The sequence below is a fragment of the Phascolarctos cinereus genome, unplaced genomic scaffold (assembly GCF_003287225.1).
Source record: "Phascolarctos cinereus isolate Bilbo 61053 unplaced genomic scaffold, phaCin_HiC Scaffold_4;HRSCAF=312, whole genome shotgun sequence".
NCBI lineage: Eukaryota > Metazoa > Chordata > Mammalia > Diprotodontia > Phascolarctidae > Phascolarctos > Phascolarctos cinereus.
Genome location: NW_027555847.1, coordinates 555019359 through 555084448, shown reverse-complemented (window position 1 = coordinate 555084448; position 65090 = coordinate 555019359). Strand labels below are relative to the sequence as shown.

At 37.4% G+C, this 65090-nt stretch overlaps 2 protein-coding genes across 2 annotated transcripts; one reads left to right on the top strand and one right to left on the bottom strand.

Moving 5' to 3' along the window:
* Positions 1–4707: 4707 nt before the first annotated feature.
* On the bottom strand, positions 4708–34469 carry DEK (DEK proto-oncogene). Its single transcript, XM_020986826.2, has 11 exons — positions 34282–34469; positions 33482–33638; positions 28235–28336; positions 27617–27726; positions 26019–26113; positions 24900–25020; positions 21221–21403; positions 13214–13349; positions 12582–12730; positions 7284–7352; positions 4708–6455 (listed from the first exon to the last, which is right to left on the bottom strand). The coding sequence occupies exons 2-11, from the start codon at positions 33627–33629 to the stop codon at positions 6444–6446; spliced, it is 1125 nt and encodes a 374-aa protein (XP_020842485.1). The 5' UTR covers positions 33630–33638; positions 34282–34469; the 3' UTR covers positions 4708–6443.
* Positions 34470–58207: 23738 nt separating this feature from the next.
* LOC144456998 (uncharacterized) lies at positions 58208–59398 on the top strand. The gene is made up of 2 exons (XM_078153573.1): positions 58208–58865; positions 58990–59398. Exons 1-2 carry the CDS (start codon positions 58715–58717, stop codon positions 59298–59300), a joined length of 462 nt encoding a protein of 153 aa, XP_078009699.1. The 5' UTR covers positions 58208–58714; the 3' UTR covers positions 59301–59398.
* The last annotated feature ends 5692 nt before the right edge of the window (positions 59399–65090 follow it).

Below are 65090 nucleotides of genomic sequence, written 5' to 3'. Positions count from 1 at the left end.
AAAATCTCTACTTCCCCCTTCTTCAAAGTGGTGGGTCAGCTCCCTTCTGGCCCTCTTCACCCCTTGGATGAGTAAGGAATCAACTATAAACCTTCCAGTAAGTGGAGGACCACCAGTCTTTCCCATTTGTCTTACTACTATGCCCTCCAGAATGCTTGGCACTTTGCTACATAACACCTATCTGTACCTCCATGGAGCCCTTAGAACTACTTATCTATCCTTCAGCTGAATCCTCCTATGTGTGTTTTCTCCCTCAATTAGAATGTGAACACCCTTCTGTTTGTATCCTCAGCTCCAAGTACAGTGCTGGTACATAATGCTTAACAAATGCTTTTTTATTCATCCATTCAGCCTCAGCACTTCACATTTTACTCATCCCACATTGGCAATGGCCAAATCAAGTCCTTTCTATCTCCACATCTCAAATATGGCCCCTTCTCCCTGCTCACATAGTTAATACCCTAATTTAAGCCCTCATCACCTCTCATCTAGTCTACTGCCTCTTCCTGGTCTTTCTCCACACAGATGCCAAAGTGATTTTCCTAAAGCACAGGTATGTCACACCTCTACTCAAACTCAAATTACTCTGTATTGACTCTAGGATTAAATACAAACTCCTGCCGGGCATTTACAATGCTTCACAACCCGACCCCAACCTACTTTTCTAGTCTTATTATATATCACCTACCCAAAGTTACTAAATTGGTATTAAAACCCAAAGATTCAAACTTTTAAGTTGAATTTTAATGCTTTTTCTTGGTACTTCTGGAGCTACCATCTCCAGAAGAGTGGTTAAAATGCACGAAGATTCACTAGCTCCTTCAAATGTTCCTCATCATTTCTAGAAAGCTTTTGGAAACATCTTTTTTAAGTTTTAGTCACTTTCATATAAGATGTATCTTCAATGCATGTCTTAAGAGACATCATCAAAAAGTTTTTTATAGTCCATCCTTCACCCCTTCCCAAATGCTACTGCCCAGCTGAAAAAGCCTTCTAGCTGTTCTTCAAACTCACACAAAAAAGTAACTAAAACACTCAAAAACACAAAGAGGCAATTAAGGTATGATACCATGCTTTAAATAGAATGAGAGGAAATGATTTATACTGAAAACTTACTGCTGAGTTAAAACAATTCAAATTTTCATGTTTTATTTGGTGTATATAACTGCACACTGAAAAACATGACTCCTGATGAACAGCTGTTATGTTCACTGTTATTATCGATGTGTTTGTTGTATTGTATATCATCTTTCAATTGAAAAGTACCTTAAAAATATTCACCTACTTGGCTAACTACATTGATCAAATTAACTGAATAATTACTGTTATTTATAAGTTTGCTCCATCCCCCAAAACATCTACAGCAATTTTTAAAAATAATGAAGCACATTCTGGGGTACAGTTATCTTCAAGTATCTGAAAAACTGTCCTTTTTCTGCTTGGCCCTAGAAGAATTAAAACAAAGGGGAAGAATTACAGAAGCAAAGCTAGGGTGCACATACTAGTCCCACATACACCCACCAGTCCTCATGCCTATTTTATACTACAGCACTCTATTTAACAACAACAAAAGCCCCAAATATTTTAAAGAATATTCCATTGGGGCCCAATTATTTCTGGTAACTATGCAGAAGAACCTAAAACTTTAGTATAAAGAACAGTCACAGTACCAAATCTGACATCTCTAAACCACTGAGGTAGGAGAGACCAGTGAAATCTACCAGTAAGCAGATCATTATTGGAAATTTTTTGTCCTATGTTGGAGTGACCTTTATCGAGAAAGATCAGAAACACAAGTGTATATCCACCTTTTGAAAATTGTAGAGTAGATACTACGGGTTATCCTGTTCATTCCAATTTCAAGTTAACAGGCACAGTCCACATTTAAGTATATCTATGACATTCTCACTATTTATCTTTACTTCACCATTAAATGAATGCTTCATCATGGTGTAGAGGTGCTTCTTGGTTCTTGAACACAATGCCAGCAGGATCTAAATTCTGGCAGGTCCTACCAATCAATGATCATTCATACATTTACTAAGCAACTGCTATGTGCTAAGTGATGGGGAAACAAAAATCAAAGTAAAGTCCTTCCCCTCAAGGAATATACATTCTAACAAAGGAGACAACACATAAATACGTAACTATAGATACGACATATACAAATGAATATGAGGTAGGTGGACAGCACACTACCAGCTTAAGGGAATCAGAAAGGTTTCAGTTAAAAGATGGCACTTGAAGGAAACCAGAAATTAATTCTAAGAGGCATAGATAAGGAGGAAGTACATTCCAGACACAGTGCAAGAGCCAGTGCCATGGCATGAAACATGAGAATTTTTTGTACAAGGAATAACAAGTAGGCTGGACTGTAAAACGCACAGACAGGAGTAATGTGTCAGAAGACTGGAAAGGTTGAAAGGGTCCAGATTGTGAAAAGATTTAATGCCAAACAGAGGAGTTTATATTTAATCCTAAAGATAATAGGGAGCCATTGGAGTCTTATGAATGGGGATGTTACATGATCAAATTCAGACTTTAGGAACATCACTTTGGCAATTGTGTGGTAGACTGGAATGGAGAGAAACAAGGCAATTAGAAGTGAGGTTGGAAGCCAGATTGCAAAGGTTAAGAAAAGAGGAAAAGTAGAGGCACCAAATGTAGATGCTCTTTCATGAAGATGGCTGAGTAGACATAGGGCTGAGGAGGGATGTAGCGAAGGTTTTTTTTTTCCCTTCCCAAAGAATGGAGACGTGGGTGTTGTTGTAAGCAAGTATCAGAAAATAAGAATATGTAATGGTGTGGCCAGTCTACTGGAGGTAGGATATGGAACCAAGAATATATGTAGAGAAGTTGGCTTTGGCAAAAAAAGGGCCATCTCTTCATCAAACTGGAGTAATGCTAAAAATGGTTGGAGATGATGCCAATGACATAAGGAGAAGATAGCTCTCAGCAAATGGTTTTGGGTTTTTTTTGGTAAAATATGAGATAAGGGACAGTTGCTTGGAAAATTTGAGGACAGCATGTGAACCAATGAAAACTGTTCGACCAGTATGGATTATCCCCCTCCCCCTCCCCAAAATATGCATGTATACAGAGACCAGGCATTACCTTCACCTTTTCCACCATACTTCTTACATGGTACAGTTAGAATTAAGTTTTGTGTATCTCTGTCCCTCATTCTTCACTAAAACAATTTAGAAAACACCCTCATTTCAATGGTCCCCATCCCGTATGGATGACAGTACAGTCTCTTATTGGTGCCACTGGATATAACACTGGATATAAGATTAGGCCCTGTGGGGCTCTGGGCCTTTGAAGTCGTCACTCCACTGGGTGTTGCCCATAATTAGGGGAAAGGGGGCCACATACACTGTTCCCTGTTGGGATCTATTCTCTTCTATTAAAAGTCTTAACTGCTAACCCTGTGTAGCTCTGTTGCTCTTTATTCAAACTGTCCTACAGAGCAGAAACTCAGAACAGTTGATGTAGAGAGCAGGACAGAAAGAGAACCAGTTAGAAGGGTAAAAGTAGTGCCCAACTGGTATAACAAATTTGTAACTGACCTAGTCAGTAGTTGCCTGACATCCCCCAGGAACAAGCAGGCCTGTTGGAGGTAGGGAGTAGGCATAATCCAGGGCTGGGATTTGGTTAAGGGTGAAGTCAAGGGAAAAAGAGATTCAAGAGTACAAGTGTAGCATGTATAACCTATAGCAAATTGCTTGCTTTCTTAATTGGGGGTAGGGTGGGGAGGGAGGGAAAGAATTTGGAACTCAAAGTTTTAAAAAAAAATTAAAAATTTTTTTTTACCTGTAACTGGGGAAAAGTAAAATAATAAATAAAAGATGATGATGAATGTAGAACTGAACTGGTTCACAAAGAGATTAAGAATGGGAAAGGAGAGTGAAGCCAAAGTAGGGGCGATGGCCTGGCAAAATACTGAGGAGGAGAGATTGCCAGTTGTGAGGAAAATGAATTTGGAAGAATTTAAGATACAGGGAGAAAAGTAATGATTATGATCAGATAAAGGAATTATATACTTCTCCATTCCTGAAGTGGAACACTTGTGGGTGGCTTATATGTCAAAACATCAATAGAATTTCATAAACAAACCATTAAAGTTAAGTGCACTAAGAATTACAACTCTCACTACTTTACCCTTCTAACTGGTTCTCTTTCTATCCTGCTCTCTACATCAACTGTTCTGAGCTTCTGCTCTGTAGGGCAGTTTGAATAAAGAGTTATATAAAGAAATGTAAGATCACAGATATGATGAAACCTATGAAACTCCAGCAAAGTCTTGATTAATCAAAGAAGCCCCTTTCATTTCAAATTATTAAAAAGTCTTCCTAAAATATAACCTAAGTACAATACACTAAATAATATTTAACATAATGACCCAGAGATAAAATTATCATGGTAGACACACAAGGCTGAGACTGGGTTGAATCCATATTGGTCCCTGAAAGCAAATTTTGTTGTGGAACACATTAGTTCCTAAAACAGCACTGCAACTTTTTTCTAAAAGTAGAAAAAAAAGTCAAGTAATTGAGGGTTTTGATGAGAGGTTTTTTAGAAAAGGCTAAAGTTTTTTTATATTTACTAAAAACACAAAGCAGTTTTATTCAATACAATCCCTACAATTAGTTTCCCAAAAGACAACAAGAAACAGGGTATAAAAAATAAAATGCAAAAGACCAAATATAACATTTAGTACTCACAATTTTAATTTTGTTTAGTGACAAGTTTCACAGGAAAAAAAAGTGAAATTTTATTTTAAAATCGGAAGTCAGTTTGGGGATCTGCTTTAAAGTTAGTTTAATGTAGCTTACTCCAGTCACCTGAATTAATAAGCATACCCTAAAGGTCTAATAACTTTCATCCAAGAAAAAAATCAAATATAACTTCCTATTAAAAGGAAACACAAGTGCCAGTATGCTGCATGGAAAATACCATTGAAACTCAAGATTTCAGTAATTTACATTGTCCCTTGATGCAAAGACAATGAAATGCTTCTTATTCAAATGCTTCAAAGGCCAAAATGTTTCCCTTTAGCAAATCAAAATTGTTTCAGAATTTGACACAAGTTCATCTGGCAAAATGATTTAAGATATGGTCTACATAAAATATAAACTAAAATGTGTTATTTTAGTCTCATGAAAAATCACATGCAGGAGAAATGATTCCTTCTGTTGAGATCAACTAACATCTTGATTGGCCAAAAACTTTATACTCCCAACAGCCCTGATGTGACATATTTATCCATTAATGTGAAAATAAATGTACTATTGGCTTTTTTGAGCAATACTTTTAGTCACAGGGGTCCACCGCTGATGAATACTATGTAACTACGTTATCTTCATTTGGCATTTGTTTAGCTTCTGCATCATTACTACAAAAGCATTCTGTTTCCTGTGAATAGTACTATATTTTATGTGGAACTGAGTTCAGGTTTATTATGAGCTGGAGGTGGTTATACTCATCTGAGCCTTTCTCCAAAGTTTCTGAAGCAGTTTTGATTTATATATGTGCTAAAGTTAATCCTTGAAATATAAAATGCATTTGCAGTCATATTATATAGCTAGCTACAAGCAGATTATACTTCCTAAGCAAAACAAAACTAAGTGGAAAAGAATGAGTAAACTAACTACTCCTTCAGCATTATCTTCATAACTTCCATTTCCACTGCTCCATCGTAGCCTTCTGGCAAAACACTGACACTTCATGTTATAATTCTAAAGATACATAGATTAAAAAATTGATTTGCACAAAGAAATATGAAAACCTTATATACAACAAATCTGTTTTTAAAAGTACAAAAATAACATCTATGCCAATTGTTTTATCATGCTGATAATTTGCAGTACATATGTAAGATAGTTCAGATTTAGTCACCCAAATATTTATAGCATGTATACTGTATATCATGAATATAATGAACACACTACCCTAAGTTTAGATTATTAGTCAGAATGTGTATTCAAAATATTTTCTATACCAAATACTGCAATAACCCAAACTCTGCATATAAGATGCCAATAGTTACAACAACTTTTGTTCTACTTGATTATTAAAAGCATTTCATTAGCAAGCCACTAATATTAAGCACACTAAAAGCTACAACAGTCCAACAGTCCATTACCTTATATAAAGAAATCCAAAATGTACAAAATACACAACTATAAAAAAAGCAAGGACCATTCATTGCCATGCAAAAATCTTAACTAATAAAACTGCATAGAAATGCAATTTAAAAGGGTGAACTCAAACAAATTTTTACATAACACTTATGACACAAAGTCAGCAGTCAATTCTGCTTAACACAATGCTTAACCAACAAAGATTTAGAAAAGGAAATACATTCTTTTTGCTGGTGTTTATCAGATCTTTGAATTCACGGGAACAATCCAAATCAGCAGCCTTTATAAATTATCTCTGTCTCATGAAATTAACTGAAATGAAAAAGAAACATATCAGATTTCTATATCCACAACTTAATACTCTGAGTATGTTGCATAGAGGTGGGAGTGGGAGTCAATGGGAGCCATGAGTGGCCTTGAGGCCGCAGGTTCCCCATCCCTGTAGGTACAGAGAAGAAAGAAATGTCTAATACATCACCAGGAGGAAAGCAGTGTATTCTAAGAAGCCAGGTAAGAGTCACCTTAGTAAAAGACATGTACTAAAAAGGAAGAAGAACTCTTAATGGCAGCATGTAACAAGTCATTTTCTTACATATTCATGTATTCTTTCTTTCTTCAAGAAATTATGTACGCACCAGGAACAAAAACATACCATATATTCTTCTACTTATTTGAAAGGAAAAAAATCACAACGATACAGTACAAAAGAATAATTGCAAATGTGTGGAATGACAATAGGAATACTGACCAAAAGGTCCTCTGAGTTGTAGTCCTAGTTGTCACAAGCTTTTTGCACCTCTTAGTCCTCTCATTTGTCAAATGGTGAGATTAATAATTTGCTCAGCTCACAGAATTAATGAGAATAAAATAGGGGGCAGCTAGGTGGCGCAGTGGATAGAGCCCTGGCCCTGGAGTCAGATGGACCTGAGTTCAAATCCAGACTCAGACACTTGACACTCACTAGCTGTGTGACCCTGGGCAAATCACTTAACCCTGACTGCCTCACCAAAAAAGCGGAGGAGGGGGGAAAAAAGGATGAAATAGGAATGTATGAGAACATACTTTGAGAAGAATTACAGCAAGCTTAATGTTCTCGTTATATAAAATGTAATAAAACTTGGCAGAAATGAAAATATTTACCTCTTTAACAGTCTTTTTAATGAAATCTTTTCTTTCAGACAAATCATAAGCAGGATAGTTTTCATAAACCTATAGAAAGCAACAAAGGAAAAAGAATAAAGACTACATCATCAAAATATATATTTTCTACCTCCATGTAAGAGATAAGTAATTCATTAGATACAAGTATTGATATATGCGTGGTAAAAATTAAGAAATTTTAATGTTATACATTTCCACTCTTCTAGCATAGTAAATTTATAATCCTTACTACTAAAACTGAGTTTGCGTTTACATTAATATTTAACAATGTGTGTGACCTAAAAAGAGTTTTACTGGTCTGCAGATTAGATACTTCAGGTTGTTAATTCTATCTTATTTCCTCTTATAAATGCCTTCTTACTTCTTTTTCTACTATGTCATAGAAATCATTATCTTAAAAAATTTACAGGATGCATTTTGCCAATAAGAAATATTTTTTCTTGATGAAAGATAAACCTGAAAATGCATTAGTCTCATTATAATTATACTTTGTTGTCTAGAGTATAATGTGGGCCCATAATGAACCATACTCTTAGAGGTTCTGGTTAGCCAAAGTATTAGGATTTTATTTAGTATAAAGATGATACTAAAGTTGGGCAGCTAGGTGGTGCAGTGAATAGAATGCTGGGCTTAGAAGTCAAGAAGATCTGAGTTTAAATATGAATTCAAACACTTGCTAGATCTGTGACACTGGGCAAGTCCCGTTTGCCTCAGTTTCCTCATCTATAAAATGAGTTAGAGCAAGAAATGACAAATCACTTCAGTATCTTTGCCAAATGGAGTCACAAAGGGTCAGCCACAACTAAAATAACTGAGCAACAACAACAGAAACACTAAAATCTGGATCCAAGGACCAATTTAAAATAGCACTTTAATACAGGGTAGCTAGCATTACCAGGCAATAAATTTCCTGCAAGTGAATTTACTGGAAAACAGGAGCTTACTCTTGAAGCATAAATATAGTTTTCATCACTTTAAATGGAACTCTTTTTAAAACACTTTGTTGTTATTCAATCATGTCTGACTCTTTGTGATGCCATTTGGGGTTTTCTTGGCAAAGATACTGGAGTGGTTTGCCATTTCCTTCTCCAGCTCATTTTACAGATGAGGAAACTGAGGCAAATGGGACTTGCCCAGTGTGACACAGCTAGTAAGTGTTGAGGCCTAAAATTTTAACTCAAGTTTTCCTGACTCCAGGTCCAGCACTCTATCCAATGTACCAGTTAGCTGCCCATTACATTACGTGCTTGCAAAAATAAGAAAGTGATGATGTAATATAGTACAGAGCAGTGGACTCAGGGTCAGGAGACCTGGGGCCTCTTTCTAGCTCTGTTATTAATTAGTTATGTGAACTAGAACAAATCACCCATCTCTTTGGACTTGTAAAATGAGGAATCTAGACTTGATTATATCATACCTCCCTCTGATGACTAAAACACACAATTCTTTGAAGAACAAATGCTGCATATAACCTTTTCTTGATGATCCATGAACATTAATTACTGCACGTTCTCTATCTGCCCTTAGATATTCCTTGGTTTTTGAATCTTTGTTTTATTCATTCATTAAAAAAAAATCTCCCTTATTATGAAGTTGTCGTTTCTTGTTGTTATCAGTCAACCTAAGAAAAGGAAGCTTGGTATAGTGCAAAGTGCCTTGGATGTGTAATCAGAAACCTGGCTACATATACTGACTTAGGTATTTACTGGCCTGGGTGTCCCTGGGCAAGTAATTTTACCTCTCATGTCATCACCTTCCTCATCTACAAGATGACAGGTGGACTAGATGATTTTAAATGTTCTTTCTAGCTCCAAATCTATGTTTCCAGAAACTTGCCACTAAGACACTCTCATCCTTTTCTGAGTTGCTGCCTGTAATGTGCTGTGAATCAATGGGCACTTATTAAGCTTTAACTATGTGTGGCTCTCTGTGTCATGCACCATCAGGCTTGTTCTTTGTTACACTTTGTGATTACTGTGTGCCAGGTACTGCGCAAACCAATGTAAACAGAAGAATCTTAGCCTGAAGGGATATACAGCATCAACCTCCTGCGATGTGAGCTAATTCTGGAAGGAAGCTAGGAGGTACAGTAGAGGTGTGGGACATCATTCCAGGAGGTGAGAGATGGAAAGTCTTGTAGGGAGAACCCTAAGTAAGCCACTGTACCTGGATTGTAGGGTATGTGGAAGGGAATAAAGTAGAAGAGAGCAAACATATGAAACCATACATAGAACCTGAGAGCACAAATATTGTGGAAAATGTGGATGAGGCTAAAAAGAGAAATACAAAATCACAAATGACATTGCATCAGAGATGGTCTGGCCAGTTGGAGAACATATGGACAATGCTTTCTTTAGGAATCACAACAGAGACAGAGACAATATACAACAACAGGCAAGGGACGGGCTCTTCAACTATCCAAACCTCAAGCCCAACTATGCAAAAAAGAGAGAATCTAATAAACTGACTCGCTGAAAATTCCACCTCAGGAAGTTGATGAAACAATGAAGGCAGAAGTGTTGTTTATTTCACGAACTTTTGAGGAAAAGAGTGATATGAGTCCATAGACACTCAATCTAAAAGACATTAATTATGCTCAGTGATGGGAGGTCTAAGCCAAATTCTAATTATTAGCAATTGAAAAAGGAGATGCCTTTTCCTTTCTTTTGAGTCTTGGTCTTCAAATTTTGCCCAAGATGAAGTACAGCAGCCATTCATGGGTCCAATACCATTGCTCCATTTCCAAACTGGATCCCCTTGCCTATCCTTAGGGAGCCTGGTAGCTTCCTATTCCTGGAGCCATATCATACTGATCCTGTCTGTTTATTTTGAGCTCCTTAAGGGCAGGGCCTGTCTTTTGTCTCTTTTTGTATCCCCAGTGCTTAGCACAATGCCTGGCACATAGTATGTGCTTAATAATTGTTTACTGACTGACTAGACTTACTGCAAATACTGGATCAGCTTCACTCTACTGTAGCTCGGAACTGATGAACTCAAGGGATCACAGACAGTAAGGATTACAGGCAGGTGTCATCACAGCCAGCAAAAAACAAAACCAAAAAACCCTACGCTTCAAAGCATGTAGAGGTCAACCTGGAAAAAGCTTCCTGCCTGCTATATCCTCATCAATGTTTTCAACAACGATTAAGATACATCCATATACACACATACTTCTTCACCCCCTACAGTACCAAGTTTCAGTGCAGTTTTAAACTTTAATATACTACATACACACATATATAAATATATATGTGAATACACTGACATATAAAACACATTATCATCAAATGTGGATGGCATGAGAGATATCAATTAGAAATGATGATAGAATTAAGATTCAAAATGATCCTTCAACTATTCTGAAAAGTAATTTGGAATTATGCCCAAAGGGCTATAAAACTGTGCATACTTTTGATCCAGCAATAACATTGCTAGGTCTAGATCCCAAAGACATCGAAAAAAAGGGAAAAGGACCTATTTGTACACAAATATTTATAGCAGCTTTTTTTGTGGTGGTTAAGAACTGGAAAATCAAAGAGATGCCCATCAACTGCAGAATAGCTAAAAAAAACCTGTGGTATATGACTGTAATGAAATATTGTTGTGCTATAAGAAATGACAAGCTGGATGATTTCAGAAAAACCTAAAAAAACTTACATGAACTGATGCAAAGTAAAGTTGAACAGAACAAGAACGTTGTACATAGTAACAGCAATCTTGTTCAATGAAAAACTGTGAATGACTTAACTATTCTCAGCAATGAAGTGATCCAAGACAATCCCAAAAGATTCATGATAAAAAATGCTTTCCACCTTCAGAGAAAGAACTGATGTTGTCTGAATACAGGCTGAAGCGTACAATCTTCCTTTTTTTTTTCTTCCTTCCTTCCTTCCTTTTCTTAATCTTCTTGTACAAAATGACTAATATGGAAATATTTTACATGATCGCACATATATAACCTAAATCAGATTGCTTACCATCTCAGGGAGGGGAGAAAGGGAAGAATAGAAACTGGAATTCAAAACACACTTCATTTTCTAGACAGAGAAGATCACAGGAAGTAAAATGGATAATTTTGATTACATGAAATTAAAGTTTTTGCACAAACAAAGCCAATGCAGCCAAAATTAGGAGGAAAACTAGAAACTGGGGGAAATTTTTATAGCAGGTTTCTCTGATAAAGGCCTCATTTTCAAATATATAGGGAACTGAGCTAAATTTATAAAAATAAGTCATTCTTCAATTGATAAATGGTGAAGAGTTTTTAGAAGAAGAAATTAAAGCTATGAACAGTCACATAAAAAATGCTCTAAATCATTACTGATTAGAGAAATACAAATTAAAACTCTTGAGGAACCACCGCACACCTATATGATTGGTTAACATGACAGAAAAGTAAAATGATAAGTGCTGGAAGGGATAGGGAAAGGCAGGGACACAAATCCATTATTGGTGGTATTGTGAACTGGTCCAATCATTCTAGAGAACAATTCAGAACCATGTCCAAAGACCTATAAAACTGTGCATACCCTTTGATACAGCAATACCACTGCTAGGTATGTATCCCAAAAAGATCAAAGAAAAGGGAAAAGGTCCTATCTGTACAAAAATATTTATAGCAGCCCTTTTTGTGGTAGCAAAAAATTGGAAATTGAGGGCATGCCCCTCAATCAGAAAATGGCTGAATATTTTATGGTATATGATTGTGATGGACTACTATTGTGCTATAAGAAATGACAAGCAGGATGGTTTAGAAAAACCTGGGAAAACTTACATGAACTGATACAAAGGAAAGCGAGCTGAACCAGGAGCACACTGTACACCATAACAGCAATTTGTAATGACCAATTATGGAAGACTGGGCTACTCTAAACAATACAATGATAAAAGACTCATGATGAAAGAATTGATGCAAACTTGGAGTGCAGATTGAAACATGCTTTTTTCATCTTCTTTATTGTTCTTGCCTTTTTTGGGGGAGGAGCAGTAGCTAATACGGAAATGTTTTGCAAGATTTCACATCTATAATAGGTATTATATTGCTTGCCTTCTCAACTGGTGGAGTAGGGGTTGGAAGGAGAGAATTTGGAACTCAAAATTTTTAAAACTGAATGAATAAATAAAAAAATTATACAAAATTTCATCTATGCTTAAGATTTCTTTACTACATAATTGTTCCAAATGACATACTAGAGTCTGAAAGTAATTTATTAAAGGAAAAAGGACTTCAAGGAATTTATTAACTAAAACAATAAATTCAAAAATATGTACACATACCTCTTTGCAAATCTGTTTCATTGTGACTTCTTCCAAGTTGGCATTAGCCAGAAGTTTCTTTACAGTCTCTTTTAGTTCTTCATCTGTAGGTGGTTTTTTCAGCTTTTTAATTAAAGGCTCATCATCTGAACTATCTTCAGATTCACTTTCTAAATTTAGAAAACATTTTATTATAGAACTCAAGAGATTTTCTTAGCTAGAAAGGCAATTTATTTTTCAGAAAATAATCCATAAATAAGTATTAGGCTTGCACTGTTTGCATACATATAATTCTTCACCAACTTCACTAATCACCATATGTGAATGGTGAAACTATTTTCTAAAATCAGTTAAGTCTATTGTTTAAGCAAATCTTTAACAGTTACAAAATTGTCAACATGTGACTTCGGTATTCTTAAAGGTCCATCAAAACACACTTCAATTCATTTTCTAGATTACAATTCCTTCTGTCAGTACCTATTTATCTCTTGGTAAAATTAACATGTAGAAGAGGAGAAATAGGGAAAGACATTAGTGACATGGAACAACACCCTTCCATATTCTGTCAAGACTCCTCCAGAATAAACATAAATTTTAAATTGAAGTCATTAGTGCTGTGTAATATAATAAGAAAAATTAGATGTTTTTATTACCTTTTTTGGAATTATTTTGATTTTTCTTAGTGGTACTGCTATCCGCCTTCTTGACATTGGCACTTTTTACAGATTTTTTGCTCTTAGAAGGAGTTTTTTGTTTAGGTTTTTCTTTTTTAGCTGTCTTTTTAGGTGGCTATTAGAAGAATAAAGACACATGCATGGATTAAATTCACAGCTTTTATTCCTTTATCCAGCAATTAAAGAAATGTAAAGTTGTAAGTACCAATGATCTTTTGATAAAAGACAAAGTAATGTTTAATAATTATTCATTCCTCTGTAGCACAGGTCTGGTAAGTTATCTATAACGTCTCCCACAATTTTACAAAACTTTTTATGTTCCCTAATCCCCAAATCTTCACCGTCCCTCCAAGTTGATATGTAGACTATAAACTAAAAATAACAATGAGGATCTGGAATTAACTGGGCAAGGAATAATTTTTTTGTGTGTGTTTGGATTTCTTTATTAAATAAGCTGTCTAATTTATGAGAAAATTAAGGTAAATTCAGCAGCACTTCATTTATTTGGCATAAGAAAGTGGCACTCCACATAAAAGGCAGAACCAAAATTTATTTACCAGAAGAGACAGAGACAAAATTTGACACAATATCAGTAACAAGTTCTAACAAAATGAATAGGAAACTTCAAGTTTACTCTTCAAAGATCAAACCTTTTCTAATTCTTTTTGATAGACATCTTTATAAGATTAATCTCATGCTTCCTTGTTTTCTTAGAGTATACTGAACACAATTAACTTCTGATAACCTAGCATCAATTATCATTCTTATCTGTCTTGCTATGTCTGGCTATTTACCCAGTATACTAAATAGGCCCAGGTTTTTGTTTTTATAACTACTTTAATATTTTTCTTCTTCTTCCATTACCATTACTGGTCATGGCCCGTGCTGTAAGTCTGCCTGTCTCTATGAGGTCCTCCCCTTCTCCCAACTGCTATGGGGTAGAAAACAATATAAAAAAGCTTATTAGACTTGTATCTACAGTAAGATGAAAAATTATGAACAGGAAGCTGAGTTACTCTTCTGTGAATAAAGTACAAGGACTTTAGTACGTAGACTGTTATTTATTTGGTTCCTAGTAAGTCTTTTTTGGACTAGTTCCTGCATCTTGATCACTTTCTGGGAGGCTGAAATTGCTTGAATGAGCATTCTCAAGTGAGATTTTACTGGGGATATATTTTATCTTCATGGTCTTCAACCTGCATTTTCAAAATTAAGTATTAATGCTTAGTATGTACCTAATACCTGGGTTGACCACTGAATACAACACAAAGGAAAATGCCAAGTCCCTGCTCTGAAGTATATTAAGCATGATATAAAATATGCTGTCTCACAAACCCTTTAAGTACTGATCAAATGAGAACTATAAATTGGTAGTCTGAATATTCACAGCTGTTAACTTTATAATTTCACATGAAAGAAGGTATACTGGATATAGATGGTAGTATTAGGAAAATTAATCTCCATAAATTCGATAACACTGAAAAATTTCATGGTCCTTTATAAGGAATTCTGAAATAAGAATATATTTCTATTAGAGTGCAATACTGAACTTTTTCCAAAGTCAGTATGAATTTACAAAGAAACAGGGATAGGTCAATATTTCCTTTATTGATGGATTGCAGCTCAGGTGGGAATGGTAGTAGTATGGAAGAATTTACTAAAATGCAACTGTTCACAAAAAATAGCATAGTGATTTTCAATCTTTAAAAAATGTGATTTGAGGGTCAGCTAGGTGGCACACTGGATACAGCACCAGCCCTGGACTCAAGAGGGCCTGAGTTCAAATCCAGCCTCAGACACTAAACACTTACTAGCTATGCGACCCTGGGCAAGTCACTTAACCCCACTGCCTCACCAAAAAAAAAAAAGAAAAAAAAAGATTTGAGCACAGTTTTATCTTGTTCTTGTTCTATTAGCATAAACCTTTGAAAAAGTAGAATAGACTACTACACATGAGTGGTATAATATGTGACAAAGGACAGGCTTTACAAACAATAAAAACCAAAACCAAAACCCTTCATCCTTAAAATGCCTGAAATTCTAACTATTAAGAGATTTAGTTAGGCTAGAAACTTTTTTTTTAAATGCTAATATCCTAAGGAGGGTTGAAAGTCATGAATTCTTCATTGTGAATTAATTTAAGTTCATTTGTCTTCCTACCTAACCCCTCCCTGGCTGAGATCAAAATAGGAGTTCTGACTAGGGACACAAAGGAAGAAGACAAGGTTAATTATGAAACACAAATAACTTTGAAGGGGTTTAATCTGAGCATATTGTTATGAGAGTATATTATTGTGGGGAGCTTTTGGGTACTTAGTACATACTGGCAGGAGACAAAGTAAGGGACAAAAGGTAGTTTCAAGAGGAGCAGGAGGAAGAAAATTTTAAAAGCAGGCCTACAAGGCAGTATAGTGTAGAAAAGAACATTATTCATAGTTCTGAGTTCAAATTCTGATTCTACTACTTAATACCTGTATGACTATGGACAAGTCACTTTACCTTTTTAGGTACTAGTTTCTGTTTTCCTAATCTATTCAGCATGGAAGGAAATAAACATCTATTAAGGACCTACTATACATGAGGCACTGTGCTAAATGCTTTAAAAAGATTATCTCATTTGATCTTCACAAAACCTAGAAATGTAGATGCTATAATTATCCACATTTTACATTTGAGAAAACTGAGGCAGATAGAGGTTAAGCAACCTACCCTTAGGCACATAGCTAATCGGTATCTTAGTCCAGATTTGAACCCAGACCTTCCTGAAAGAATCAGAGCTCTATCCACTGTACCATCAAACTGCCTTTTTTTTTTTTTTACAGGGAATTGGACTAGATTGTTAAGGTTCCTGTTAGCTATATAGCCTACAAGGACTGAAACAGAACTTAAAAGGTTGGAGAGGAAAGTAAATGGTATTCCATACCAATTCCTCTCCAAAGTAACTCTTAAAAGCATCATGCAAGTATGTGTGATATGGCCTTTGTACTACTGAAACTAGACCTGAATACCATTTTTTAAAAAGTAGAATATTTCTTGTCGGTGCTTCTGCACTTTAGATTCTGCAATTTAGATTCTGGAGAATGGCAGTAAAACATATTATGTTGTATTTTATTATACAAAAGGATTTTTACAATATATTTTAATATACACTCTTCATGTAGGATTTTCCCAATATAAACAGTGCATCGTTTGCTAAACTATTTCTTTACTAGGGGAGAATAATGTTTAGCAAAATCTTTTTTTTGTTGTTGTTGCTTTTTTTGGTGAGGCAATCAGGGTTAAGTGACTTGCCCAGGGTCACAGAGGTAGTAACTATCAAGTGGCTGGATTTGAACTCAGGTTCTCCTGACTCCAGGGCTGGTGCTCTATCCATTGTGCCACCTAGCTGCCCCTAGCAAAATTTTTGAATGCGTTTAGGATTAAATCACAGTCAGATATACAAATCCTATTAGGTACATCTATACTCAAATTTATCAGAAACATGAGAACAGTAGCTAAATTAGGTTCTCAAATAAAAATGTGCTTAAGAGCTAGTTTTATAATTTTTAAAAGTACATGTTTATTAGCAAAAGATCGTGATATCATAAATTAAAGCAGACATTAACTGCAGTCTTTACTTGGAAAATCCTGTGGGATCTAAGAAACATGTTGGTCCCAGTAACCTATCTGTCAAACTACTCAGGTTATATACAGGCCAATTTAAAATTTCCCCTAATAATCCAACTAGAGAAAAAAAATACAAAACCAAAAATCCACACAATAAAGATAGCATTGGGAAAACTAGGAGTCAACACAAGACCTGAAAGTTGAAAGACAGGGTCACCCCCATTACTTAAAAATCACGGTACAAGAAATAAGCATATTGTAAGAAGCTTTTTCATAACAAATAAAACCCTACCAATAATAACAATCTTGGGGGGGGGGGGGAACCCAACACTTATCTTCCCTATTCATTACTCTAAGGGCAAATAAAAAGGACACTGGAATAGACAGATTAGTTAATACAGTCCTAATAAAAATCTCAACATTAGTTTTTTCAATTTCAGCTTTTCTATTTTCTTTTTTGAAGGTAAGAAAAATATTGGGAAGGTAAGGATAGAAGTTGAGAGGAAAGTTATCCTTCAACAGGTACTAGAGGTGAATTTAAAATAGCAAATTTTAATACCAATGGCTAACACATCAGTTTTTAAAAACCAAAATTATTATTTGCATTTATTTGTTCCAAAATAAAATAATTTTATCAAATTTTGTTCCTAGTTTAGTAGACAGGGCAGAAAATCAGAATAAGACTAGTTTCCCTATATTCTCAAATTGCCTTAAAAACTTAGGAAAAATTAAACTATGTAGGATCAAGCAATGTGTACAATTTAAGTTTTCAGAGATCTAGTCCTCATTCATGTAATGATGAACAAATTTAAGCATTTATTCTATAATCAGAATTTATAGTGTCCATTTGAAAAAAAATTATCTTTTCTTACAAACATTTGGTTTTAATAACATGTTCTAGAGGTTTTATCAAAAGAAAAACTGATGCACAATTTACAAAAGATATCATAAGTAATCTGGACTCAAAAATAGACGTAATGTCTTTTGATTTCTAATTCAAGTACTTTAAGTAACTTGCTTCTCTATCATCTGCTAGGCTCCCAAATAATGTCCCACTTCCTTGGCATACAAGGCCATTTATTATCTAGCCTGAATGTGCCTTTCTAGACTTTCTCCCATTATCCTCATACCTAAATCCTACACAAGTAAAATTGGATCACTCCAAAATATGCCTTGTACTTTCTGTTGGTGCCTTTACTTAATGCTATTCCTTCTACTGGTAATCCTCTTCCATATGAAATCAAGGCTCATCATCTACCTCTTCCACAAAGCTTTCCTTGATTATCCCAGAGAAAAGTGTTTTTTCCCTCCACACAGAACCTTCCTCGTACCACACATATACCACATACCGTTTCTTACATTTAATTGCTTGTGATCCTCACAATGTTGTCCACACAAGTCATTAAATAATAGCATTCGTTGAATGAGGCTGGAATACTAAATTAAAAATGAAAAACTGGCTGCTTATTCTGGATGGATGTCTTCTTAAGCTAAATTGGCTCTAACAACCCAAAGGAAAGATGTCAGAAAGATTTGTATAGTTCAGAACACCTTTGACCTTTAAACAAATATATAATGGGGTCTGAAGACATTTGCTAGCAAAGTTCATGAAGAGAAATAGATAAAACGGTAAGAAAAAATATGTAATTCTCATGGGGCAGAGGGTGTAGATCTGCCTTTTAAAGTTGATAGCTTGTTCTTTAAAAAAAAAAAATGCTGCCAGTAGCTTCAACTAGCTTTTCTCAAAAATCAGAAGTATTTTTCGGTATGCCACAGGTGAACAGATTAGACTGCACAGGCACTAAAATTCCACAGTCCAACATTCAAGACCAGCCACCAAATAATTAGGGAAAAAAAATATGTATATATATTCCATCTGTCTGATACCTTGAAGGAACAGAAACAGAGGAACAAACCATTACTTTTTGAAGGAAGGCCAAAAAAAATTGGGGGAGCTTACCTATCTTTTATAGGCAGCAGGGCTCTTGAAGGAGGGTCTCCAAAAAAGACGCCTGTCACAGAGCCAGATTCCTGTCCTCACCGCAGAAAGGTTGTACTGGGTGAACAGATGAATAAAATATAAATTAGCTTTCAACAGACTACTTTTAAAAATACTTTGTCTTAGAAACCCAGAGTTTAGCTTGAAAAAAATAGCAAGAACAAAAAATGTGCAAAATTAATAGAAATTCGTTTAAGAAAAAAAAAAAGACCGTAAGCAGGCTGAATTATCTAAGCCGATATAATAATGACTTTCCAATTTTGCCTTCCAACAAAATTTTAATGGTTCAGAACCATTCCATGACTCATAAAATATGGAAATCATGGTCTTTAGAAGCCAGGAACAACACTCACTTGATGGCAACTCTAATGACCTATAAAAATGAGAATGCTTTAATCTCAGTTTCAAAAAGGTAGAAAGAGTGTGAGGGAGAACCCCTGGAGTAGGGGACAGTGTTTCCTTCAAGTTATAAAGAATTTCAGGACATCTTCATCTGGATGCAAGACCTCAAATTCTACGCATCGAATTTCCCCCCCTAAACAGCTCTTCTCTCTGACTTCATTACTTTTATCTGTGGTACTACTTGGTTTCTCAGGTTTATAACACTGAGATATTCTCTATTACTATTAATAAAATAGTTTACATTTATAGAGTGCTATAAGGTTTCCAAAGCTTACTTTACAAACATTCCATTTAAGCCTCATAACAATCTTATGAAACAGATACTCTAAATATTAATATTCCTTTTTACAGAAGAGGAAAACTGAGGCTCAGACAGTGAATTGCCCATGGTAACTAACAAGCTATTAAGTGCAGGAGGCAGAATCTGAACCTAGGATCTTCTGTCTCCATAACTGGAACTCTGATATACCATGATGCTTTTCTCTGATTCTTCCTTTTCCCTCACCTCTCACATTCAATATTAAAAAGTCTCATCAACTCTATCTAACTCCATAATTTCTAGCATCTGTCCTCTCTTCTCCATTCTCAGTGTCACCACTCTAATATAGGTCCCTCATTACCATTTGGATTATTGTAATAGCTTTTTAAACATATCTTCCTGTCTTTCCCCATTTCCCCTTCTTCCAGGTCACCCTTCCTATCAGTGCCACAATAAACTTTCTTATGAACAGAACATACTCTTCCTTTTCTCAAAAGCTTACTCAAAAACTTCCAGGAGTCCAAGTTTAGATTCCACTATATAAAACATTCCAGACTTTCCATAAATTGTCTCCATCCTTCCTTCCTGATCTTAATTCATGCCATTCCCCTCCATGCACTCCAGCAAAACAGTTTCTCTCTCAGTATCTTCATTCTTTCAGTCAGGTGCCCTGACACTGAAATGCCTTACCTTTCATCTTTTTACCTGTTAAATTACTTCCCATCTTTAAAAATTGGCTCAAATGTTACTTTTTCTATAAAGCTTTCCCTGATCCTCCTGGTTGGTAAAGACCACCCCTCTCAGACATCACACGGCACTTTTTTATTTTTGTAATATTGCACCTATGTTCTATTGCATACCACAGTTATCTGTGTTGATGTCTTATTCTTCTACTACACTGTAAGTAATCCAGCCTAGGACAGCACCCTGAACAAAACAGGTACTTACTATTGTATAAGTATTTGCATTATAACATTGTAATTGTATATTTTAAATATTGTATAATACCATCTTAGAAGACTGATTCAGGCTTTCCTAAGTTTGATATGAGTAGCATAAATCACTTTCAAGCTTCCTAGGACTCCTTACTCATAGATTTATTACTCTATTACAGGGACAAACAACCTGTGGCAATAGCTGGTAATACTACTATTTCCCACCAAGTATGACCTCTCTCAGCCCCTCATTGTTTTTTAGCCTTACTAATGGGTACTTCTTATCCTTAATGGTGGCAATGAAAGCTAAAGAGATGTTAAATTAACCTACCGGTATTAGAAAATCTAAGACAAATTCTGATCTTAATGATTCTAGATTAATTCAATTATTTTGGTATATGAAATCTAATGGTAGCAGGTCCTCATTAGCCAGTTATATAGTAACCTGACAGATTTTCAGAATAGTTTCATAGAAAACTAAATAATACTTTCCCCACAAATTCCCATTACCTCTTAAGCCTCTTTCAAAAATTTAAATGTTATATTTTAATCTATAAAGAAGTATATGGTGTGCTCTGGTGAATATGAGAATATATCTCCACCACAAAATTCCACTGACAGTTGAGATGTTTCTGCTAACTGGTTACACAATCTTGTTTTCTGATATACATACGTACACACACACACATATGCACATAACTGATTCCAGAGGACAGTTTAACAGAGCATTTAAGTGATTCCAGAAAACAAAGTGAGGAATTAAGTACCATATAAATACATTTTACCTCTTCTTCACTTTCTTTATCTTCTTCCTCTGAAGAGTCCTTTTCTTTTTTTTCATCTTCACTACTAGATTCATCTGATAGAATTTCAGGACATTTGGTACGCTTAGCCTTCCTTGACATTCCAGAGCTGCTCCGTTCCTTTTTACTGCCTTTGCTTGGTGTCTTTTTTGATTTTGGCAATGGCTGTGTAAAAGAAGATATGTCATAATAAAAAAAAATACAAAAATATCTCAATCCCAAAAATATTAAATGCTGTATTTGATAAAATTCAACTCTACTGATATTACTGGCTCTGGACCTGTGATTTCACTGGTATAGGTAATTCCCTAGGGTCCTCAACCAATACAGGCTGGGAATTTATAGTCTTAAAAGTTGCTTACAGAACTGAGAGATTATTTGCCCAGGGTCACACAGTAACTCTGTGTCACTGACAGGACATGAATTTGGCTCCAAGGCTGGTTCTCTATCCACTATGCCACTATCTATCAATTATACTATTGATATAAAATTCAAAAAGGGGGTGGAAGGAAAAAGATGATCTCTCAGGAAAATCCTCTGCTTGCTCTGAACACAAAATATATCTCTGTGCAGCAATCTGCACACAGCTATATAGTTTTGATTTTAAATTATGCTTCTCTCAAATTCAGAAAGTGATGCAATTTTATTCTTAATTTATTTCAACTCTAATAAAGGAATATGTAAGCTCAGATGCCACATTCCACCACAGTGCCATCTGACCTTGTCATAAAACTAAAGGCCAGATTGTCACTGTGATTAAACTTGCAGCCTGGTCATAACAACCACTTAACAGGCTAGAGTTGAACTGACAACTAATTTCTTCCTCACTCATTAACACCAAACCCAAAAACAAATGTGACTAAATGACCTCTAAGTTTCCTTCCAGCTCTAAAGCTGATTTTCAGATGGCCATGGAAATAAATACCTGTTTGAGAAGCACCAATTCTGATTTTAGGGGACTCTAGAAATTCATCTTAGACGCTTACTAGCTGTGTGAACCTGGACAAGTCACTTAACCCTATTTGTCTCAGTTCCCTCATCTGTAAAACAAGTTGGAGAAGGAAATGGCAAACCACTCTGTATCTTTGCCAAGAAAACCCCAAACAGGGTCATGAAGAGTCGACGTGACTGAAAACAATTCAACAACAAAAATGTATATAATGTTTGGGCATCCAACATTTATTCACCCCATTTTATGTACTCTGGGTGTGAGTTATAATTTGTAGAAAATGTATACCATCACCAGGCTATCCTTTAATAAATGCAGGAATTGTGGTCAACATTTCTAAACTTCAAAAAATTCTGAGAAAGTCAAAACTGATCAAAGACCACAAATATAGCTACTTTGCTATGTCAATTCAATAACTAACTAAAACATATTTGATTAGAAATGCCAAAGATTCCAATCATCAAAATTGTTGGAAAAATCATGATTTCATTCCTTTACCTACTTGATACACTTTAAATTCTATTTCAGTAGGGCTTTTCTCAGATTTTGAATGTTAAAACTAGGATATGCTGATTTTTAGAATCAAGTTCTGTGATAGTTTTCTTCAATCATTCTCTTGTACCAGTCCTGGGATTTCATCAGTGGAAAGGTCCAGCGCAGAAATTCCCATTAATGACACAATTAGTACACAAACCCAGATCTTCCTCATTTCAACAAGGTCAGCCCTCTATTTGTTTATATCATACTTCCTCTCCCGATAAAATCATGCTTTGTTGGATCCATAGCCATCATGGGTTCTAAGATTTCCTAGTTGGTTAACTTAGAAACACTACTTCCTCCTTTCTTCTCCCACAATGCTTGTTGGGATCCTCTGACCTTGAATTTATAATTTTAGCAGTTATCTTGCATAATGTTATTTTCCAAATCTGACCCAAACACAGTATAGTCACTATCCAATCACACCTCTTTAACACAGGTTAGGGTGCCAACCACTCCATTTCTGCCACATTTTGAAATTATAAAACTTTACCAGTCAATGAGCCCAACCAAGGAGAAAAGACCTTCCTGTACGATATTCCTCAACAGTGAAAGAAGAGGAAACGAACTACAAATTTACACAGGAAAAAGGTAGAATCTGAGAGGTAAGCAAATGTGCAGATTACAGGGAAAAGGAAAAATTCACTAGAAAGACAGGCATGGAAAAATGAATGGACTGACTGTGCAAAAGTTTCAGGCTGATTAATTAAAAAAAGATGAAGAGCATAGTGCAAAATCTAGTCTACATATTTTCTTAAATATTAGTTCATGATAGCACAGTATTTTGTCTGATACCAACAACAGGAAATTGTTGAATGGAGTCCTCAGCATACATTGGAAAAGAAAACAAAAAGACTGCCAATGTTAATACAACAGGATGAGAAATGACCACACATTGGAAAAGAAAATAAAAAAGAACGCATATGTTAATACAGTTAGATGAGAAATGACAAACATAAATCATAAACATAAATCTCTTACAATGATGAAATTTGAAAATGTTTCAGGAAGACTAGTGATCAACTTTAGTATAAGAAACCCTTATAGGGCGCAGTCGATAGAGCACCAGCCCTGGAGTCAAGGGGACCTGAGTTCAAATCCGACCCCAGACACTTTCTAGCTGTGTAACCTTGGGCAAGCCACTTAACCCTGATTGCCTCACAAAAAACAAACCAACAAAAAAAGAAAACCAGAACAAATACAAGTACAGACATACCAAATGTTGGAATGGCACAATAATAGTTGACTTATGGACTACATAAAGTATTACTAGCTCCCTTCTACAATGGACAGTCATGTTAAATAAAATCTGTTAAATAGCTGTGCAACAAAAATATCTCTTTGGAGAAGACCTGACTTCTGCTTAGCTGAAGGGCCAAGCCTGGGCAAAGTTAGGAAGTCTTAGTTTGTTTTTAATCCACAGCTTTGTCCATATTCAACCCCTACTAAAGTGCTCTAAACCTTGAATCAGGCAATGCTATTTTGGATTCTCTTTATTGCTATTAAGAAGCAAAAGGCTTTTTCTTTTGTTAAAAGAATTTTAGGCTTTCGTAAGTATATGGATCTATTTTGTGTGTGGGGGGGAGAAGAGGTAGAGCTAACTGAAATTACATAAGGCTTACTTATCTTGCGTTAAATTTATTTTATTTTTTATTTAATTGTATTTTTTAAAAGGTGATGAGAATAGGGAGTAAAAGGGAAAAATCCATGATCTTTCCTCTACAAAGGCGTTCTCTGTTCTCCTCAGAAGGTAGGTAGAAAAAGGCACAAGGCTAAGTGGCTGCCAAGAAGTAATCTACATGGGACCTTCTTCATTGACTCTTTCCAGAACTCGAAGCCCATCCTTTAATATGTGATCTGTAACTCAAACCCTTCCTTAACAGCACATATCAGGTTACTTCCCTGAACCCAGCCGAAATCCTTCCCCACTCTACCACTAAATTTTTATATATTCTATATTTTCTGACACATGACATTATTTTAGTTAACATTTAAAATTTTTTTAAATCATCCTCATACTTTCTGTGTTTAGGTGAACACAAGCTCTTCATAATAGGGATATTACTCTACTGGTGGCAATGTTGCTTTAATTAAAGGTTATGGAAAAGCAATCTATGAAAAAGAATATTTTCACTACTGAAAATTTTGAAAAATTAAGAAAGAAAAAATTCTCACCTTGCCAGAAGGCTTTGGATGCATTAGAAAATTCAAGATCCTGGTTACCAACTCACTATTTATGCCTGATCTCTCCAAATCAAGAACTTCACAAATGCTTTTTAACATAGCATTCCTAAATCTAAAAGGAAAAAGATGTAACAGTGTAAATATACACATATATTAAAAAATCCCAAAGACATAAATTAACAAAATAGCAAAATAGAAGTTCCCTACAATTTTTTTTTGAGGGAGGAGGTATTTAATGTCAAGATCCAAATAGATGATGCTGAGAGAAGGAAAAAAGAATAAACGTGCATACTTGTATATATGCAACACTTCCATACTACCAGAGACTTTCCAAAAAGCCATTAAAATAAAAAGTAATGAAGATAACTTGAAATCAGAATCAAAATTAGCATTTGCTGCTTTAAAACAAACTTTATATAGTTTAAAGACAGGTTTATTTTTCTCTGTGTGTGTGCGTGTGTGTGTGTGTGTATTCCACGAAGTTTGACTCCAATGTCTCATAAATGGCATGATGGCCCTTAGTGCTTGAAGGTTACATCAAGAGTGTACATGCCCTGGCAAATACTGTTAAACTACGAGGGTTTCTGGCTCAGGTCTATACTAACATACTGTCTTGTTTATACTCACTAAGTATACCCATGATAAATTTAATATTATTAAAATTGCCATGAAAAACAGAAACTAAAATACAAAGAGAGGCAATAGTTCAGTATTAAGAGTACTGAATTTGGGAGTCATGTAATACTTATTAGCTAATTACCACAGGTAAGTCATCATACCTTTATAAATAGGTGCCAAGTGGCAATAACACGAACTCTCTCTCTCTCAAAAGTTGTCCTGAGGAAAGTACTTTGAACCCTGGAGTGCTATATAATATGTGAGCTATTAACAATTCAGTAAGGTTACTTCACTTACAAGAGAATGGTTTTGCACCTTCTCATCTGTTTTAGCTTATTGAAATTGCTATCATAGCACTGTAAGCTAACAATTGTGAAATCAAATCACACCTTTTTATTTAGGGAAAAAAAATTACCTTTCAAGTATGATCTCAAAATTTCTGAAACTATAAGCACACTGATCAAGACATATAAATTTATAAATAGAACTTACTTTTTCAACATTTCTTCCTTTTTTTTATATTGGTCACTTCCTTTTTCGAATGGAAAGCCACTGAACTGACCCACATTCTTCTTCAGAGAAGCTACCTAAAAATGTTTCTCTCATTAATTAACATTGTAACTTCCCAAGTAGACTTTTTATAAGTAGGGGAGAGAAATTGTTAATACTTGAAAACATCTTTTATTTACAAAGGCCTTTAGGTGTTCACTCAGTTCTTTATTTACTACTAATATCTGAACACTGCAAATGACTCATCATTTTGAATGAAAAGCTATACATGTAATGTCAAGTTGTTGCCTAAGTCCTTGCAAAAATCACAACTTCTATTTTACTTACACTCTACCTTTCCCCCCAATGAAATGTTCTCAATTATGTTATAACATTATATTGTATCATAACATTACAAGATCCCTTTTCTCTCATGGGTACCATATAACATGTAACTCAGAACAAAGGCATCACCTAAGGATTCAAATGGAGGGGAAAGGGGGTGTCAGGACCATTCAATTCAAGAACCCCATTTTATAAAATGTATAAGAGTTCTGAAGTTGTGTGCAAAACAAATCTTTTAACTGCATGAAGTTTATTTGAAAGAATACTACAGAGAATTCTTTTATAAAGCTAACAATCATTATTCAATTTACTTTTAAAAAATAAAATCTCATGCAAAATATGGCAGTACTGATGTCAAAATACCATGACTTGCCAAAAGGTATAACAAGATTTAATAATAAAATCTTAATATTACTAATCAAATAAACTTTGAACTTTGCCTTGAGCCATAAAATATAGTTGGCTTTAGTTTATTATTGGCCAATGCCCACAAAAAGTCAAACTATAACTTTATGTCTGAGCTAAATAGAGGTAGAATAGTGCAAAAGAAATAATACTGGACTAGGAGTCATAAGAGATGGATGTTTTGCTTTTCTATTAGCTGTGTTAACCAGATACATGTAAAATGAGGGAGTAAGACTAGATGATCTCAAAGGTCTCTTCCAGTTTTAAAAATCTGTAGTCCAAATCAGCAAATATTTCTTGAACATTAACAGCTACAGTACTATGTTCAGTTTTCAGAGTATAATTTTAGGAAGGACATGAAAACTGGAGCACATCCTGGGGACAAGATAGTAAGAAGACTAGAGACATCATGGACTGGATAAAGGGACTGAGAATATTTAGCCCAAAGAGGAAATTCAGGGGGCACATGATAGCTGTACTCAAACATTTAAGGAGCTATCATGGAGGAATCAGACTTATTTGTCTTAATTCCAAAGGGCTGAAGTAGGAGCAGGGGTGGAAGTTGAAAAAATGGTAGACTTAGGTTTGATATAATGAAAAACTTAACAATTAGAGAAACCCAAAAGAAAACGGACTGCCTTGTGGTTATGCCCTAATGAAGGTCTTTAAGGAGAGGCTGTAGAGGGGGTTATAAATTGGATTAGATAATCTCTGAGGTCCTTTCCAATGTGAAGATCTGTGATGCTGCCTAACAAGTACAAAGCACTGAACTAAGTACCAGCTAGCTTTGAAGTATCTCTGAAATACCTCAATAAGCATGCTAAGTATCAGAAGTCTAAAATAATCCTTACTGTGCCTGGCCTGTTGTAAAGTAGTTTATGAAGATTTCTAAGTTCATCAGTTTTCTTCTTACTTAGGAAGAAGTGTATTCTTTCAATTTCACAAAGTTTCTGTCCCTTTCCTGTAAAAAGAATAAAGTTAAATAGTTAAAGAAGTCTCACTTCCACTATAAATTTAGCTGAAAAATTATGTACTACTTTATTTTATACAAAACTTCAAAAAAAATATTAAATAAATTGTCCAGTTCATATAGACAATTTAAATAGTTTTCACCTTCATCTAATTTGTAGGAAGGAAGAAACAAATTTCAGAAACTATATTAAAAATAAAATTACATTCTCTACAAATAAAACACTATCTGGCCACCACTTGGATAGAGTAGTTTATTACAATATGAAAGCAGAAAAGAGGCAGTATGATATCACACATTTAGGGCTGACTTTTGAGTCAGGAATTGGGTTTAAGTCCTGAATATAACACTACAAATATCGGCCAGGACAAATCATTTAACTAGTTAGAGACCCAAGCAACTCTTGTTGCTAATCTATACCATCAGAAGTTTCCATAGCTTTATGCAAACCCAGTAGATAAAATCACTAGTCCAGATTGAAAAAGAAATACATACTTGCCTTGGGCAATTGTAAATGGTTCCCTTTGTAGGGAAGATACTTGCATTGTCAACCTCTCTACTTTCTTCTTCTCTCTCTTGCCTTCTACAATGAGACTCTTTTCTGAAAGACAAATAATTTAATTGCCTTAAATAGCAAAAAGTTTTAGGAATGATCTTCATTAGGCTTTCTTCCTGATAACTAAAGAGGATCAAACCTGAACTTCTCAATCACTTCTACCATAATGGTCCTGAAGTGGTTGTAATATGTTGCTTATTTCCTGCCCATTTGGGCTCAAACCTAGGGCCCTATAGAAAGCCTTGTGAAAACACCAGGTAAACATCTAGTGGTGGAAAAAAAAAAAAGACCCAAAAATATTCCTCCACACTAATATGGATTAGCGCATGTTATCCCATCCCACTATTAGCCATCCTTACTTCCTACTGCTTTCTTTTTGTTTAGTTGTTTTTCAGTCATGTCCAACTCTTCATGACCTACTGACACTCTATGACTAATGTGAGAATACACCCAACTGTCTCTTAGTAAACAGAACCCTATGAGAACAAAACGGAAGCACGTCAGGATGCATCCATTTTTTTAGAGGTAGTATTTGATTATCATTAGATTCACTGCCCCATTTCTTAAGACTTTAGTAGTATATGCTTATTTTTACAGCTAGCTAAAATTAAGTATTCAATAAATTTTAACCTCTTATAACATTGTCCCCAGGTTCTAAGATCTTCTCATCTAAAAAAAAAATAATAAAAACGAATGGTTCTTTTTGACCAACATAAATCCCGAAGGTAGCACTGCTTCGGTCTCTTATAGTATTATTTACTATACAACTTTGTCTATGCAGTATCTTATTGTTGTCTTAATCCACCAAATATTGAGAACCTACTATGTGCACAGGTAATAGCTGTGTTAATCACTGAACACTAAAAAGGATTCTGCTTTGCAAAAGTGATCAACAAGTCTTTGAGAACTGCTCAGACAGATCAGAAATATTCTGAATGCATGCTAATAAATATGAGATTGCCTACTGAAAGATGTAAGACATTCTTAGGTGCGGAAATAACCCAGGGTTCCTACCACATGGCAGGCACTTAAAAATTATTTTTTGATTAATTTTAGCTAGACAGTATAAAGTAAGTGTTCTCAAGTCTCATGGACCTCTGTCAGTTTAGTGGAACCTAAGCATCCCTTCTCAGAATCATGCTTAATTTTAAATTTAAAACAGAATATACAAAGGATAACAAAAGAAACCAATTAGATTGAAAGTTACCAGAATATTCACAACGTCAAGGACCTCTAGGGTTAGGAATGCCTGGTAAACTCATGTTTATAAAATTAACTGCAAACAACTCTGACCCAACACCACAAGTCTGCTACCAACCAGTAATTTATATTTAGCTAGATCCAGATTTCTACTGCTGAGATCCTTGAATCTCTCAGCCCTTGATTAGGTTACCTTTTGTATCACTTGTGTAAGAGTACTGAAATTTTAGAGTTCCACATTTTCAGTATGATTTTCTTCAAACCTTTCTAATATACACGATTACCCTAAATGTAGGAAAGAAAATTTCTAAGCTGGTGAGTGGCTTCAGGCCTTAGCTTGAACTCATTTGGCCTCTGGGTAATATTGCTCAGGTCAATGCAAACATAACCCAGAAGAATATCAATTGTGGGGATCTGTTATGGCTGTCTCATTTATATGAAGCTTCTGAAGACTTAAGCATAAGAAGCATAGCAATAGAGCTTAAACAGCAATAACCAGCCAAAACTGAAAAAGAATAATGGTTATGAGTTAAACTTAAGGAAAGAGATACTGTCCAGTACACTGAAGGTACATCATCACCTGCTTTCCATCTAAGATCTATGGGTGAGTAACCACTCCCAAATCTAGTTTGGTAGCAAAAGTTACATCAGTGAGAAACTGCTCAAGTGAACAGGTGTTATTGTTAAGCAGGATCTGACAGCTTTTAGTAGCTTCACCCAACTTCTATGATAGTGACAAGCATGGGCTGAACAAAATTCTTATTCTAACCTATCTCCTGGGGGTTTCCCTTTTACAGCTGCAGTTGAATATAGCAAAGGATATGGAATTCCCTCAGAGCTCAAGAACAGGTTTTACTATAATGCCCACAGCAATACATAAAAACTGACAAAAATGTAATATAGCTAAAAGAGCACTAGATTTGGAGTCAAAAAACAATGTCTGTTACCTGTGTAACCCTGAACTCATTTAACCTTTCTAGCTTTCAGTTTACTTACTGGTATAATAAAGTTAATTAGACTAGTTGATCCAAAGTTCTTTTCAGCTCTAAAAAAAAAAGACTCTATCACCTTTTCTTTTGTGCCTCTAACTCTCTCTCCCCTTCCTAGAGTAACTTCCCTGTTCTTTGTTGGTTTCTTTTAACTGGCTATAATACTATGGAACTGAAATAAAAGGAGGCAGCTAAGTGGCACTATGGATAAAGCCCTGGGCCGGTAGCCAGGACCCCAGTTCAATTCAATCTGAGATCCTATTTATATGAGCTTTAGGTGAATCCCTTAATCAGACTGCCTCAGTTTCCTCAAATGTAAAATGGGGATAATGGATAACAGCATTTATCTCCTGGGTAGGATTATTTGTGAGGATCACGTAATGTAATATACACAAAACATTTCGCACATGTTGGGCAGATAGTAGACACTATATAAATAACAGCTATTATTATTATATTTTTAAGCATGTAATATTTGTCAGACATTTGTTTCAATGCCTTTCTCTCAAACCCACCAAAACAAATTAAGTCTCTTTTTTTACTTTTGCACTGTCTTCAGTTTTCTGGGGCCCAGAGCCAACTACCATTTAAAAAAAAAAGGTGCTACAGTATTGTTTTTGGTTTGTGTAATTATTTTACTTTGTTACAAGAGACCTCTTGTGCCTTGAAGGTAATCTGGAAGTGTTTGTAATGTAAAAACAAAATATATGTCAATAAAAGTTTTAAGCCCCCCCCCAAAAGGTGTCAGATCCTTGCCCTAAAAGCACATCTGGGGCAAAAAATGGTCTTTCTCTAGCACTTGTATTATATTTATTCACGTCAAGAGAGGGAAGCTTTGGTCGGGCTATACCATACTAAGTTCAAGTGATTCTGGTACTTAAAATACGAATGTATTCATATCCTGGGAATACACAAATCTCCAAAAAAGTAGAAGTCATACTGTATGGACTGAACTTAGGGAAATATAAAAAGCTGTCTATTTGTTAGTCACCTGAAGAGAAACAAACAATGCCTCTCAGATGGATATAAATGCCACCTAATGTGAAATGTTTCCTATTTCACCTTGAAAGAGTAATTTAAAAATTTAAAAATTCAGGCTTAAAATTCAGTGTTTGAAACAATATGGGAAACCTCAAATCTCTTCCTAGCTCCTAATCATCACAGGTGCATGTTAAGTAAAACAAGAAGGTAATAATAACAATGATAAAGTTCTTTAGAATGTTTGAACTTCTGAATAACTGGAAAACACTTTATAAGTCTGTTGAATCTGCAAGAAAACTCAAACTGTCCAGAGTACCCCAAATCAGTTTTATATTACCATCACTCTACAGCCTACTTCTTCCATCTGCTCCACCAGGTAAACTTTATAGGAAGGAACGTCTACTGACCTTTAAGTCTGACTATCTATAGACCAGAACATCTCTGGCTTCACAAGCTTGAAAGGTGAAAGAGATCACAGAACTTATCTAATCCTTTGTTTCACACATGGGGAAACAGACCCAGGGACTTGACCAAAGTCACATAGGAAGTAAACAGCAGAACTGGGATTTGAACTAGGTCTTCTGACTTCAAATCAATTGCTCCCTAACTCAGCTGACATCATTAAATCCTTTGTGCCAGACTTGTGGCATCCACAGCTTTCATAAGAATGAATGCTTTGGGTGTAGCTAGGTGGCACAGCGGATGGAGCACCGGCCCTGAAGTCAGGAGGACCCGAGTTCAAATCTGACCTCAGACGAAACACTTGACACTTACTAGCTGTGTGACCCTGGGCAAGTCACTTAACCTCAACTGACTTAAAAAAAAAAAGAAAAGAATGAATGCCTTGAATGCCTAACAGTACCTTACACATTCCATTAAAAGAACCAATTCCCCAGTAGACTAACTTGACCAAGAAACTGAAGTTAGAGATCTGAAGGCAGGTATGTGGGGTGGGGCAGAGATCCTGAACTCTGATTCCTCTTAATTCCAGTGCCTTCTCCCAGTGAATTATTTCCTATTCACCCCATATATAACTTGCTTTTTATGTATGTTTTTATGTTGTCTTCTCCCATTAGAATGCAATCTCTTGGAAACTTTTTTTTTAACCTCTTCGTATCCTAAGCACTTGGCACAGTACCTGACACATAGTAGGCACTCAATAAATGTTTATTGATTAGTTCCTGAAAAAAATTCAAGAAAAGAAAAATTATATAGGATACCACCCAATTCAAATCTGAATAAGCCTCAAGCCTGTGCCTGAGAGGAATAAAAACAGCTAAGTAACTGCCATCAGCATGGCTCTTATGAGTAAGGGACCCCTACTTAAGCTCAGCAGGTATGAAATCTCACATGCAACAACTGCAGGGAAAAATTTTCCTACATATTCTTTTTTTCAGATACTACCAAAACCCAAGCAGTTCCCCTTTCCTAAACTTCTAGGGAAAACAGGCTGCCTCTTGCTTTACTAAGTGTGGGTGAGGAATGCATCTTCCATCCTATCTTTTAAAAAACCCTAATGTCTCATTTTTAACTACCCACAACAATCTCAAATGGTAAACAGCCTTCAGAAAGATTCAGGCTAAATTAAAATAAGTTTTAGGAAGTCCAAGAATATATATACTAAGTTGAAAAACAGAACTGAGAAGTAAATTGATAACTAGATGCATGTTTCCTTTTATTAAACTAAATTAAAACAAGTTTTAGAAAGTCCATGGATACATACACTAAGTTAAGAAACAGAACTGGGAAGTGAATCTACAACAACAGGATGTATGTTTCCTTTTATTAAATTAAATTACAATGCTGGCAGTCACCTGCTACCAGAAATACATTATATGGCATTTCTATTCATCCAAGAGGGATGGAAGCCTCCTTAACATCGCTAATTCTGGACTGCAGCCTGAAGTGAACAGTGAGTAACTTCCACATTTCATTCATACCTCAAGTTCTTCAATGGTCTCAAGGACTATGTGGTACAATGACCATACAAGATTTCTAAAGGAATAGGGCCTTCTCCCACCTTTTTCTTCCTCCTCATCCTCTTCATCTTCCTCCTCCTCCTCCTCTTCCTCCTCGCTCTCTTCCTTGTCCGGCACCTCCGGGTCTCTCTTAGGTCCGGTATGGGAAGAAAGATCCTCCCCCTCTGGGGCGGGAGCAGATGCAGACATGCTAACAACCTGCAGATGGGGAGGAGGGAGGGTGTCGGGAGAGAAAAGAGATCTCTGGCCATCATCAAAGAATCCGCTGCTGGCCTCTGCCAAGGGGCGAGGGCCTAGGCCTCCCTCCCCTCATCGGGATCGTGAGGACGGGCGATTGTGCCCCGCACCTCGTGGCTTCCCAAACACTGCCCCCCCAAGTCTCCACGTTATCACGGAGCCAGGAGATGCCCCTCCCCCCGGGGGCGGTTACCGAAGGGTTCGGGTTCCCCCCCCCCGACGCGGGAAAGGAGGGGATCCATGTACCCGCAGGCGCTCGCCTGCCCCCTAGCGGGGGGAGGCGCCGGGGCGCTGGGCTGGGCCGGGCCGGACCGGGCCGGGCCGGGCCCGTGCGCCCTGCGCAGCTCGGCCCTCGAGCCGCAGTCAGCGGCACCAACCGCCACCGTGCGGCGGGGCCTGGGCGGTGCGGCCTGCAGTGCGGGGGCGCCTCCGCAGGCCGCCCGGGCCCGACGAAGTCGGCGGCGGTTCCACTTTCATGGCGGCGCCTCCCGGTCCTGCAGTCCTATCAGCCGCCAACCCTCCCCCTTTCCCGACCGGGCACGGCACCGCCTTCGAGACGTCCAGCCGCTATCCCTCCCTTCCTGCCGCCCGCGCGCCCCCTCACCGGTAGGTCGAGGTCGCCTGGGGCCTGCCTGGCTCGTGAGGTGAGAGGAGGGTTCCTAAGGTTTGCGGGTGGGGGAACGACGGAGGACCCTTTTTTGCCTTTTTCGCGCGTGACGCTTCTGCACAGCGTCCCTGCCGAGAAGCCACTAGATTTTCAAAATGGCGGTTCGGGAAGCAAGCGGGAATGCGGCGGCCAATCAGCGGCCCGCTCTGGAAGGTGGCAAGGCGAGGGGTGGGTCTACGCCGTCTGGGCGGGGAGGGGCTGAGGGCGGAGCGGGTAGCTGGTAGTCGCTGCAAGAAGTGGGGAGTGCGCGGGGCTGCTCCAGGCTGGCGGGATTCAGGCGGGAGCGGGGGGTGGGGGTGGGGGTGAGATTGTGGAGGGTATAGACCCGAGCGGCGCGCGCCTCAGAGGCCGGTAGGGGAGTAGGCTGCAGGGGCGCGTGCGCGCTTCTGGGCAGAACTCGTGCCATCCTCTCCCCCGGTAGGTCGTGCTGCGGGGGCGTCTGCGGAAAAACCTGGATGGATTGTACCCGGCAGGGTGAAGCCAGCACGCATCGACCCTGCAGCCTGTCAGGCAGCCGATGGATCGGAGAGCCCAGCCTCTCTAGCTTGTTTTTCCCTAGTACATCTTTCCCTCAAAGATGATGTACCTTTTTTCTTCAGAAGAGAAATGTTAACATTCCCCGTAAATGTGCTTGTATTTTTTAAAGGGGTGGTGGGAAGGGAATGTTGTTTTTAACGTGTTGGAGAGATTTAACTTCCTACCATCCCAACCACCATCCTTGCCCTTGTCCTTTAACACTAGAAAAATGAAAGATCCATTGGAAAAGTTTCTCATGTCCCTAATGAACATGGATGCAAATTGGTCAAATTGACCAAGTTGTTTGCATAAGGGATGCAAAAAGTTCAACATCAGGAAAGCAGTCGATTTAATCATAAAAACATTAAATTTTTGTGGACATATGCTTTTGAATGTATAAGGAGCTGCAAGTGATATCATCCGTAATAGTAATTTGTATTAACATTTAAAGCTTACAAAGCTAGGTGGTGATGAAGGGGATAGAGCAGTGGTTCTAGAGTCAGGAAGACCCGAATTCAAATGTCACCTTAGACACTAGCTGTGTGACATTGGACAAGTCCCTTAGCTGCTGTTTGCCTCAGTTTCCCCATCTGTAAAATGGAGATAATAATAGCACCTACCTCCCAAGGTTGTCTCCAGGATAAAATGAGATAATAATTGTAAGGTGCTTGGCACATAATAAGTGCTATATAAATATTATCTGTTGTTATATCAGCCTCAGAAACCCTGAGAGACTGTAGGTGTTGTGATTATCCCCATTTTACAGATGAGGAAACAGTCACACAGTATCTGAGTTGAGATTGGAATTGAAGTCTTTCCAACTCCATTTAACCAGTGCTTTATCCAGTGAAGTACCAGTGCCAGATCTGTAACTGTTCCTGGGACACTGCAAATTTAAGGATTATACTGGCTTTTTGTTTCAGATGTGAGATTTGAACTTGGGTAGTCCAAACACCAATGCAAACTTTCTATCTACTATTCAACCTCTGTGCTGCTTCATAGTCATTTCAGTAGGTACAGAAAAATCCTTATTCATTTTTTTTGGTAATTTTTATTTTAAACTTAAATACAAAATGAGAAAAGAAAAAAAATATTGCCTTGTACACCACAGATCATAAGAGAGAATTCAATATAAAACAACAGATTTTCATTTCAAGAAAACCTATGTAACATATACGACACACTGTTTTCAAAGCTGCCCAGCTTTTCTTTGCTTCCTTGTTGGTTTTCTTTTGTTTTCTGATATTCATTTTTTACTTTATTTTTCCCCCTTCCTGCCCTCCCACCCTAAAGAATGCTACAATTAAACTTGGAGACATATACATATATATATGCATGTACAGCTATAAATATACACATATGTACACATACACAATCATACATATATATGTAAGACCATGCTATACTTATTTCTTCCTGTCATGTTTCTCTGTAAATCAACCAGCTCACCATTTCTTATACCACAGCAATATTCCAGCCCATTTACATCCTGAAAATTATGAAAGTTTTTTCCCCAATTTTCTGCATTCTTTCTATTCTTCACGACATAGGTTTTATTTATACAAGAAAATTTTAATTTACAATAATCAATATTATTATTTTTACACTTCAGCAAATGCTCTCACCTCATAATATAGTTTAAGGTTTGATACTGCTGAATCTACTTCCTTTACATCTTTTTTCTGTGGTTTCTTTAAAGTTCCTGACCTTTTGTTCTTCCAAATGAACTTTATTATTTTTTCTAACTTAGCAAAATAATTCTTTAGTAATTTAATTGGGATGACATTGAATAAAGAGATTAGTTAGGTAAAATTGTAATTTTAAAAAAGTATATTGGCTTTACCTATCCATGAGCAATAAATACTACTTCAGTTATTTGAGTTTAGCCATAGAAAAAGTGTTTTATGTTTATGTTTATATAGTGCCTATGTCTGTTTTGAGTATATGCTCAGGTATTTTATACTGTCTAGGTATTTTAAATGGTCTAAAACAATATTGAATAATATTGCTAAGAGTGTGATTTCTCTATTTTTCACTTTTAATTAAATGTTTTAACTTTAACTTTGAGATCATGATTACTATCCCTGCTTTTTTTTACATATGAAATTCTACTGCTGCCTTCTATTTTATCTTTACGTGTATCTCTCATTTTTATAATGTTTCCTGAAGGCAACATATTGTTGAATTCAAATTTTTAATCTATTTCTGTTTTGTGGGTAAATTCATCCCATTCACAGTCTAAGCTATAATTACTTATATATTTTCCTCCCTTCTGTTTTTACTCACTATCCTTCTACTCTGTTTACTCTGTCTTTCCTTACTCCTCTGCTTTATTTCTACCCACTACCTTGCCCTCCTATTCATTAACCTACCCACCCCTGTAAGAGTCCCTGCCTTATCCTTTCCCCACTACCCTTTGCTTTCTTATTGTTTCTGAATTTAGAAGACTTTTATACTCTTCTGGAATCTATTTCTATTTTATACTCTTCTGGAATCTATTTCTATATCTATATATATGTATGTACATATGTATATATGTGTATATATGCACATACATATGTGTGTGTAGTTTCTTCTTCAACCCATTCCCGATGAGAACAAGCCTCTTCTCTGTCAAATTTTCCTTTTATGCCTCATTTGTATGATATAATTATTCCTTTTTATCTCTCCCTACACTTTTATTTTTTTAGAATCACCCCATCATACTCAGCTTAGCCCACACCTTTCTTTCAAACTACCGAAATAATGATGATACTCATAAGAGTACTGCTAATATTTTCACATATACAAAGTAAATAATTACACTTTATTGAGTCCCTTATAGTTGGTCTTTAATGTTTACCTTATATTCCTCCTGGATCTTATATGTCAAATTTTCCATTAAATTCTGCTTACCTGAAAGTCTTTCAGTTTGTTGAATGTCCATTTTTTTTTTCATTCAGGATTATACTTAACTTTGCTGGGTAAGTTACCCTTGGTTTTAACCCCAGGTCTTTTGCTCTACAAAATATAGTATTCCAAGACCTACAGTCTTTCAAGGTAGTAGTTGCTAGGTCTTGTGTAATCCTTATCGTAGCTTCATGAAATTTAATTTTTTTTTCTTGTTGCTTGTAATACTTTCTCCTTAACCTCAGAGCTTTGAAACTTGGTGATGATATTCCTGTAAGTTTTCTTCCTGGGATCTCTTTCAAGTGATCAGTGGATTTTTTCTATTTTTACTTTGCCTTCTTGTTCTAGAACTTCAGGGCAATTTTCCTTAGTAATTTATTGTAATATTGTATTAAGATTCTTTTTTTATTGTAATTTTCAGGTAGTCTGACTATTCTTACATTATTTCTCCTCAATCTGTTGTCCAGATAGGTTGTTTTTCTGATGAGATGTTTCATTTTCTCTTTTATTTTTTCATGCTTTTGATTTTATTTTATGATTTCTTAGTATCTTTGAACATCAGTAGATTCCCCTTGCCTAATTTCTAGTTTTCAATGAATTATTTTATTCCTTAAAGGTTTAATTCTCTATTTCCAACTGGTTGACTTTCCTTTCATAATTTTCTTGATTTTCTTGGATTGTTCTTATTTTTTTCTTCTAATTTTTCCCTTCTTATTTGATTTTTAAAGTACTTTTTAAGTTTTTCCAAGAACTCTTTGTGCTTGGGACCATTTGATGTTTCTTATTGAAAAAGGAGTGGCTTAAGAATTGGAAATTGAGGATATGCCCATCAATTGGGGAATGGCTGAACAAATTGTGACATATGAATGTAATGGAATACTATTGTTCCATAAGAAATGATGAGCAGGCAGACTTAAGAAAAACCTGGAAAAACTTACATGAACTGATGCTGAATGAAGTGACCAGAACCAGGAGAACATTGTACATGGTAACAGCAACATTGTGCAATGACTGTCTTTGATAGACTTACCTCTTAGCAATGCAAGGATCTAAGACAACTCTAAAAGAGTCATGATGGAAAATGCTATCCATGTTCAGAAAAAGAACTATGGAGTCTGAATGCAGATCGAAGCATACTATTTGCTCTCTCTCTCTTTTTTTGTTTTTTCTTTCTTGTGGTTCCTCCCATTGGTTCTAATTCTTCTTTAGAATGTAACTGATGTGAAAATGTGTTTAATATGAACGTATATGTAGAACCTATATCAGATTGCATGCTGGCTTGGGGTGGGAGGAAGGGAGGGAGGAGAAGAAAATTTGGAACTCAAAATCTTATGGAAGTGAATGTTGAAAACTAAAAATTAATTAATTATATTTTTTTTAAAAAAAGGAGTGGCTTTTTTTTTAGCTCCATTATTTTCCTCTGAATATGAACTCAGATCTTCCTTATCCTCAAAGTAACTATCTATGATTGGATTATTTCTCCTTTGCATACTCATTTTTATTTATTTATTTTTTGTTTTATTTTGTTTTTAGCACCTATTAGTGTAATCAAGTTGTAGTCCTATGGTATATGGAATGATTCCCCAAGCCTCAGGTCCATCTTACTATTATTTTGTGAGGTCTGTCTTGGGGCCCAGACTTGGGCTCTTTTCTCCACTCCGAAGCCACAGTTAGGGCCCCCAGCCACACTGTCCCACAAATGGTCTTGCTCCCTGCAGTCCCTCAGGTAGCTGCAAACTACAACTGTCCTTTCTGACCCCCGAAATGAAACCAGGGACTCTGCTCTACTGCAAATGCCCACAGCCAATATAGTTCCTGCCCCTTGCTACTGTGCTCATCAGGTGTGTGCTAGCTCTGTCTCCCTGAAGCCACAGCCTGGAATGCCATCTGGTCAGCACAGCTGTGCTTGGCATCCCTTGACAGTAGAAGGTCCTTCAGTCTTCTCCTCCTCAGCCATCATTCCCCAACACTGTCTTCAAGATGAAAGTTTCTAAGGCTGAGGCTGCTTCTTAACCTAGCTGCCTTCTCCTCCCCTCCCATTGTTTGTTAATTCTGTGGAGTTGGCCTAGAAATGTTTACACTTCACTCAGGCCAAACCTCGAAGTTGGGTCTTTCCTGGGGTCTTCTCATATTGTCTTACCCCATGTTTATTTCTGCTGTTCTGAGGTTTATGTTCCATCTTTTTTTGTGGAAGAAGTTTGGAGAGCTGAAAGTTTGCTGACCTACTCTGTCATCCTCCCAGAATCCAACCCCTGGTATTCATTTATGTTAAGAAGAAAAACTAACCTAAAAATTACAGGTGTGGACGTATACTTTATTGTGATGAAAAAAACTATGTACCTAAAATCAAGAACTAACCTTTTTTACAACTGATAAACACTGAAAGCTTTCCCAATGAATTTTGGGATAAAACCAAAGATTACCCTATTCTTCACTATTTTTAAGAGAGTACAAGAACCACTAGCTTTATCAATAAGAAAGAAACTTAAGACTGAACTAAAACCAAACATTAACTAAAAGGAGGCAGAATTATTCCTATCTCAGAAGATTATTGTATCTCAGAAGATTTGAAAGTTTACTTAGACAATCCTGGATAATCATCCAAGAAACTGATATCAGTCAAATAGAAGCTTCTGTGACTCCCCATTGCCTTTCAAATAATATTCAAGCTCCTGTTTAGCATTTCTCTTCACAATCAGACTCTGGCCTTGCTCTCTATGCTATTTGTATCACTTCCTCAGGTAGTCTACTCTCTAGCCCAACTGGCCTGCTTTCTGTTCCAGGTCCTCTTGCTCCTGTGTTTTCATACAAACTGCTCTCATGTCTGCAGTGCTCTTCCTCTTCAACTCTAATTCTTCCAACACCAACCTCCCTTTAAGGCTCAGCTCAAGTGCCAGTCTTTCAAGATGCCATTCCTGATTCTCCCAGGTAGTCTGCACTTCATTACCATCCTGTATTTAGTTTGTATTTGTATTTTATTTGCTTATCTACAAGTCTGTTGTATCTTCCAGTAGAAGTGACTATCTTGTATTTTTATGCCCATCACCTCATGAAGTGCCTTTCTTATAGTAGGCACTTAATAAATGTTTAGCAGTTGAGTGTAGATTACTAACAAAAATGAGGAGGAAATAATAGCTAACATTTATACTCAACAGTGGCCAATGGATTGGAAAAGATCAGTTTACTTCCCAATCTTAAAAACGGGCAATGCCAAAGAGTACTCATTTCACATGCCAGGAAGGTGTGCTTAAGATTCTGCAAGCTAGACTTCAGCAATATGTGAACCAAGAATTACCAGAAGAGCAAGCTGGTTTTCAAAGAGGCAGAGGATCTATTGACCAAATTGCCAAAATTCACTGAATTATGAAGAAAGCAAGGGAGTTCCAGAAAAACATCTACTTCTGCTTCATTGACTACCTTAAAGCCTTTGACTGTATAGATCATGACATCATCAAGTCCTCAAAGAAATTGGAGTATCAATTCATCTTCCTTGTCTCCTGAGGAACCTTGTCTTCTGAGCCAACAAGCAACAGTTAGAATCGAACATGGAGCAATTGACTGGTTTAAGATTGGGAAAGGAGTACAACAAGGCAGTATATTGTCACCTTATTTATCTAACTTATATGCAGAGTACATCATGTGAAATGACAGGCTGGATGAATCAAAAGCCAGAATTAAGGTTGCCAGGAGAAATATCAATGATCTCAGATGTGCAGATGATACCACTGTGATGGCAGAAAGTAAAGAAGAATTAAGCCTCTTGATGAGGGTGAAAGAGGAGAGTGTAAAAGTTGGCTTGCCGCTTAGCATTAAAAAAAAAAAACCAAAACTAAGATCATGGCAACTGGTCCCATCACTTCCTGGCAAATAGAGGGAGAATAGGGGTAGCTAGGTGGCGCAGTAGATAGAGCACCAGCCCTGGATTTAGGAGGACCTGAGTTCAAATGCGGCCTCAGACACATAACACTTACTAGCTGTGTGACCCTGGGCAAGTCACTTAACCCTATTGCCTAGCAAAAACAAAAACAACAACAACAACAACAAAAAACAAACAAATAGAAGGAGAATAAATGGAAGCAGTATCAGATTTTATATTCTTGAGCCCAAAGATCACTGTAGATGGCAACTGCAGTGTGAAATTAAAAGACATTTGCTCCTTTGAAGGAAAGCTATGGAAAATCTGGACAGCATACTAAAAAGCAAAGATGTCACCTCACAGACAAAGGTCCACATAGTCAAAGTTATGGTTTTTCCAGTAGTAATGTATAGCTGTGAGAGCTGAACTTTAAGGAAAGCTGAGCATTGCAGTGTTGACACTTTCAAAAAGTGGTTCTGGAGAAGACTTTTGAGAGTCCCTTGTACAGCAAGGTCAACTTAGTACTTAAATTTATTCAGATTATTCATTGAAAGGACAAATACTGAGGCTGAGGCTTAAATACTTTGGCCAAATAGTGAGAAGACGAGACTCATTGGAAAAAACCCTGGTGTTGGGAAAGATTGAAGGCAAAAAGAGAAGGGGATGGAAGAGGATGACATGGATAGATAGTGTCATGGGTGCAACAAACATGAATTTGGACAGACTTTGGGAGATAGTGGAGGATAGAAGAGTCTGGTGTGCTAGGGTCCCTGGGGTCCCAACTGAACTAATGAACAATAGCATTTATATATCACTTTAAAGTTTCCAAAGCACTTTACAAATATTGCCTTTTCTCCTCGCACCAACCTTGGCAGGTAGATGCCATTGTTACAGATGAGTAAAGATGAGGCATACAGAGGTTTAGTGATTTGGCCAACGTCACACAGCTAGTATATATATAAGGCTGGAATTAAACCCCCAAATCTCCTGACGTCAAGCCAGGGTTCTAGCCATTATCCCCCAGCTGCTGTAGGAAGTGATAGAAGAAATTCCATCCAAAATAATTATAAAATGCATAGAATATCTGAGTGTTAACTAAGATGCACATGTGAGACCTATAAAAATACAACCACAAAACATTGTTTACAGAATAAAGGAAGACCCAAATTGTTGGAGAGGACTTTAATGTTCATTATTGTACTGTACCATTATAATACAAATGACAATCCCATCTATATTAATCTATAAGCCTAGTGCTTTACCAGTCAAACTATCAATGCATTACTTTATGCAGTTAAATCATTAAATTAATTTGAGGAACAAAAGGTCAAGAATTCTGTGGGAAATAATGAAAAAATGGAAGCAAGGAATAAGCTTTACAAGATCTCTATAAAGCAATAATTAGCAAGACTGTTTGGTACAGCAGATTAGGTAAGCAAGATTTAGAAATAAACAAACAACTCAGTGTTCAATAAATCTAGAAGGGGAAGAGGAAGAGAATTAGCATTTCTTAAGCACCTGCTGTGTGCCAGATGCTTTACAAATGTCTCATCTGATCCTCACAACAATCCTTCAAGGTAGGTGCTATATATAGTTTTACAGATAAGGAAACTGATGCAAAAATATGTTAAATGATTTGCCCAGGATCACACAGCTAGTATTCATCTGAGGGGGGAACTTCATGACTCCAGGTCCAGCCCTCTCTCCACCATGCCACCTCACTGCTAGGAAAACTGGAAAGCAGTTTGGCATAAAATTTAGAACATTGTCTTATGCTACATATCACACTAAGCTCCAAAGATATGTAATCTAAATATTTTTAAAAATCACATCATAAAAAATTAGAGAGGAAAGGAAGAAGATATCTATATAACTAAGATTTCACCAGAAAAGGGATAGAGGTAAGTAAAAAAGACAAGACAGCTTAAGTTAAAATTTTAAAAAAAATTTGAATTTAAAAGAAGAATTTTGGAGCTAAATAAGAAGTTATAAATTAAGAAAAAGGATCTTTTGATATAATGATAAAATTACAATGATACAAATATAAATAGTTATATTTATAATATAAAGATGGTTATATTAAATATTAATTCAAGTATATTTATAATTATGTAAATTATATAAACAATTTTCAAAGGGAGACATATGCAAACTACTAACAGCTATATGAAAAAATGCTGAGAAGCATCCTGATGTAATTGATTAGGGCCAGCCTTGGAATCAGGAAGACCTGGGACTCAAATTGTATATCGCACACATCTTGGCTATATGATCCTGGATAACTCACTCTTTAAGTGCCCAGCCAACACTCTAAGACACTAAACTCCAGAACAGGTATCAACATGAATTGCTAAATTGAAAGCTCCCTATATTAATACAGTTGTGATTTCAATTTAAAACTTGTTCCAAATCACTAAGACTAAGAGAATTATGCATTAAAAACAACTCTGATGTATAACCTCACCTGTCAATTGGCAAAGATGGTAAATGATGCAGATAGTCAGTTTTGGAGGTGCTAAGGGAAGAAAAGAACACCAATATCTTGTTGGTAGAGCCCTGAACTGGCGCCACCGTTCAGGAAAACAGTTTGGAACTATACGTGTAAAGTTACTTACTGAACTATTCACAACCTTTGGCCCATTATTTCTATTATTAGGCATATACTATTAAGGAGATAAAAGATGGAAAGAAAAGCCATATATATATATGTATATATATATAGATATATATATACACATACATGTAATATACACAATACATATATGCGTGTGTGTATAGTGGGCACTCATCTTGTTTCTAGTTTTTTGCTGATAGGTATATGTATACCCCATGTGTATATGTGGTATATGTATCACCCATCTTGTTTCTATATAGCTATCTGTATATTTCTATGTAGTTATATAGAAACAAGATGGGTACCCACTGATTTTGTTGTTCAGTCATTTTTCAGTCATATCTGACTTCTTGTGACCTCATTTGGGGTTTTCTTGGCAAAGATACCAGAGTAGTTTGCCATTTCCCTTGCCAGCACACTTTAAAGATGAGGAAAACTGAGGCAAACAGGTTAAGTGACTTACCCAAGGTCACAGAGCTAGTAAGTGTCTGGGAACAGAACTGAAATTAGGTCTTCTTGACTCCACAGCTGGTGCTTTATCCATTGAGCCACCTAGCTGCCCCTCCCATTAGGAATAGCTAAACAAATCTCATTATGTAAATGTAAGTCAGTACTATTATACATTGAAACAACCAATGTGAGCAATTCAGAGAAACATGAGAACATCTCTAAATAGAACAAGAACAATATATATACACAATAAGGACAGTAACGTAAATGAAAACAACAAAAGGCAGCCAGATTATTTTTCTAAACTTTTTAAATTCTGAACTTAAAACACCAAAAAAGATCATTTACATACACAAAGAGCACAAAAAGAGTGTTCTACATGCCTTGAATTTCTATTTCATACTGATTTTTTTTTAAAGTATATAATAATACTATGTGATATTTTTAAAACTGCCCTGCTTGTTTGTGCTTCCTTCTAAAAGTCCTTTTCTAAGCATTTAAAAAGATGTTACAATGGCTCTTTGTTCTTGGCATTGCTAACTCCTTTCTTTAAACCTTCCCACCCCCCCCCATTAAAAACTGAAGGAAAAAGATTTTTAAAAGCCTTCCTAATTCAGTCTTCTACTCCATAGCTGAAGTGACTCAAAGCTGAGTCAGATAGGATTGGTCATTAATTCAGGAAGAGTGGCCCACTCTGAACCTTAAAGAGAATGACTGCCCTCTGGCGCGCTCTCTTTCTCATCTCTTTTCTCTTTACTCCCTCCTCCTCTTCCCTCCTCCTTTCTCCCCCCTTTTCCCTCCTACCTCCTCCCCCTCCCCCTCCTCCTCATTGCCTTAGCCCTCTTGTTTGGTAAGCTCACTATCTGTTTTGTCTTTCTTTCTTTCTTTCTTTCTTTCTTTCTTTCTTTCTTTCTTTCTTTCTTTCTTTCTTTCTTTCTTTCTTTCCTTCTTTCTTGCAGGGGAGTGGAATGTTTTTTGGGAAATGATTGTGGTCTACAATCTAAAATATGTCAGTTAAACACTACTCTCACCCCACCCCCTTATGGGATCTCAATTCATTTTACTAAATTAGCTGACATTCCTCACCCCTAAGCCCCTTCTCCCCATGATGTTTGCTTTGTTAAGTTCAATAAACTATCATTTAGTTTCCCTTACTTCCACAGCCACATTTTCTTCTAGGAGCTCTGTAGTCAAAAAGCTTCTCTGCCTGTTGAAATCCTAACCAACCTTCAAGGCCACCTTATTCCATGGAGCTTTCCCCTTCTCACTCCAACCAGGAATTCACTCTTCTAAGTCTAAACTGCCAAAGCATTTTGCTTCCTTTCATTGCTTTGGATTTTACTGGGGAAGCTTTGTGTTATTCCTGGGCATCTATGAATACATGCCATTAAAGAATTGTGGGGTCAAGAGGGAATCCTTTTGTTTAAATTTGGCACATATCATCTTCCATGACAATAGTGAACACCTCAGATTAATGGGCTCCCTGTTTTACAACTTGCTAGATGTCAGTACTCAGAATGTTATACAGTCATCTTTGAAATTACATGTGCCATAGAGTCTTCTATAATTTTTATGTATCTATGAGATGTTTGGTCAGAAGAGAACTTTCAAGACTGCATTTTGTTCTACTCCATCAAATGCTTTTTAGAAAATCAATGAATAAACTGTGGGATCTTGTATTTTATATACCTTTCAATCAAGTCAACATGAGAAATAGAGAAAAACATCCTTATCCTTTGTTAATTGAAAAATAAGGTTATTTGCAGTGGAAAGGGTTTGTTTTCTTAGGCTTCTGTGTCATTCAGGAGTGAATTAGAAGACACAAAAGCACAGCTTTAGAAAAAGAAAATGCTTCCACTAATAATAGGTAATTAGGTACATATTTCTATCAATGAAATGGAATATTATGTGACAAAAGGGGTTTCTGGCTCCAAACTATCCCTTAAGATTTTCATTATAAATTGGTTGAAATGGCTCATGACAACTATTTCCAAAATAAACTATTATTAGATCCCCCCAATATTTTTCATTAAAAATTTGATTATGCACTTAATAACTACCATAAAGATAATCAAATTAATATACAAAACATAAAATTAAATCTTACAAAAGCCGTTAGCATTTAACTAAGTCCAATAAAAAAAATTAACATACAACCAAGAAATGGTTTGCTCTGTCTGTCCTTCAAGGTTCTCTGAAGTTTCCGTTCTCTTGGCTTCTTTTTACTTATATATAATTGTCATCAACGTGTATGAACAATTTAGTTCTAATAATATAGACCCACATTGGTCACTGGGCAAAGATCTTGCATTTGGAGGTACCAGCACTTTATTTAAAATTTATAAACTGTCTTAACAACTGATTCTTAGTGAACGGGACCTTCTGTCTCTTTTGCTGCTATTCTGCCACCACCACTGAAAAAGCAAAAGGGAGCCTCAGAGGTCTGAGGACCATTTCGTGTTTTTCTTTGTTTCTTGGGTTGCCATGGCCAAAGAATTCATCTCCAAGTGACCAGCCTATTGTTGGTGAGCCTCTCTGTACTTGGCTAGTCAGAACCTTAGAAAGGAGTTTATTGCTGGGAACATACTCACAATCAATTGTCGAGAACATAGTGGAAGCCTTTCCATTATGGTAGAACCTTCTAGTGCTTAATAGCATAGCCTTTGAGACCCCAGGATTGTTTCTATGTGATGACAAAACAAGAATTAGGACTTTGTATATATGTATATAATAGTGCTTGTTTTTGCTGATCTCACATGATGTAACTTCATATCGGTTTTCCCGTATTTTCTGATATTAATATTTCTCATTTTATATGATATAATGTTCTATTACATTGATATACTATAATATATTCAGTCATTCTTTAATAACTGGCCATCCTAGATTCTCCCAGGTTTCTTGCTATTACAAATAAACATTAAAATGAACATTCTTATGTATCTGTGAATATTTTTGTACGGTTATAACATTTTTGTTCATTTTTTATAAGTAGAAAGAGAGTAGTAACGTATAGCCTGAGTAAGGAGACTGATAGGTTTGGGGGAGACAAATGGCTATGGTTATTTCAGAATGGGGTATAGAGATACAATTATTGATTAAGAACAGAATTATTCCTTAGCCACCTAAGGTAGGGTGGGTGAAATTATAAGACCTAGGTGTGACACAACAGAAAGTTTAAATAGCCCAGGGGCATTCTGTCCCAAAGATATGAAAAAGAATTGTAACATTGTCCATTTAGAATCAACTGCAATGCCTACAAGGTCTGTTTCCTGTACAAAACAAGGAGCCTAGATCACCGATGAGGGACAAGCCGGCTAAAGGTCAGTGCAGGTTGGAACAGGTGTAGAAGAGAGGACATTGAAAAAAACAGTGTGGTAGTAGAACTCTAATGTGGAGGGATGAACCCTTGGGCCTTTACTTTTGTTGGGACCCTCCCTCCCAGGATAGTACTGTGAGTCAGAAAAATTATATAGTAGGTTATTGTTTGGGGGATGGGGGGAGTGGGGGAGAGTGATTCACCAAAGGAGTCTGTTGGCTCTCTTGGGATATGATATGAATTCTTTACTAGATAAACAAAAATGTTCTCTGTTTTGAAGCCTTTTGTACTTGAATTACAAGTGAGTGCTTGTATGTAGATGTGCCCAGGCATTGCACAAATGTGGTACCTTCAGGGAAATATGCTCCAGGAAACCATATGTTTGAAAAAGCTACATATACCAGGGAACCATGCACTCCACAAATGGAGGTAGTATTGGATCAGTGAAGAGTTCCTAATCCAAGTTGGGAGCTAAAGGAATGTAAATTAGAAACAATGGTAGGGTAACAGTTTTAACTTTAAAATGGGTATAATAATGCCTTTGTTCAGGGAGGACTAGCATCTCTGCTGTGAGGAATTACCCAGTCCTTTTAGGGGCTGCCTATCCATTTTTGGTGTTCACCTTTCACCCAACTCTCACCTGTGGCTCCAGGAAGCTATGTGCAGTGGCCACACCCCAGTAAAACTTCTTGGTAGACAGACCAAACTAGATTGAGGGTGTCAACTGGACCAAACCAGACTCTAACCTGTGGATGGCAGGAGCTGAACAAAACAGGCTAGAGACAGGAGAATCAGGAATCAAATAGACATTTAATTTCAAAGTGAGGGAAACAGCTTGCAAGTGAAGTTCTCCATCCTAAGAAGGGGGGCTCACCCACTTATGGTAGGGGTAGGGTTTTAAGTATAAAAACCACAAATGGCTTGACCACAACACAAGCATTCTTGGGTCTTGAGTAAACAGTTTCCAAGTTGTTAGGGTCATTGAGCCTTGTGATCGTTCATCAGGGCACAGAATCGGGGTAGAGTGGTGGGGAACAGAACTGAGGCATCTGGTTTGGTTCACTTAGCAGTTACAAGGTAAGGGAGTGTTAGCACACCAGGGGGTCTGATTGATCACTTTGGCTGCAACCTCAGCTTCTAAGTCAGGTTCCCCTGGAAAGTAGGGAAGCTCCAGCAAATCTAAATAGTTAGTATAATCATTACACATATCACATTGATTAATATGAAAATTATAGATCTCACTACAACAAGGGTAAATGACAGGCCTCAGACCTGTCAGTGAATTAGGAGATGTCTACCCCAAGCATTGAAGACTTCCCCTGGAGGAATGGGAGGATGAGAACAATTTGTTCTAACTGACATGAAGGTGGCTGAAGCAGGCACTGTGGAAGTACTTAGAGTTTGGTCAGTTTGGTCAGGCCATCTTCAGTTGTCCCAGCACTTAGCATGGTGCCTTGCATATAGTGACACTTAGTAAATGCTTGTTAAATGGATGTTGAATGAATAGAAAGGTTGCCGGAGTGAGTCTTTTGGGGAAGAGTTCATGGACTCAGTGGGAACCAGAGTCAGGGGATAACAAGGAAAGAGCCACGATGTGGAGGAATACAGCAGACCTACTTCTTCATTGGTAGTATGAGTTATGTGGACTGTGTAGGCCAAGGAAAACAGGGCCAGCTAATATTTTCTCCTTTTAGGAAGGCAATGAGGAATTTATACTTTGTATATGTAGAGATCAGAGATCTCAGAACAAAATCTTCAGTAGTGAAAATGATAAGAATTTTACACCTTGCAGAGGGAGGTATCACTGATATCAGAACAAAGAACCACACAAGAAACAAGGAGCCAGGACAATGCCTGGGTACCCCCACTACACTTATGGCCACCCTTTCGTTAGTGCTAGATATTGAAATAGCCAGGTTCTACCTAAGACATTATCTCTAATCCCCACTATCGTGTCACCCTCCCTCTAGACATGGTCAATGTTCCTTTCTAAAACACTGTGTTCAGATTTACTAAGTGTTTTGAATGCACTTGTGGGTAGGAGAGAGAAAGGGAAATCAGCAGGCATTTGAAAAACATATATTTGACTTTGATAAGGAGGTCCTAGAGAGGAGAGAAGGGGGAATGAAAGTAGGAGATAAAGAAGAGATAAGAATGAAGAGAATCAGCAAAGAAAAAGTAGAGAAGTAAATGGAGAAAAGAGGTAAGATTTAAAAGAATAGGGAGATGGAAAGGAAAAGTAACAACAGAGCAAAGAGAGTACAGTAACTTGGGGAAAAAAGGAAAAAAGGAGAACAAGCAGATGGGGAAGACCTGAGGAGAGGGAAGGGTAAGAACAGAACAAAGAAATGAGAAACAAGAGAAAAAGAAGAATCAAGACAAGATGAAAAATAAGGTTCTTTCCTCAAAGGTTATTCAGCCCTTTCCATCTTCCCTTGCTTTCTTTATAACTTTCTTTAGAGAAAGAGGAAATAAGATTGGCACAACCAGAAAGTTATCTATCATGGCTCCAGCCCCTGGCTATTGGCAGTAGTTCCAAGGGGCTGCTATATGAAACCCGAAGTTTAGCTTAGCCATAGTTCCTTTCCTGTGGTCTTTTGTTCCTGTCTGAAGCTATTGCCCTTCCCCTCCCATACCTTAAGCTGGCAGGGATTTAAGGAGATTATCAGGTCTAGCCGTGTCTCTAAACAAGGAAGATATTATCTCTATGTTACAGATGAGGCAACTGAGTCCCAGAGGATTAAGTTGCTTCCTTAAAGTCACATAGCTGATAAAGCAGAACTGGAAGTAGAGAATTATAGCAAGGGCAGATGTGAGCTGGGGTTTGGAGTTGTTGGTTTGCTGAAACTCATAGACATTTAAAAGATGTATCAGAGGGGAACCAAGCCAAATTTATAAAAATAAGAGCCATTTCCCAGTGGATATGAAGAGGTAGTTTTCAAAAGAAGAAATCAAAGCTATCAATAGTCACATGAAAAAATGCTCTAAATTATTACTGATCAGAGAATTGCAAATTAAAAACTTGAGACACTACCTCACAACTACTGGATTGGTTAACATGACAGAAAAGGAAAATGACATGCTGGAGGGGACATGGAAAGATTGGGGCACTAATGTACTATTGGTGGAGTTGTAAACGGATCCAATCATTCTGGAGAACAATTTGGAATTATGCCCAAAGGGCTATAAAACTGTGTATACTTTTTGACCTAGCAATACCACCACTAGATCTATATCCCAAAGAGATTTTTTTAAAAAAGGGAAAAAGACCTATTTGTAAATATATACATGTATGTATATATTTATAGCAGCTTTTTTTTTTTGGTGGTGGCAAAGAATTGGAAATTGAGGGGATGACCATCAATTAGGGAATGGCTAAACAAGCTGTGGTATATGTGGTATATGACTGTGATGGACTATTATTGTGCTATAAGAAATTACAATCAGGATGGGAAGACTTAAATGAACTGATGCAAAGTGAAGTAAGCAGAGCCAGGAGATCATTATACACAGTAACAGCAATATTTTAAGGATGATCAACTGTGAAAGATTTAGCTACTCTAAGACAGTGATCCAAGACAGTTCCAAAGGGCACATGATAAAAAAGGCTATCCATCTTCAGAGAGAGAACTGATGAACTTTGAATGCAGATTGAAGCATACTTTTTTAAACTTTATTTTTATTGTTTTATTTTGTTTGTGTTTTCCTTTATAAGGCTAATACGGAAATGTTCTTCATGACCTCACATGTATAATCAAAATCAAATTGCTTACCTTCTCAAGGAGAAGGAGGGGTAGAAGGGAGGGAGAGAATTTGGAACTGAAATTTTAAAAAAATGCTTGTTAAATTTTTTTACATGTAATTAGAAAATATTTAACAAAATAATTAAAAATAATTTTTTTTAGTCAATCGGGATTAAGTGACTTGCCCAGGGTCACACAGCTAGTAAGTGTCAAGTGTTTGGTCTAAGGCTGGATTTGAACTCAGGTCCTCCTGACTTCAGGGCCGGTGCTTTATCCACTGTGCCCCCAAAAATAATTTTTAAAGAACATATACCAGAGTGGTATGCTGTACCAGTTGGGATCCTAACTAATTGTATTGATTATCCATAGAACATGTCCAACCATCCATCTTGTACTAGTAAAGTTATAGAAATAAAATTTTAAAAGTAAACATAAATGGTTATTGTTGTTGCTCATCTTTTGTTCTCAAAGGGGATCAATGACATCACAAGGGTAATGTCTTGACTTGCCCATGAATGAGTGGGGCAAAACTGTGCAAAGTCTTTAGTCTCATTCTCTCCTCCAGAGTCATCAAAGTCAATTGGCAAGACAAAGATCAAAACAACTGTTATTGGCCCGGGATATACAGAAAATATGCTATGAAGAGTCCCAGTGTCTAGAAGGCAACGGCTATAAGATCTCATTAAAGTGACAATGTATATTTCTAGTAGAACACCTTCCAGCATCTAATCCTTATCCTATGTGATTCTTGTCAGTGAATTTGGAAATCCTTCAAAGGGGACAGACTCAAAACTTTGGAGGTCTTCTTGTTCTTCTTTTAATATTTCATGAAAACCATTATGAGGCTGTCCATCCTCCAATCCCTCAACATCTCAATTCTCTACCAGGCCATCACCCTTGCACTAGCTGTACCCTCCTCCTTTACCTATCTTGATCCTTCCATGGTAGTTCATCTCTACACTGTCCTCTTCTCTTGAGTCCCCAGCCTCTTTATCACATAACTGATTTTGCCCTGGGCCAAGCCTCAGCCTTGGATCACTCTCACCACCCTCTGCCTTTCCTCTTAAACAGGTGCTACTGAAGAACAGTAGAGAAAAATCATAAAACCCTGCTGATTAGACCCACTATACATTTATGTTACGTAACCTCAAATGGGCCCTCATTGTTGGTAGGCAATCTTTCCACACCTTCTTAACTGGCTCACTTCTACTCACCCAGCAGCTTTTCTAAACCTTTTCATCACTCCTCCTTTTCATCACTACCATGGTTCCTCCATTTCCCAACCCTCTCAGTTGAGAACCTTGCCTCAGACTTAGCTGAAAAAATTGAAACAATTCTCCAAGAACTCCTTCTCCTTTCATCTCACATCACCCTGATGTCTTCTATTATTATCATCTCTTTCACCACTGATTCACATGAAAAGATGGTCTTTTTCCTTGCCAAGGCCAACTTTTCTACATACATAAGTGATCCCATTCCATCTCATCTTCTCCAGCAGACTGTCCTCTTTGTTATCCTCAGTCCCTCAATTACATTCAATTTCTCCTTGCCTACTAGCTGCTTCCCTGCTGACTACAAACAAGCCTATATATCCACCATTATAAAAACAAAAACAAAACCATTCATCCATCCATCCCTCCATCCCTTCCAGCTATGGCCTCATATCTATCTTCATTTGTGGCTAAACTCCTGAAGAAGGAGGGCCTCCACTTATCTTCTCACTCTCTTCTACAGTTCAGCTTCTGACATCACGATTCAACTAAAACTGGTCTCTCCAAGGTTACTAACAGTCTTTAATTTCCTTTCTTGGCTTTTTTTCATTCCTCATCCTTTTTAACCTCTGCAGCCTCTGACACTACCAATCACACTCTCGCTTGACATTTTGTTCTTTATATTTTTTCATGACTACTCTCTCTTGGAAATTAAGTAGTGCAGTGGATAGAGAGCTGGGCGTAGCATCAGGTAGAACTGAGTTGGTTTCAATTTCAAACACAAATGATCTAATTCTTTAAGTGGCTATTTCTTGTCCTACCTTTAACTTTCATGACTTTCCTAATACTAATATTTTCTCATATGAAAATGTATCCCCAGGAACATGTTGAATGTGTAAAGTTTAGTCCATAGCAGCAGGTCTAGCCCAAAGCAAAATTGTGAAGTGGAAAGAGCTTGTTTCTAATGTTTTCCCACCTTTTTTCTTTTTTTAAAAATTAGATTATATATTTAATTTAAATTTAACATTTTACTTTTTCCCTAACTACATGTAAAAACAATTTTTAACATTCTTTTAAAAAGTTTTTGAGTTCCAAATTCTCTCTTTCCTTCCAACCCACCCCCTCACTGGGAAGACAAGCAATTTGCTATAGGTTATACAGGTACTATCATGCAAAACATACTTCCATGTTAGTCATATTGTGAAAGAAAACACAGACCAAAAAAAAAAAAGAAAGAAAAATGAATTAAGTAAAGAAAAAGTATGCTTCAGTCTGCATTCAGATTATATCCGTTCTTTCTCAGGAGATGAATAGCATTTTTCAACATAAATCCTTCAGAATTGTCTTGGATCCTTGTATTGCTGGAGAATAGTTAAGTCATTCACAGATGATCAGCATGCAATATTGTTGTTACTGTATACAATGTTCTCTTAGTTTTGCTCATTTCACTTTGCACCTGTTCATGTAACAGGTTTTTTTTTGAGAGCATTCTGCTTGTCATTTCTTTTAGCACAATAGTATTACATCATAATCATATATAAAACTTGTTCAGCCATTCCCCAACTGATGGACAGCCCCTCAGTTTCCAGTTCTTTGCCACCATTAAAAAAGGGGCTATAAATATTTTTGTATATGTAGGTTCTTTTCCTTTTTGTTTGTTATCTCTTTGGGATATAGAGCTAATAGTTGTATTGTTTGGTCAAAAGGCTTTATAGTCCTTTAGGCATAGCTCCAAATTGCTCTACAGAATGGCTGAATCAGTATACCACTTCACCAACACAGCATTAATGTTTCAGTTTTACCACATTCCCTCTAACAATTGTCATTTTCTTTTTCTGTCATATTAGCCAATCTGGTAAGTGTAGGGTGGTAGCTCAAGTTGTTTTAATTTGCATTTCTCTAATCAATAGTACTACCTTTTTTCTCTACATCTCTTCCCAGTTTGCACTTTCACTAGGTTCTGAAATGCCTGCCTAGAGATTCCTTATGGTACTTTGCTCAGTATGCGCTAAGTGTAGCATGTGTGATCAGAAGAACCTGCAGGCTGATTGGGAGATTTATCTAACTTATTAGGATTCTCCTGATCATCTCAGGCTTATATTTTCAGGGGCATTACCCTGTGCTATGGACGTATCTTTCTATTCTCCCCTAATCAAAATGTATCTGGACTAATTAAAGAAAGTCCTGCTCTGAGCCAGCTCTCAGGTAAGAAAGCCATCTCTGAAGTTAATTCATTAAAATGTTAATGACTGAGTAGTAATTGTTATTAGAAAATTGATGTCATACATCTCCCTGTTTCTTTGCCTTCAATCTCCTCAATGTCATTCTCTATATTATATAATCTCCTCCTTTTTCTCTGTTCTCAGAGGAAGATATAGCACTTTTTGCCAAGTTTGCTTCTTCTCATGTTCAGTTGTTGGTCAGTTCTGTCTGAACTCTTCATGATTCCATTTGGGGTTTTCTTGGCAAAGATACTAGAGTGGTTTGCCATTTCCTTCTGCAGCTCACTTTACAGATGAGCAAATTGAGGCAAACAGGGTTAAGTGACTTGTCCAGGGTCACACAGCTAGTAAGTGCCTGAGGCCAGATTTGAACTCAGTCTTCTTGACTTCGGGCCTGGCGCCCTATCCACTGAGCCATGTAGCTTCTCATGTACCAGCTCTCTAATCTTCAATCTCTTTATCCACTGACTCCTTCCTTGTTGTCTACAAGCTTACCCCAGCTCCCTCAGCCTTAAAAAACAAACAAGCAAGCAAAACACTTAAATTGACTATCCTCTCAAGTTACTTCCTCTCTCTCAATTTCCTTCTTATTCTGCTTTGCTGGATCTTTCTCCATATCCTATTATCTCTGGACAGGGGTGGTCATGAATTCTGTACTAGACTCTCTTTTCTTCTTTTTAGGCTCCATTCTTCAGCTTTCATGGGTTCAATTATCATCTCTATGCAGTTGACTCCCAGACCAGCCTGCATATTCAACCCTCATCTCTATTTTGATTTCTGCTTCTTCCCATTTACATACCTAATTCAGGGCCCAAAGATCTCAGGCCTAAAAATATTCAGCAGTCTCTTTGTGGCCTCCTTTCCTCCAGTCTCCTGTCTTTCCAGTTCATCTTCCACAAAGATATCAAACTGACATTCCTAAATAACACAGGTAAAACCAAGACACTGCTGTGCTCAAAAGGCTTCAGTTTTCCCCACTGGTTCTAGGATAAAATGTCAACTCCGAAGGTTACCATTTAAGTCTCCTCACAATTAGATTCCCATATGTCTTTCTAGATGGATTTTTACATAATTTCACCTCACACACTGTTTTTCTAGTCAAAGTGGCTTACTTGCTTTTCCTCATACACAGTTCCTGTCTTCAGATCAGGCTGTCCCCTTTGCCTGGAATGCTGCCTCCACTTACCTTTACCTCTTGGAATCCCTGACTTTCTTCTATGCACAATTCATTAGTTAGTACTATTTCCTGCATGAGGCCTGCTTTGATCTCTTCAGTTATTAAGTGTCTCCCTCCATCACATTACTTGAATTTTTCCTGTTTGCCTACCTGCCCTACCTTCTCCATTAGATTGTAAGTCCCCTGAGGGCAGGGACTCTTTTTTTTTTTGTAGTCTCAGTGCCTAGCACAAAGCCTAATCATTTAATAAATATAGGCATTTAATAATTGTTGATGTTCAGTTATTTCATTTGTGTTTGACACTCTGTGACCCCATTTGGGGTTTTCTGGAGTGGTTTGTTATTCCTTTCTCCAACTCACAAATGAGGAAATTTTGACAAACAGGGTTAAGTAACTTGCCCAGGATCACATAGCTAGTAAGCCTCCAAAGCCACATTTGAAGATTCCAGAAAAGGCGTCTTCCTGATTCTAAGCCTAGTACTCTATCCCCTGCTAATTCATGACTTACGAAGCATAGGCTCTCTTCAAATCACAGGTATAATCCCATCTTCTATAAGAAGCCTTTTTCTGACATCCCTTTAATGCTAGTGCTTCCTCCTGTGGTCTTCTCCAGTTTGTTCTGTGTATATCTTGTTTGTATACAGTTGTTTTCGTGTTGTCTCCCCTATTAAACTGTGAGCTTCTTGAGGGCAGGGTCTGTTGTGCTTTAGCTTCTCTTTGTAACCCTAGCACTTAGCACATGTTTTTGGCACCTAATGAGATTTAATAAATGCTTATTGCCTTGAGGATTGTTATAACAAAAGCACTTTGTCAATTTTAAAAAGCTATGTGAATGATTTCTTACTGATGTATATCACAGTACTGGCATTATTATATACATTTTATAGGTGAGGAAACAGGATTAGAGAAGTTAAGTGAATCCAAGGACAAAAGGTTAGTTAGTGGTAAAGCCAAGTCTCTAGCCCAAGTCCTTTGACTTTTACTTTAATACTATTTCTTAATGAATAGTTCATTGGGCTCAAATCCTGCCTGGAATACTTTACTGGTTGAGTAATTCTGGGCAGCTTATTTGACCTATCTGTGCCTTAGTTTTTATCCCTTAAAGAGGGGGTTGGATTCAATGGTTTCTTAATATCCCTTCCAGTTCTAAATCTGTGATCCTATGTATGGAATTTGTCTTTTTAGCGGGGGACAAGCCTGAACTCAAGAAATGAATGTTTAAGGAATTCCAAGCCCTATGGTAGTAGGCTTGATGGGGAGGTATTTTTGGATAGAGGAATTAACACATGCACTGGGCTCTCATCAAGTAGGGCTGGCCTTGCATATTAGTGATTCTTTCCCTATCCCCTTCCTAATTTTCTTATTTTTCCCACTATTTTGATCTGTTCCCTTCATTTTCAGTTCATCAGCAGAACTATATAACTCTCTTTCCCTCCATTTCTCCATCTCTTTCTCTCCAAATTGGGAAACGCTAAAAAGAGCAGTAGACATTTCTAAGTCTCAGTAACCAAGACCAGCTTACAAGTAGTATTTTTGCGCTAAAATAATTATATCTGCATACTGATAGGTGGCAGCAAGGCACCTTACAGGGAGAGAGAGAGTTCATGTGGCTAATGGATACTCTCTGAAGCTAACCCAAGGTCAGATAACTTTGAGATAAGGGCAGGAGCCAAATCTTATTCATCTTTGTAGCCTCAGTGACTTATATTGGTTGTTCAAAAATTTGTTTTGAATGAATGAATATATGGGTCCTTTTAAACTCATTTTTGATTAAACTTTGCTTAAAAGTCATTTCTGATGATCTTTTCAGAAAAGCGAAGTGGTCACTCTATCCCCCTACTCCAACACTTTTCCCATCATAAACACCAAATACCAAATTAAACTATCCTCCTTAAGCCCTCAATTAATCAATCAATATACATTTATTAAGAACCTTATGTGTGCCAGAAAGATAGGAAGAGGCTATTATGGCAGTTGGTTTTTAAAGTGCCCCCCCCATTACAGCCTAGACTAATTAACTGACTAATTGGGATAACCATCTAATGTCCAAACTTGCCCAGGCCCAGAAGAGATAACAAAGGTATGCATACCCTGCATACCCTCCTAAATCGTATTTGAGGCTGTGTGTGTGCAGGAGGCTGGGGGGGGGGACGACAGAAGGAAAAAGAGAGGGGCTACCGCCTTTAGAGAGAAACAGCAGAGGGAGAGCTGCTACCGCGTTTGCCATTCCCACTGGGAGGAGAGAGGAGACTGGGAGGGAACTGGTGGGAGAGCAAGCAGAGCAGAGGCAGGAATGAGAAGGGAGGGAGACATCGAAGAAGAGAGGAAGAAGAGAGGGGCCTGAGAGTAGCCGGGGGCGTGCGGGGCGAGGAGATGATGTTGGAGGAGGGGGTGGGGTGGGGAACAGTAAGAAGGGTTTTTCTCTTTAATCCCTGGAGCGGTCGTGGCTTGAACTTGATCGTGAGGATCTGGGCTGGGGCAGGCGCTCTTTGCCCGGGATCCCACTCTGTCTCCAGGAAAAAAGGTAAGGAGTGAGTTACCTACCCCCTCTTATTGCCCATGCTATTCTGGGACCCCACGGTCACAAAGCGGACTTCCCCACCCCCACCCCCGCCCCTCTAAACCTCCCTCTTTCTGGCTCTCTCCAGCCCCACCACGGGGGAAGCGTCGAGCCAGCCGCCCGCACGCCGGCGCTCCACGGCTGAGCCCGGCACAGCGTCGCGTAGCCCACTCGCGGGGCAGCCGGGCGTGTGCGTGCGTGCAGGATCCCTCGCCGTCACCGCCTGCGCTGGGACTAGCAGAAGCTTCCCTTCTGCCGGGATCCGTGCCTCTGCTTTGCCAACCGCTGGAGCTCCATCCACCGCGCCTTCTCTCCGCCCCCAACGCGCCCCCGTCTCTCCTGTGCCCCGGGGGCGCCGTGCGCTCCTCTCCGCCTGGGGAGGAGGTCCTGAGCGATTGAGTCCCAAAGCACGGAAGGTGAAGAACGAGCACATAAGCAAACCTCTTCAGTGTGGCAATAACTAATTGGATCAGCAATAAATTTCCAACTATAATGTCTGTCTTCTCTCCCCTCGACACCTCCCCCCGTCAAAACTTGTGCGTGCAATCAGTGTGTCCTATTTGAGCCAAGGCACTGAACGCCTATCTCTGAGTCTGAGACTGCAGAATTGGGGGGTGCTTCACTTTTCCTCTGTGGCGTCGCGGAATTCACCCCCAATCCCTCCTTGCCTTCTGTCCCCACGGGACCTTTACACTTTCTTCCTCTGTAAAATAAATGGGGACGATCTAAGTAGAGAGTGTACGCTTTGCGTACGCTGTGAAGCGCTATAAAAGGAAAAGGGTTTTTTTTTTTAATCATGAAATGTTGTGATAGCGTATTGCCTATACCTGTTGAGTATGAGCGATCGCACAGGTGCTGGAGAGCAGAGGAGAATCCAGAGGCAGGAGTGAGAGAATAAAGCAAGGAGTAAACATGGGCCTGCGGGGGGGATAGATGCCCAGATAACAGGAGGGAGAATCCAATGTAGAGGGGTGTGGAGACGCAAAGTCACATTCCAGGTTAGGGAAGACTGTCAGGGTTAGAAGAAAGGGGGGAAAATCCCCCAGCTGCTGTGCCTAACAAGGATTTCTTGTATGTTTGTTTTTGTAAGTAAATAAAAAGAAATGCAGTTAAGTAAGACCTTTTAAAAGTCAGTTGGACGAAGGAGAGGGGCATTCATTACGTAGGCTGGGGTTCACACAGCTCTGTTAGGGACTTGCCAGTGACCTGCAGCAAGCACACGCACTTTAAAATGTTCAGGTCAATTTAAGCGTGCCGGGTACTTTGCTAGATATTGGAGTTACAAAGACACAAATGAAAAGTCCCCTGTTCTTACATTATGTTGAATTGGGGGCGGGGGAAGAAGAGGAATTCGCCGAGTATCCAACTACTGTAAAGGTAATAATCCGAGGACGGAGAGAACGCCAACAGACTGGGGCTGGAGGGGTGGGGGCATCAGGGCGTTGGGGCTAACAACCTAACAAGAACTCGTTATGCCTGAAGCGGGGAAGAATGATCATATTCATTAATTAGGATCCTGCTTATACTGCTATTATTGTGTAATGACCATCACTGGATACAAGAAGGCACTGTATCAGTTAAGTCCAGCTGCTGTCCTTCTCGTCAGGCTCTCTTGACAGCAAGTTGCCAATCATGCCTTAGGCCCACCTTCTGCGTGAGTGATGCCGAGTTCTGTCCTCTAGCGAGGGGGTGTTTGTGTCTCCACCAATCAAATCAATTTGGCTTGTCCCTTCTCTCCCCCTTAGCCACGCCTTTTCCTTTATGCCCCTTAAATGTGCTTGGTAAAATCACCTCTATCAACGTCATTACTATAGAAAAAGCATTTAATTAAAGTGTTAAAAATAAACATGCATTTGGATATAAAAACAATAGCCACACGTGTCACAAACCACAGTTTTTCACCTCATCCTCTCCCCAACTCCCCAGGAGAAAAAAATAGACTGTTCGAGTTGGTGTTCATGTCCCTACTTTCTGTGCCAAGGTCTGGGTCACAGGACCTAGGAAGAGTATCTGATCACAAATGTCCTGGCTCTCAGCACAAGGAGAGAGAAGTATCAGTCACTCACACACTGAAGATTTTATATCCCCAGGGCCTAGCACAGCAATTGGATTTCTACTAGAATTGTTGGTTTGCATTTTTTCATCTTAAAGTTTATAGACAGTAAATTAATTAATATTTTTGCACACTAATACTCGTTGAGTGTGGTCTTTGAAAACAGACATAGCATTATAGATAGATGCTAAACACAGGCTAATACTAATAATCAAAGTATTCATTTTTTAACTCTTCTCTGTTGCTAGCTCTTGCTGACATAGAATATTGGGGATGATACTTCTGCCTAACACATAGGGTTGGGGTGATGTTGAAATAAATGGAAAGGTACCTTGTAAACTATAAAATGCTGCACAAGTACATTATTATTGTTATGAAATAATAGAAATTTAGAGTTTAAAAGATCCTTAGAACTCATCTAATCTATTCCCTTCTCCTGGATTTGAAGATGAAAAAACTGAGACATGGATAGTTTAAGTGGAATCATAGATTTAAGACCTTCAGAGACCTTTGAGGCAATGAAATACAACCCACTCATTTTACAGATGAGCAAACTGAGGTACAGAAATGCCAGGTGACTTGCCCAGGATCACTCTTACAGGATTATCCAGTAAGAGTCTGAGAAAGGTATTTAATTCAGATCTTCCAGAACAGAGTCAGCCAGGTGGCCTAGTAGATAGAATTCTTGGCTCCAGTCAGGAAGACGTGAGTTCAAATTCTAACTCATACTTACTAGCTATTGTGTATAGACTAGTCTGGACAAGGCAGGATCTCTCAGGCAGAATTTCAACTGTAAAATGGGAGTTGATAATGGAATAATGGCATCTACCTTCCAGGTAGATTAAATGAGATAATATTTGATAGTTCATGCTTGTTTCTTTCCCTCCTGATTCTAAGTATGGTTCACCATCCATTATTCTATTCTGTCTCTAAAATTGTCTGAGGTCTTATAGATAATAAGACAAAGCTGGAGCTGCTACCAGCCTTGTTCATGTTTCACCACACAACAGTGCCTCTAATTTACACTTGCATAAAATCAAAATCTATAAACTTGTATATATCTTACTATCTGGGATTTTAAGAGTCAATTGAAAATGTTTGTAAAAAGTTTTGAATTTCCTGAAAAAAAGTTTTACATAAATAATTTTTGTACTAATTTGATTGTGGTTCTGGTTGAGTTTTTCTTTGTAAAACTAACATTCCCTTAAAGAAATATGGTATAGACATACATGCTTAAGATGAGCAAATCCAGAAAATATGTTCAAACCAAAAAAAAAAGTGACCTTAACTTACTCTACTGTGTGGAAATTATACTCCATTTATACTCTACATAATTTATAAAATGGTTTGCTGACCCTTGGAAAATTTTGGCTTAGTGAATTGAAGCAAGGACTGGGTTATAGTAATTATTTTATAGATTTTGTTAGTTCAGAAAAGACTATTACTCTTATTTTCCTAAGGTTTGTGTGTGGCCATTGGTATGTGTGTGCAAATTGAGTCTGGGACTTATGTAATTATGTGTATACTTGTAACACATGTTTTTAATAGGAATAAAACCCCATAATATTGTTATGTGTGACTTGAAGCAATAAGCATTAGGTTTTGATTATGTTTTTCAGTGGAAATTTTAATAAAACAGAACTAAAAAAACTTAAGGGAAATAGGGTCACAGAGATGTATTTTGAGCTGGAAGAACTTTTAACAAGAGATGTGAAAACTAAAAAAAAACTTAGCTCATATGTATAATTCAAGACTAGTCTTGTCTAAGAAAGGAAAATAATAGATACCCATCTTGTAGCCTCATATAGGCAATAATTAGACATTCCCACAGCTCTGAAAACCTTTAATTTGGGATTCAATGCAATGTTTCATTGACACCATGCTCTCTCTGCCAGGCTTCCAAAGGAAATGTTGGCCTTCTTGATTTAGATCAGGGGTTCTTAACCTGGGGTCTATGAACTTGTTTAAAAAAATTTTTTTTTGATAAATGTATTTCCATAAAATTGGTGTCTTGGTAATCCTATGAATTTTATTTTATGCATTTAAAAACATGATTCTGAGAAAGGATTCATAGGTTTCCCCAGACTGCCAAAGGAATCCAGAACACAAAAAAGAGTTGAGACCCTGATTGAGATACTTTTACTTTTCTTCTTAATTAGAACGTCTTTGGATAGGTAGTCAGACTTAGCTGAATTGCCAAGAAATACCTGTAGCCACAGATAATATTTCCTTGTTGTATTCCAGTATATAAATTGTCTCCTGTCTTTTCTTTTGTCCCAAGTGATGTACTGATTCTCTAAGACTAAATAAACATAATAAAATCGTGACAGTCTCATGGCTGTACCCCAAACTCTGGTTATAGCTATTAACAGTTTTACTATTTCCAGGTTTTTTTTAATGGCAGTGAAATATAATGATTAATAATAATAATAAATGTTTATAGTGCTTTATAATTTCTTTTCCCCTATAACCCTCCTCCAATGCCTCATTTTCTCATAGAAGTGACCCTGGATTCTCTAAGGTTCTATCAGCAGAGTATTAATTCTGGTAGGTCTTACCAAGATGGAAAGATTTTGAGGAATGAGCCCAGTGACTGTACATCTGTCATCTGAGAACCAGACTAGCAACATTTGGAGATGCTTACCATTAGATTGGCCACATTAGCCATTTACCATAACTCCTGAAGACCATTAGCTATGTCAGAGATGTAACATTCTGTGTCATAGGATGAAAGAGTCATAAGTCTAGAGCTGGGAGGAACCCTAGATGTCATCTAGTCTAACCTCCTTATTTCATAGATGAGGAAACAGGACTGGAGAGCTTCGGTGACTTATCCAAGGTCACAAAGACATATTAGAAGCAGGATTCACCATGATTTCACTTGAGAATGTCAGTACATTCACTGGCAAAATCATTGATTCTTGAAGTATTTCTTACCTCTGTATTGGGTTTTTAATGAAAATATTTGTTGGTAAGCTTTGGATATAAACAAGAACAGTAGAAAAGAGTTAGCATTGATTAAGCAGAGCTATTAAAAATGTGCATGTTTGCTAGAAGGCTGAAATGAATGTGGGTTCAAATTCTGGCATATGTTACCCATATAACCTTTGGGCAAGTCTCTTAATATTTCTGGGTATCCATTTCTACATCTGTAAATGAGGAAACTGGACTATTTATGTTCCTTATTTGATAGACTTGTAGCCCTATCAGTGTACTTCTACCAATGGTACAGATTGTACCCTATGTGTGCCTTCTCATTCTTTGTGGTGTTTGTCTGGTCCTCCCACATATCTTTCCATAGAACTCCTGATGTAATTGGGGGTCATTCCCTAGATTTCTTGACATTTGCATGGTTACCAGTGGATCACACCAACTGTCCATTGGTTATCCTTCACTCTTGTTATGTGGCTAACTCCCCTCATTTTCTAGTCAGGTTGTCTCATCATCAATGCTGCTTCTCTTGAACCTTTCTTCTTTGGTAATATGCTGCAGTCTGCTCATGCCTACCATGTACGTCTTCATTGCTCTTTGGGTGGTCTACAATTTTAATTCTTCAAAGGCCGAAGTATTCTATAACTTACAGCCATACATGGCATCATCTAAATAATATTGATTTTTAAAAATTAGGCTTTGTTTGAATGAGAAACTTGACAGGTCATTAAAAGTACTGTGTAATTTCCCAAATGCAATCCAACCTATTCTCTTCTTATTCAGTTTTGGAGCTAGTTCATTGTTCATCCTCAGTTTCTTTGCAAAATATATATGTACTGATATACCAACTCTATGAACTTTCTATATAACTGCGTATCATAGACTGAGCAATATGCATTCTTCATCCACTTGGGTTTTTTTGTATATGGATTGTTAGGGTGAGGCAGCTAGGTGGCACAGGTTGAGTGCCAGGCCTGGAGTCAGGATGACCTGAGTTCAAATCCGGCTTCAAGGCACTCACTAGCTGTTTGACCCTGGGCAAGTCACTTAACCCTCTTTGCCTCGGTTTCCTCATCTGCAAAATGAGCTGGAGAAGGAAATAGCAAATCACTCCAGTATTCTTGCCAAGAGAAGCCAAAATGGGGTCATGAGGAGTCAGACGTGACTGAACAACAAAGTTAGAGTGAACTCTGAAGTGACTGTAT

What these genes read in the sequence shown, in the direction of transcription:
- DEK (XM_020986826.2), bottom strand. Translation starts at nt 33,629, where the DNA reads ATGTCTGCATCTGCTCCCGCCCCAGAGGGGGAGGATCTTTCTTCCCAT. An exon ending in ATCCAAAGCCTTCTGGCAAG is followed by an intron (nt 21,404 to 24,899) that starts GTGAGAATTTTT and finishes TCTTTTACACAG; the next exon opens with CCATTGCCAAAATCAAAAAA. An exon ending in TGAAACAGATTTGCAAAGAG is followed by an intron (nt 7,353 to 12,581) that starts GTATGTGTACAT and finishes TGCTTTCTATAG; the next exon opens with GTTTATGAAAACTATCCTGC.
- LOC144456998 (XM_078153573.1), top strand. Translation starts at nt 58,715, where the DNA reads ATGATGTTGGAGGAGGGGGTGGGGTGGGGAACAGTAAGAAGGGTTTTT. An exon ending in CTCTGTCTCCAGGAAAAAAG is followed by an intron (nt 58,866 to 58,989) that starts GTAAGGAGTGAG and finishes GGCTCTCTCCAG; the next exon opens with CCCCACCACGGGGGAAGCGT.